Genomic DNA, 70245 nt, shown 5'->3' on the forward strand with positions numbered 1-70245 from the left:
AAGAAACACTTAGATGACATAAATTTGAACTCAGAACCGTCCAAACCATTTCAATAAAGAGAGTAGTTTTGAAATGACAGTGGTTTGTATGTAACACTTCCAAGAATTTCGAGAGAAAATCATACAAAATTCTTAAAAGTGTTACATACAACCCACCGTCATTTCAAAACTACTCTCTTAATTGAGATGGTTCAGACGGTTCTGAGTTCTAATTTATGTCACCTAAGTGTTTCTTACAACCATTTTCAATTTAAAGAATGATTTCAAAAAATTCCCATGTAAAAGTATTTTCAACATTTTTTGATTCTCAACAAAAAAGTTAAAACAATTTTTTGATGGAAATTTTTTGAAATAATTTTTTGAATGTAATAGAGTTTACGGAATCAGTTAGCAGACATAAATTAAAACTCCGAACCGTTTGAACCATCCCAAAGAAGAGAGTAGTTTTGAAATGACGGTGGGTTGTATGTAACACTTTTAAGAATTTTGTATGATTTTCTCTCGAAATTCTTGGAAGTGTTACATACAAACCACTGTCATTTCAAAACTACTCTCTTTATTGAGATGGTTTGGACGGTTCTGAGTTCAAATTTATGTCACCTAAGTGTTTCTTACAACCATTTTTAATTTAAAGAATGATTTCAAAAAATTCCCATGTAAAAGTATTTTCAACATTTTTTTCTGCTGCAGCTTTCTCGATTTTTTTTATGTTTTTTGACATTTAAAGCAGGGTTGCCCATAGCACATTTTGCTCAATGATTTTTTTTTGTTCCTTTTTTTGGGCAAAATATTACCCATAAATTATGTCAAATATACATTTTTTTGGACTTAATTATTTGAATTTCACCAATTAATTAGTTTTGTTTAAATATCCAATTATTTCATGGATTATATACCAAATAAATAAATATAAAGCTTCTCGCTTTTTATTTAAAAAAATATTTTATTTCAGTCAAATTAAAATGTTTATATGGCAATACAGGTTTTATTTAATTTGTTTGCAATGATACCAACATTTACATATGAAATCACAATGATAGAGCGCTCCTTGTTGTGAAAAAAAGAATTAAATCTTGGATCTCAAATTGAGACCCAAACACAAAGCAGGATCTTGTGTTGTTGTTGTAATGCATGTAAATCCAAGATCCGGATCAGATCATGGTGATAATAAAACGCGGCTAGTTTAACGGTTTCTGTTTGCAGTCAAACATATTATGTGTGTAAATTATGTAGCTGTTTATAAATGACATGTTTAAAATGCCATAAAACTCACACATAGTCCATCATTTGGTTTTTCGAGAGCAATTCATAACGCTGCACATCTGGTGGAATGTGTCAACGCCTCCCTTTGTCTGGTTATAACATTCCACCATATGAGGCTTCTTCAAACTGGGGCTTATAGTTCCTTCCTCATTACATGATGACAGCAAGAAAATAGTTGTTTTCATACAATTCAGTCAAAAATTCGATTCCATAAATGAACATTGAACATAAATGGCAAAGTATGATGGAAATAACTAACTTGCATACAAAACTTACCAGGCCAATGTCACTTTTACCGATAGAATTTGTTATACGGCATGGTATGCACTTTGCATTTAATATATTTTCCTGATATTTCTACAGTTCTGGGCTCTTTTTTGAACTTTCCGCTTTTTAGTGCGTGTTTGCGGTGCACAATTAGTGCTTGACCCACTTTCATTCCCTTAATATTAATATTAAGACTGTCCGCATCGCGTTTTTCTATTTCCCGTAAGAATAATATGGACAAATTATTCTCTGCACTTTTTGAATTTTATTGCTAGTCTGTCATTTATTATAAAAAAGAGACTTTTACTTATTTTTGTAGGGAATCCAGCGCTCTATAAAAAAGGTCTCATATAATTTTTTGAGAAATATAATAGTTTACAAGTTACTTAATTTATCGAAAATTTGAAGGTTTTTGATGCATTCCAGCGAATTTTATGGTTCACTGGAATCACTCAAGGAATGTATTTTTAACGATAAATGGGCTATCAATAAATAAATATTCCTTTCTTATAGGTAATTTCTCAATAAACTTTATAATTTCTTACAACACGTCTTAACTCCGCGAATGCTCTCTTACAACTAAACTCTAACTGCCGTACGGCGAATTACATTTCTTGTTTTTCGCCCTCTTCCACCAGTAGCCATTCTTTTTTACGTTACTCTTTTTGCTTTATTTTTTTTTTCGTTTTCGTTCTTTTGTTTTCGGTTACAGTATTTGTATAATTTTTCTGTTTCTATTTATTGTTTTGATTATTTTGGCTACAATTCGGCCATCCTGATTACAATCGTCCCAATTGATTTCATTCATTTTATCAAGATCTTTATAAGCTTTCAAATTGTCGACTTCCTATATTCCCGTATAAGGCATTTGACAGTTAATTAACGGTGTCACAAACGATGTATATTAATCGATTGTTCCTCCATCTCTACGTGATAAAATGCACTCTTTAATTTTAGCAACGTAAATATCTTTTTATTAGCTAATCTATATAAAAGATCGCCAATTAGTGGCAGAGGATAATTATCCTTAAGAGTCGATTTATTGAGAGTTCGATAATCGATACACAATCGTGTATCTCCATTTTTCTTCTTTACCAAAACAATAGGTGATTGTAACAACTCATCTAAAATGCCTTGCACCTGAGCCTTCTCTAAGTACGATAATCTTCGTGGGGGACTATGGAAAGTCTTATCATTTGACAGCATAATTTTCATTCGAACTTTTCTAAGTACAGCGGCATGCTGCATTGTTTCGTTCGCAACTACAAATAATTCTTAATTTATCTTTTCATTTTCATATGTATATGTAATATAAAGCTTTTTACATATCCTTTAATCTCCAATGGACTTATATTTATGCCAAAAATGTTACATTTATTGTTATTAATTTTATTAAAAATAAAATGGTTCGGTACAAATTTTTCCCTCACCATGCTGATGGGGCTACCTGTGTCTAGAAGTGTTCCTAGTAAAATTTTATGCATTAATTTATGTACAAAAAAAGTAAAATCTATGTATCTTACATAATCATCGTCGTCATCGACGTTGTGGTCAACCTTATGTACAACCAACGCCTTTCGTTGAGGACAATTGCGACTAAATGGCCTACTTAAGCGCATACATAACAGAAACCTGGTGGTCTCTTCTCTTTGCGGCATTCCGTAGCCATGTGGCCAAAAGAATTACAGTTGAAACATTTGATCACTTTTTGTTCCACTGCTGCCGCCTGTCGTGACGTTGATGGTAGAGATGCTGCTGTTGGTCTGGTGAGCGCAGCAATTTTTTGTTTGGGCAATCTTATTTTATTGAATGCCAACGCCAGCTGCTGTTTGTTCACAAAACACTGCATCTTCGCCTGCGACCTTAAATGGACATTTGGGATTCCGTCTATTAGGCTCCCCAGCAACTCTTCTTCATCCATAGATAACTTGTTTGCCAGTATAATTTTCTCAGGGAAATAATGTTGAAAAGTTTCTGAGGGTTACCATGTTCTGCCCTCAAACGATCTTTTTAATGACAACCGACTTTCTTCATCCATCTCTTCGAGAAATTCATCTGTAGACATTTGCATTAGATCGCGTCTCGAATGAAATCATCTAAGTGCCTTTACCTTCAACCGACTTGAAATAAGGAAACTAAGGAAACGTACGCTATTGGTATCTAATACATATGTTTCAATTAGATTTTAATTGAGTTTCCCAGTGACGAAAACATTCCCCATCGAACTCTGGCTATAATTCTTTGACTCCGTTATGGAAATATTCATTCGGTTTTGTTTTTATCATTTTACATTCTTTTGTCGTTTCTTTTTCCTTTAGCATTTCATTTTCGTTCATAAGTATTGTGACGAATTTACCATCTGCACCGCCCACCAAGTAATCCGCCCGTGAGGGACTCTCCAAACACCAATGCAGGGCACCGCACCGTGGTGTATAAAGTTTGCACCTGCGCACTATTAATTAATTAATTAACCGAATTAACTAGAACACTAGAAGTAGGGAGTTTTGTTGACTGGTTATGTGCATTATTTGACATTCGGTACCACCTGGCTCGATTGTGTTCCACAATCCACACACCGGAACTAAAGAGTCGACTGAACTGTTAAATGAAACCGTTCAGAAGATCCGGTAACTTATAAAAAATCTCTTATAAAGAAATTAATTTCAGGCGAATTTCCTTAGGAAATTTAGATCTGGACGAACTAAGGAGTATGGCACATCAATCGAAAGGGAATTTAATGCCGAATACGAAGAACAGATTATCTAGTCGATTTATTGCGACCTGCGGAAAATTAATTTGGTGACAGCTGGACAGAAATGGCGGGAAATGGAAAACTTCCAGGAGCTCGACAGTGGAGAGTGGAAACCACGGAAAATCACTGGAAGACAGTGGATGCCCTATAAAAGAACACCGCATCTTTGAGGAAGTTGCAGTTGATTTGGCTTCTTCTAAAATTCTTTCGACTTAACTTAAAAAGAAAACTTAAATAACACAAAAACCTTAAATAAATCCTCTCGGGAACCGCAATTAAACAATTTGTACTTATTCAGCCCTATCACAAATTCCATCGTAATCAAAAATATGCTACGTTTCCCGATTGAAGTATCACAAATTCCATCGTAGCAGATTCGGAGTGAAAAAAATCATTTACGATTTTCGAAGTTCGTATAAATTGGTATCACTGAATTCGAATAGAATGGAATGAAAACAACTTTTTCCCCGTTAAATAATTTTGACGCTGAAAGAAAACGTTTATTTTAAGGAAAAATGTAAGTAATTTTACAAATTCTATTGTTTATAAATAATTATTTGATTTTAAAGGGCAAAAACGACAAACAAGGCGCAATATGAAAGGCTCTATGAGCTAATGAGCGAAAGAGCAGATCTGGCGCAAGGCTACACAAAACTGCCAAAAGAAGAAGTACAAAACTTCTGGGAAAAAGTCAAAGGCGAACTGAATAGTCTTGGGCCACCTCTAAAGGATGCCTCAATATGGAGAAAAGTAAGTGGAACATTCAAATGCATTAACCACGTAAAATAATATTGCATTTTATATATAAGGTATGGTTTGATTGGAAGTCCTATATTAAAAGGAAGCTTGTGGACAACAAAAAAGAAACAAAATCAACTGGTGGTAGGGAGTATAGGCAGCATTTCTTCTCAAAACTTGAAGAAGCTGTTATAGAGCTCACGGGACTAAAAACATCAACAGCAGGAATCAAGAACACTCATTCTTTTGGAACTGAGATCACTCGCCAGTGTCCCGAGGTTGAAACCAAAACGCAAACGGAGAAGCAAAGTCCTGATAATACGGCCGAGCTCATAGATGTTTCTATGACATCCGATGGAGGAGTACATCGGGAAAACGTCCCTCGAAAAGTTGAGGATTCGGCAAATCTTTTGAGGCAGCAGATAGAACTCCAAAAAAGTTTTTATGCAAAAACTGAAAAGTTTTATGAAAACCAATCAAAATTGGCAGAAGATTTGGTGTATAACACTAAACGGATGTATAGAGCTCTGGATAAGCTTTCTGATAAAAAAGAGAGACAAGTTGCCGAAACAATCAGACACAATAAAGTGCAAGAAAAGCTCCTTGAGCAAAAATTCGATGTCAACCTAGATGATTTAGACTAAAAAAACACTGAGAAAATATTTTTAAGAAAAGTTCTATTTATTTATTGTTACTTGCATAAATTACTTAATTGAATTCGATTTGTGTACTGTTTTTTTTTTGTTTTAAATAAATTAAGTTATCGTATGTGTGGTTTTCTTTTTATTTTTCATAATTTATTGAACAAATGTATTTTTAATGTTATCTCTCATAATTTGTGCTGCATTCCGGCGAGTATTTGTCTCTTCTCCGTTTGTATTCTCTGGAACAACTTCCTGCTCTTCCAACTCAGGTAGATTAATGTTTGTATAGTCTTCTACTCGATATGTAATGCAAATGTTATGTAACGCACAAACAACGTTTATAATCTGCGCAGCTTTGCTTGGACTATAATGAAGTTGACGTGCACCCAAGATGCACCTAAATCTATTTTTTAAAGCTCCAATAGTCCTTTCTACAGCGTTGCGAGTTTTGCTGTGTCTTGTGTTGTAATTGCTTTTAGCACTTTCGGCTTCGGCAGACCGATATGGCGTCATAAGCCAAGGTTCCAGCGGGTAGCCAGCATCACCTTAGTATAACACATACAATTTTAGCTTCACAAAACCTTGTAATAATTAAATAAATACCTAGAAGCCAAGAATTCCTATCGCCTTCCTGATATTTTCTTTGGAAATATGTTTTTGCGCTGCTCAAATTCCATATGTGGGAATCGTGGTTTGATCCTGGATATCGAGCGTCAACGCACCTTATTTTCAAATTGTTGTCACAAATCTAAAACAAACCAAAGGAATACCTAAACCTATGTATACAGTTTTCTTTGTTTAAAATAGTTTACCAACATAGCATTAATACTAAATTGACCTTTACGGTTATAGTATAATCCCTTTTCTTCTGATGGAGCAACAATATTAATGTGGGTCCATCAACACACATAATCACACCCGGAAAAGCTGAATCCACAAATGACATAGACGTCTTTCGAGAGCCTTCAAAACGTTTGTCAAATTTGAGGAAAAAGTGGACTGTGCCATACCAACTTCGTAATCATTTCCAACACCAAGTTGATATCCACCTTCTCCCAAGAATCTTAGGACAGCTGCGAGCCGACAAATCAGGGATATTGAAGAAGAGAAAACCCCAGGGTCATACTCCTGTTTCAATAGATCCAAAACATACTTGAATGCTGCTTTATTTAGACGAAAATTTCTTTGAAATCTGTAAGGTATTCAAATTAGACTTTGAAATATATATATGTAGGTATATATAGGTTCACATATTTAACTTACATGTGGTCGTTTAACTCAAATGGATTACAAGCATCTCTGAGAATTTTTCTTTGAACTTTTAGTTTTTTCTTTTTTAATGTAGCTTCTTCAGTGATGGCAATAATTGCAAAGGCCAATGAATCCATTTTGTTAGAAATATGATTAAGTTTATGTTAATTTATATACTAAAGAAGTTTATTTTGAGTTTTAGCGCCATATATTTGTTATCTTTATTGAAAATCCAAATAGCGACGGTTTTGTAATTAGAATTTAATTCAATTTGTTATTTGTTTCATTTCATTTTGACATAAAACAGCTGATTTCGAAAATCAAAATGAACGCGTTCAATGCGAAAATACTTGTTTTGAATCCACTCGGATTTTGTGAAGGCAGTTGGTCGTAGATCGGGGCGGAGCTGTCCGTACGGGGAATTATTACGATGGAATTTGTGATAGGGCTGATTGTCTTCTTTTTTTTTGTTGTCGGTTGCCCTAGGTTCGCTTTTGTTTCAGTATTTTGTTTTTTCTCTTTTGTAAATCCAGTTCTTTTTTCAGTAATTCCAATTCTCTTTTTATCAGTTTAAATTCATTTGCTTTTTCATTCATTTTACATTCATTAATTTTTTCTTTCATTTCTTGTATGGGTGAATTTCGGTCTTTTGTGTCTTCCTCTTCTTCGTTCTCCTTATTTTCGCTCTCGTCTTCATCATCGCACAGATGCTCATGGAAAAAAAACATCGATGTTTTATTAACATCGTAACCTAACATCGATGATTGCCGATGCATCGCAAAAACATCGATGTTTTCGATGTATCGAATGAAAAAATAAAATATTTTTTTTATTTTATAATAAGTTTTATTCAAATAATATTTTATAATTTTATAAAAGAATTTCAAAACAAGTTTTATCTGAAAAACTCAAAGAAGTTTATTGAAACTTGGTACTGTTATCAAGAGATTTGACACGATCTTAAATTAAACTTCGGTTTAATTTAATTATAAGATGGGCTTTATTATTTTGAAATTAAAAATCCCAATACTTTTGTTCTAAGCTTTGCATAAATACAATTTTATTAACACGTTTTCCTTGAATCCTATTACGTTGCTGGTTTAAAACTTGTGAAGCTTTTAAAAAAAAGTCTTTCTGATGGCACTGAGCTTGCTACCAAAGTCAAGTACTTGTACGCAATTTTGTAAAGCTTTGGGAATTGTTGTTTGTAATCGGACCATATTTCCAAAGGGTTTTCACTGAGACGACCAACAGGTGCCCTCAAGTACACGGACAGCTCATCACAAACACTTTCATCATTTTTGTTATTTTTTCAGTTTTTGTGAACTAGTTTGTGATGGTCACTCCAAAGGCTGAAATCTTCGGATATTTTGTCCGAACTGTCAGAGTCAGATTCCATTTGCTCTGCATTTCTTTCTTCATTAATTCTTTATTTTTTTGAATAGCTTGAGCACAAGCTAGCGGGTCTTGAAAATGAAGTTTTTTGAACCGCGGATCCAGCAAGGTAGCGATAGCTAATGATGACAGTTGTTCTATGAAGCCCATCCGTTTGTTGATTTCTGTCAGAATAAGCGTATGCACTTTTAACGGTTCATCGATCACAAGCGGTTTAAGTTTCGAAAGCATACAATGAACTAAAGGAATAACTTTGCTGCTGGTACAATATTTATCCCCAGATATTTCCTTAGTTGCTGCTTCAATTGGACGTAAAATGTTAAGAAGCAATGGCGAAATGTTCAATTCCAGCCCGGTCAGCACTGGCGGTGCAGTTTTAAGGGAAATCAGTATATCGCTCACAGCACTTTTTAGGTCCAAAAATCGCTGAATCATATAATAAGTGCTGTTCCAACGTGTTGGTACGTCTTGTATTAATTTAGTTTCAGCACTTACTGATTTTCGCAATTCGTCGCTTGCCACACAGCTTTGCTTAAAAAAGGTAACGATGGTCTTTATTTTTAAGAGTATACCTTGTTTTTTTTTTTTATTTGTAGCAGTAAGAGTAAACTTCTTCGTCTGGAAAAAATAAAAATGCAAAATCGAATCGGGGCACTAACGTTCTTTACAAAAAACATACATACCTAGGGTTATATTAAATTCACTTGAATCTTGAAATCAAATCCAACACATCCGTATGCGAGTCATTACATATAGTGAGGTGTTTATCCGATTAACCATTTAAGATCGGAGTTTGGAGAATTTAATCATTTATTTTTGAATATACGAAAATTTCCTGATAGATTCTGGCAATATCTACGTATGTCTATCGAATCTTTTGATTTGCTGCTTGAAAAAGTGCGTCCTAGACTAATAAAACAAAGAATTGCTATTGCTCCAGAGCAGAGATTAGTTTTAACTTTAAGGTATGTATATTTATCATTTCAAATTTGTTCATTAGTTTTAAGTTTTTCCAAAATAATCTTTTGGATGTCTCCCCTTACTTCCAGTTTGTCCAATAATGGATTTTTTTTTCATAAATGGCAATAAACTTTTAAAAAATTGTAAATCGTCGCAGTCTTCCTCCTTTTCCATTTCTGTTTTCAATAACTTAAGCCTTTCCCTTTTCAAATTTAAAAATTCGAAATCCACATCCATGGCTAAGCTCTTCCTTTTTTTTGGCTAATGTGGCGGATGGGCGTGGGCTATCGTATTGTGTTTGTAGTACTTCTTCTTCATCGCCCAGCAAATCACCCAATACAGCAGTGAGGTTAAGGTCATCAGCAGCATCCACAGGTCCCGACAAATTTCCCTCAGTTGGATCCGGCACAATGGTATTGTTGGGGAATTAATCTTCCGAATGGGGAGAAAAGGGGAGAGATCAAACACAAATTTTTCTTAGTTCTATATTTTGTTTATTGATTTATTTATAAGTCTAATTTTACTTAAAAAAAGGGTTTGTTGTTTTTAATTTTACGGAACCACCAAGTGGTATTTATACGACTGATCGCGTTGAAGACTCGAAGAGAACTCTCCAGAGACCGACCAAGTCAGTCACCAAGCCACCACCAGTCTGTTGTCCAAGAATGCGCCCACAGGTTAAACGAGTCCAGAATCTGGTACCAGGCCCATGCCTTGGATACCCAACGACACACAACCAAGAATGTGCCAACGCCAGCAACAATAGCAAAGATCCGTTGGAGCGTCATCTGAGGGTAAGCCATCGTCGTGGTGTTGTTTATTTGTTCTTCCTAGAACTGTCTTGCAACTCTTAGCACTCTGCTGAATTTATACAAGATAACTATAGGGCAGCGATGATTGACTGGCGACAAAAAGAGTCGAATGTCACAGTCCAGTCGTTGAGTGAGCGACACTACGAGCCGCTTCAACATATCCATAGCCATAGCACGTTGTAGGTATCCGCCATGCTAATGCATACCCATGGTCTGCGCTATGTGTCCGCTCTACTATTGCATACCCGGCCATGGTATGCGCTGTGTATCTGCTATACGGTGGGTGATGACACCACCTATAGCTCTATGTATACTTAGGTATGTGCCTGTGCTGTGGGTAGGTATCTGCTTTGGCTGGTACAGAAATGAAGCACAAATCAATGGCACATTTAATTCGACACATTTTGATATCACTGATCATATAGCGAGGCAGTATGGAATGTGTGATATGATGCTGCCCGGCTGAGGGTGGTGGCTGCTGCATCAACGCGGACGTTGACCACCAAATCTCGAGGTCAATGGTGATTGACCGAACAGGTATCTTTAATGAATGCCATGGATTCGAAGAATGGCCATTTTATTTTAATGGAAGTTGCTTCAGATCCAGATAATGGTCTTGGTATTTTTTGGAGGTTTTTTCGATACGTGTCTTTAACATTTTGCACACTAAACCACAGGTGTTAACTTGCTTTGCACTAAACTATGTATCACATAAACTTTAAATAAAAACTTACCACCTAAACCACAAATTTCACCAACTTCCTTCCATAATTTGTCAGTAATATTTTTATTTTTAAAATTGGCATTTCTATCTTGCCATAAATCTGTTCGAGATTGCACACATGAAATTAACAACTCAATGTTTACTTTCGCCATCTTAACTTCTTGCCGCTCAGAACATTACTGAATATTAAAACAGGTGAGCGGCGCCGCTTAGTATTAAAACAGGTTTGGTTGCTGATTATCTGGCGTTTTTTTTTTAGAGAAAACTAAAAAGCCATATGCGCTCGCGCACTTATTTTTTTTTTTTTAATTCTTCTTTTTTTCGCGAGGGGGTGAGCTTTATCCCACTTTTGATATTTTAAGCGATAAATGGGCTATCAATAAATAAATATTCTTTTCTTATAGGTTTTTTAAATCAAACAGCATTACAACAATTTCTCAATAAACTTTATAATTTCTTTAATAACAACACGTCTTAACTCCGCGAATGCTCTCTTACAACTAAACTCTAACTGCCGTACGGCGAATTACATTTCTTGTTTTTCGCCCTCTTCCACCAGTAGCCATTCTTTTTAACGTTACTCTTTTAGCTTTATTTCTTTTCGTTTTCGTTCTTTTGTTTTCGGTTACAGTATTTGTATCATTTTTTCTGTTTCTATTTATTGTTTTGATTTTTTTGGCTACAGTATGTTTATCTTAAATTTAGTTTCTTAGACAGTCATTGCTAATAATTTTTTCAATTATGCGACAACGCGGATCTTTCTTATTAAATTCTTCCTTTATTAATAACGAAACTTGTCTTTCTCGATCGGCGTCCTTTATAATAATAATGCCGTTTTTTTTTCTACAAAGCCATCTGCTCTTTTCTTTGTAGCTTTTGTTTTACTTGAAGTTGGTTGTTATTCAGGACAGTGAGTTCGAAATGGCTTTGGCAGTAGCTTATTTGTTAAGCTCATGTTACATTTACGTTATTTGCAAACAAAACCAATCAAATACATTACATTACATTCAATTAAAAAAATGTATTCAATTTGTCAAGAATTGTTTTTAAAATTACTTAGTCTAATGTAATCTAAATAAATATTGCTATTGAAGATTTTTTTTAAACAATCTGGATAGTGTTGACGATGTTCTAGAACTTGTCTTTCTGTAACAAATACTGTAGTTGATTTTCATCTTTGGTAAGGTAATTGTTGTATTCTTCGATTAATGCAACTCCTCTTTCCGCTACGTTATTTGTTATTTTTAATTCTTTAATGAATTCAGCACATTCGATGTAATTTTCGTCACTAGACCAATTTGAAATATGCTTTTCAAAAAAAAATCGCTTGTTAAATTGGATTTTTAAACAACTTCAATGATTGTTTTGATCCAAAATCACTGAAATCTTTTTGTAAAAATTATTCGTGCTCATTTTCGATTACTCTATACCGCTGATCCATTGTTGTAAAAGCTGATCGAAAATTTAATATTAATACCGCTGGGAGGAACTACCGACTAATAAAGAAATACCTTTCGCCTGCTCCTAAAAAAAAATCCTTGAATGGGACAGTCAATAGGTTGATAGCCGAGAGGAACTCTCAACGTATCGAAATCGACACAATCTTCTTTTAAGTTTTAAATGTAATATAAAAAGATGTTACTTGCTACTTGTGTGAATTCTTATAATAAGTGAAAAAATTATACAAAAGCTTCTCATTAAATAAAGTTCAATGATGATCGAGGAAATCTTGGACTCAAGAAAACAGTAGTAAAATTCCTTTTTAATGATAATTGTTTAAATTCAAATGAATTAAAGGGAACGTTATCAGTAACCATTATTTCTGGCACACCATGAGTGGAAAAGATCGATTTTAATTTTGTATTTACATATCTCACTTGCAGCATTGTTTTTTAATTGATTTATATCTATCCACTTTGAATAATAATCTATTATAGTGAGAAACGATCTAGAACCATAATCAAATGAATCACATGGCACAAATAAATCACATGGCACTTTATTGAATGGCAAACGTTATGGATAGTTGTCCATTGAAAGTGTGTGTTTTTCTTTAATAACTCTCGAAAATAAGTTGCGACTTCAGAAAGCTGTGGAATAAAGTAATTGATGACCGCTAGAAAACGCTGAAGTTCTTTAATATTTTTTAGTTCCTTCATGTCACTTATAGCAGTTATGCGATCTGGTCTAAATGCCTGACATTGAAAACACATGATCCAAATACATAACCTGTTCAGTACAATCCTGTTTTCCATCAGTCAGTGTCCTACTCTTATCAAATTTTTGAAAAGCAAACAAAATAGGTTTTAGTAGTAATGCGGAGTTGTGTGACAGAAGGTCCACTTTTTATTTACTTTGGAAATTTGTGACGGGCGGTCACAAAATGCACAGTTGTGTGACGGATGAGTCACGAAGACGGCATTATTGAGTGTGCGACAGGTGGCCCACACAAGGAGAAAAACATGAAGACTTTACCCATGTTCAACGAATAGTGTGCATCCTTTCTCTAATTTGCACACCACGCTAAAATTAGTATGGCTTAATGCCCAACCTTAAGTGTCGGAATACTGAGGAAGGTCACCTTGCGATGTGTTTTCCCTTTCCCTAAAATGATCTGCACGGACGTCTAAGGATTTAGAGTCTAAATTACGAACTATCGGATCCTGCCTCTCAATCTTGGTTGAGAAATGTCAAGGTTCCTAATAACAAGAACGCTTTCCTCAAGTTATTAAACAGGACCAGTTTTCAATAATTTTACGTTTACTTTGTAGACCAATTGGATTCGACAGATAGGAACTGAACTCGTCCATTTAGCCAAGGTTGGTGTTCAAATCACCAAGGTGAAAGAGAACTCAAAGGTTTGGCTGGATTTTGAAATCGGCATGCACCCCAGCGAAAAACCCGGGTGTCGCAGTTAGACAGAAAGAGAAAACCAGATCATAACAAAAGTTCAGAGTAGGATGGCATACTTGTTGTCGGCCTTTTGGATGAGGGAAGTTCGCCATTAATATGCCACTTTTTATAGAAACTAAGGAAAGTGAGGTCGAAAAAAAAATAGTAAATATTTTTTTGAGAAAATAAAAAAATAAGAAAAACCGTGTTAGTTTTGTTGAGTGATAATTGAATTGAAATTGGAAAAAAAAACAAAAAAAGGGAGGATAACGAAGAGGCAAGATCAACTTTTGTAACTAAAAGAGCTAAGTATTTGTTTTTTCTTTCGAGTGAGTTTTGTACGTTCGTATTTTCTGACAGTTTGTGGTTGGCTAAAAAGAGCCAAAATTTAACCCATTGACTTTTGGTCGATTTCTTTGTCTCCCGAGATTGCGGGACCCGCGACCACTATACAAATCACAAAGAGTGCTTTATCGAGTTCATTTATATTTTTTTTTGGAGTTAGAATACATGGATGTATGATATTAACTTTAATTAGTAAAATTGCATCTTTTAATAGGTCAAATTGTTCATCGAGTTCATTACTTAAGTAAGTTTAAGTTTATATGATCACTTTTGTTTGTTCTTTCATTAAATTTTGTAAATTTGAATTATCTTCTTCAAAATGTTTAACAGCTGCCATCTGGATTACCGAAAAGCTGTAGGTCCAATTAGTTCAATAAGGACAAAGAATACTATTTAAATCATATAATTAAAAGTTTTTATTTAAACAACTTCAATAACTTAAATAAGAATACAATAGGGGTATTCACGATTTGATGGAAGTGGTCTTGTATCGTTGCAAAAGTGCAAAAGTGTAACATTTTCTTGCACTAAAACAACAAAATATACAGACTACAATTTTGTTACACTTTTGCACTTTTGCTATACCCGAACCCTATTGCAACACAAAAATACAACGGTGCAAAATTTTTCTGTTGTAGTTGACAGTTTGGCAGCTGTCATTTTATCAAAAATTTTGGTGGGCTTTAAGTTTAAATTGAATTTGAAGTTATTGCCGCATTTATGCCAATGAAAAAAATCAGAAAAAAGAATGAAAAAAAAGATTCAGATCTAAGGAATATAAAGAAGTGCCGTCGACGTGACAAAGCGGTAACAAAATGGACGGAAAAAGAAATTTTAATTATATTAGATTACATTCAAGAAGCTGGAAACTTCGAGGTAAGATATAATCAAAATGTTTCAAAATGGTTTTTGCTCAAAAAACATTTTATTTTTGAAGCCAACAGCACAAATATTTTACAGAAAACTGTTAGAACAGAAGCCATTAGACGCCACTTGGGAGTTGATCAGGTGGAAAATGAGAAGCCTGAAAACTTCATTTTCTAAAGCTACAGAGTGTCAAAAATCAACTGGTGCTGGTTTCATGGAAACAGAAAAGGGACTTGGTACTGTTCAAGGTGAGACAACAATTGAGATTTAGATACAATTTTGTATACGTTCCTAACAATTTTGTGTTTATTTCTTATTAGCAAAAGTTCTTAAAATCTGTCCCTACTACGACAGATTGAAGGAGATTTTTGGTGACAAAACCGAAGGCCGCACTTCTTTCCAAACATATGAGCTTCCAGATTTCGTTTGTTCAGACGAAGAAACCCCGGATCAACTTGGATATGAGATTATTGAGATAATCGAGGAACAAACCTCAAATGATCCAATTGTGTCCATCGAATCTCCTCCTAGTCCATTATTTGAGCTTTCTTGTGTAGAACCACAGCCACCAATACCAATCACACCAACTACACAAGAAAACGGTAAATCTGGTGAAGAGCCATTGAGTAATCCTCGGTTGCAATTTTCCTAACAGATGCGTTTTCACCTGATGATACTAAACGGTAGAGAACAATGGCCAGTTGTAGTCCAATTGAGAATTGTTTGCACGCATGTGGTTTTTGAAACTCTTCATCATCACTAATTAAGGAAAGCAAAAGATCGAATTAATGTCTTTCCATTCTAAACATTTGGTGGAAACGATCGCTGTCCAATGTTGATAAAATGTTCTCACGCCAGTCAATTGATTTAGGCACAGTGATAGTTAATCCACGACGAACAGCCAGGACGAACAACAATTCTTCATAAAGTTCAACAAGGATTTCATCGACACCATCTTCGTTTTCACTTTCTCCATCACCTTTAATAAAAAATGTGTGGCATTATTTTTATCTTTATTTTTTTTGTTTCCCCATACTTTCAATCAACATAATTTTATCAGAAGCATTTTCCAATAAATATACAATTATATTTTCTTTTTCACTTTTTTTTGGCATCTTTTATGAACAGAACAAATTTATTGAACACAAATGTTTCAATTTTTTTGTGTCATGAGAAACGTCATGATTTGACGTTTTTACTATGGTATTGCTATGTTTAGAAAAGGTGTGTTCACGATGTAAAAAAAAAACACAAATTTCGCAATTTAACATTTTTTGTTTCATCGGATCGTGAATACCCCTAATTATTAGACTTAAGATCCCATTCGACTGCCGCACACGAGAGCTTGTTTTCAACTACTCCATTATATAAAATTCAATCAAGCTTTTTCTTCTTTCTGCTTTCATTTCGCGGTCAGTAGCGAAGGGAGTTTTATTTAAAATTCAATGGGATGAAATGACCACTACATTATCCCCCTTCCAGCGATAAAAAATTTAAATTGGAATTTAAAAAAAAAAATGATTTCATATTTGACCATTTATTTTTTTTTTTCTTCTATGTTCTGCATTTATAAAAAGTAATCTATGGTAGTATTTATTATATTAAGAAAAACAAAAACATATACGTCAAGCATATTAATCTGTTTTCATTATTATTAGCAGCATTTTTACTAAACAGACTGTAGAAATTATATTGAGTACAGGATGTTCGCAGTTGACTTAAAGCTTCAAGAAAACAAGTTGACTATATGACTAATAACAAGCAAGTAAGGAAATTTTATTTATGAAGAAAAATATACAATTTCAATGAATATATGACTGAATAAGTTCTTAAACATAAAGCAGAATTATACAAAGTAGTTAAATCAAGATGGTATACTTAAAGGTAAGTGTTGCATTAAATAATTCATTTTAACACATACCCTTCAAACAATCATAAGTAAAATTGAACTTTGCTAACTTAACATTTTTAAGGAATGAATGAAAATTGTATTTTGCGTTGAACTGTCGAATTTCACTAAAAGAACAACAACAATAAACATTCATGTCGATTACATGATCTATTGAATAAGCTATGCATAAATTCAGAACGATTTTTTGATGTTTTCATTTTGTGATAAACGTCAAAATTTGCGTTTTATTTGCTCTGCATTTATTTAACAAGTTCGCTATAATTGTTCTGTTTTTATTTTTTAATATTGGTGTTCCTTTGAAGCATAATTTTTTTGATAGCAAATGCATGTATGCTTCCATCAATCAAGAATGTTATGGATAAGGTATTTTTTGAATACAACTCTTTTCTTCTAAATTTAATATTTATTAATCGAAATGGAATTGAAAAATAGTTGCAAGCTTAAATCATCAAAAACAAACTATAAATATACTTGGATTGATTAAATTAATAGAGATTTTAATTACTTGCAAAAAAATATATAAATTTAATAAATTGCGCTCGTACCCTTAACTTGATGGTTCTTCGCATCTTTGATACAATAATCCGAAGTTTATTATGAAATTTAAAGAATTTCGTAGTAATTGCTGTCAATGAGTGAATAAATTATATTAAACTGATGTTGAACATACATTTTTCAAAACAAAAATGTACATTGGTTCGCTATCAACAAAATGACTGCAAAACTTAAGCTAAAAATTGACTTTTTCATCGAAAAAAAGTAAAAAGAAAAATCTGAAAAAAATTATTAACCTCCCCATTTTGTTTTTGCTTTGCAAAGTGCCGCTAGACCATGGCATCGTTTTTTTTTGTTTATTTTCTTATCTATTCATGGACTAATTGTCAAAATGACAAATACAACAATTTAAACAAACAGGTTTTGGAGAGTGAAACGTACGAAAGATTCCGATCTTGGTAAATGGAGTATTTTTGAAGTAAATATGAAGAAAACCATTGAAGTAGCGGTCCATGGAACATACGCTTGAAGTTTTTTTAAGAGTATGTTTAAATTAACCCTGCTTAAGGCTTTTACAAAGTCTGTATAAATCACATGAACTTGTTTTCGGTTGTCCAGAGTATTAATGACAAAATTTGTGAATTCTACTAGATTAGAATTAGTAGACCTACCTTTCCAAAAACCATGTTGATATTTAATATATTAATAATTTATTGTTTAAGGTATAGGAGAGTTATAAAAACTTTCAAAAGACTGTCCAAACAAATCTACAATAATTTTCGGATCACTAGTTTTATTATTACCAAAAAACATAGTTGTTGGAAATCCAGTAGTACTTCGTTTAGTATTTATAAATTTGCAAAAAGATGTTGAAGATTGGTTCAGATTACTTTTAATAGAATAATTATAATTAAAATAAAAAATTTTTGAAAGGAAAACAAACTCTTTCCTGGGACGAGAAAAAACTGCATAAGAATCATTGGAAGGTTTTTTTTTATATATTTTGAACGCTGCATTTTTAGCATTTTTCAAATTTAATATTAGTTTATTATACCAAACCGGATGAGAGCTAACTTTTCTGTTACACATACATAGGTATAAGAATTTAAAACAGTGGAACTTTTCATGTATATTCTTATCCAGAAACTCATTTAACCAATTAATATCACTAAAACAATTATTTATCAAAGATAAATTGTGAAAATTAAATTTATGAACCATTTTAGAATTATTACATTTGCTAAAATTATAATAATTATAGTTTTTAAGACAAATATCAATAAATTTATGGTGAACAGAATTCGAAAGCAAAGGGCAATTCCCCATGAAAGAATATTGTAAATCTTTAAAAATAAATTACTTACTTTAGGTGGCGCTACACTCCGGGGCAGATCTGGGCCTCAACCAACATGCGTCTCCAGCCAGCTCGGTCCCTAGCTAGCTGTCTTCAGTTTCAGCAGCGATTTGCAAGAGTTATTCTTCACTTGATTTCAACGCTGGAGTTGTTGTCTGTGTTAATACCGGTGCCTAGGTAGACAAAAGCCTTAACTACCTCAAAGTTATAGCTGTCCATGGTGACGTTTTGTCCAAGGCGTCGTTGTTCAATGTCCTTTTTTTGATGACAACGTATTCTTGGTCTTGCCCTCATTGACCACTAAACCCATCTTCTTCGCTTTCGTCGCTCAAAAACACTCCACTGACATCACTGATCTTCCAATTACGTCAATATTATCTGCGTTTCTGAGTAATTGGATGGACCTTTGGAAGATTGTGCCTCTAGTGTTGACGTTTGAGTTTTGCAAAATTCTTTCCAAAACGATGTTTTAGAAGTCGCATGACTGTGCATCGCCTTGTCTAAAATCTTTTAATAGCAGACTAGGAAACTATCAGCTTAAAATTATAAAAACAAATATTTTCAAAGTATCTGTTAAGTAGGTTAAAGTGGCTGTGGATTCAAAATCCACACACTTAGGCCAAAAAAAGGCCCGTTGTGATACCACATGAATCTAGAGAACTACTTCTTACTAGTCGAACCATTCTGAGCTTTTTATAAACCGAAAGAGATAATTGATATATTTTTAGCTAGTTCACTGACATTATCAAAAGTATAGTCTCCCAGATAAAGTTTGCGTGTTAGTGAAAGAGCTGGGCAAGTGCAGAGAAGGAGAGAGATGGTTTTCCTCTTCTTCCTCGTCCATACAGCTCCTGCGAAAGTCATTTGAGGCTACACCAAGTCGTATTGCGTGTCTGCCTATAAGACAGTGTCCCGTAAGGTTACCCATTAGGGAGCTTGTATGAAGTCTGCTTTGAGATAACAAGTCCTTAGAGCGCTTTAGGTCCAGTCAGGGCCATATGAGTTTTTTGGCTGCGCATGTTAGTAAATTGTGCCACCTGGAGTTTGCTATCGCAAAAGCAGTTTCTTTTAGCAGAAGTTTACATGCAGCTTTCGGTATACCTTACCTCTCCCTTTCAGTTGAAATAGGCATGACGGTTCCATTTTTAGCGAGTTCATCGGCTCTACAGTTTCCCGTGATGTCTCTGTGGCTGAAGATGCCAAGGGGTGTCATATGGAGGAGAGGGTCTAACGCTGCTGAGGGTGTGGTTCTCAATGTCCCGCTTATGCAGAGACATGCAGTGCGTTGGACTCTGCTGAGTTTGTCGTAGTATGTGACATTCTCCAGTACAGTCCACCAAACTTCAAGCCCGTACCTAAGTATTGGTCGGATAATCGATGTGTATAGCCATGCTTCCTATGGCTTTCTTGCAAAGGAAAAGAGCTGCTATAGCTTTTTGAACCCTTTCCTGAATTGGTAAAAATTAGTGGTATACCTTTTATTGAAGGAGGTACAGTTACTGGGAATTTGTATTTCTGTGTAAAAAGGGCAAGGTCTGTTTTTTGAGGATTAATACTAAGTCCGCAGTGATCAGCCCATCTAGTGAGCATATTAAGTGGGTTTTGGAGGAGGTCTTTCAGAGTATTAGGATGTTCTCCTGTGACGGCGATAGCAACATCATCGGCATACGCAACCACTCTGTAGCCTTCCCTCTCAAGGGATATTAGTAGTTCATTAACCACTATGTTTCACAGGAGAGGGGACAGAACACCTCCTTGCGGAGTACCTCTACTGACAAACCTTTTTGTTCAAAAATCTTCCAAACTAGAGTTAATGATCCTGCTTTTTAGCATTAGATTAATCAACTCACAGAGTGAGTATTAAAGGTTTAAGGTCGTCATAGCAGAAGTGATAGCGGATGTGTCAACGTTGTTGAAAGCGCCCTCAATATCCAGAAAGGCCACCATAGTATATTCTTTTTGCTTTATGGAGTATTAGATAGTTCTTACCAGAGTGTGCAAGGCTGTTTCTACCGATTTCCCTTTGCAGTAAGCATGCTGAGACATCGATAGTCTCTTATCAATTCTATTACGTACATGGATATCAATCAATCGTTCCAGAGTTTTGAGAATGAATGATGATAGGCTAATAGGTCTTAGATCTTTAGGATTGACATGCGAGCATTTGCCCGCCTTGGGAATGAAAACTACCTTTACATCTCTCCATCGCTGAGGTATATAGACCAGAATTATACAACTTTTAAAGATCATCTCAATGATGGGCGATGTTATATCAATGGTATAATGTAGCTCAGCTGGTACGTTTTGATCTGGACCAGCTGGAATCGCGTAAGGCGATAGTTGATTGTCACTGTTTTGATATTTAATTTTGATCATCAATTTCTCTTTGTTCTGTGTAAAGTGATCGCTAAAACTTTACTATTTGCTGACAAACTGCAACAGGCACAAATGTCATTTCGATCAGCTGTTCTGTTTATTGTGTTAAATTTTCAATTTGCAAAGTTTTGTTTTTTTTGAAAATGTAAGTATACCAATAACTATACTTAATTATAGTTATAAAATAATAAAAATGTTTGTTATATTTTCAAAAAAATTATCTTTTGATAAATCCAAGGGCTCAATTTTACAAAAAGTTGGCATGGAAACGACTTCAACTCCAGCGCTTATTTCAGACACAGTACTTTGGCCCATCGATGCAGCTCAATCAGCCCCAACTTGTCGTTGATAACCACCACCTCCGAGTAGATTTAAAGTGGCAGCCAGTTGAAGCATAGGTGGAATATACAGTTGTGTTCATAAAAATAGCAGTGCTCTCCAAATAAAACCAGAAGACAACGTTATAAATACATATTTCATTAAACTTCCGATAGCAAACTAAAATATTTTATTCATAATAACAGAATACAAGTATTATCGATTTTTACCGTTAGATTTGTCATAGTAAAAACCCTTTTTGTAAACAAATGGCTGTTCATAAAAATAGCTTAAGGTCGGGAGATTGAGCGGGCCACTCCATAACGGATTTTGCCTTTTTTTGTCGTATGGCATTTCTTCTTCAGCATAGGGTAACATAACCTACTCGAGAATTTTCACATACTCGGTTGCATCTCTTATACTCCCGATGGGATTAATAGGCCCGAAGACGTAATATGAAAAGCAAGCCCATATCATAATTTTTCCTCCACCATGCTTCACTGTTTTTATAGTATACCGTGGATCGTATGCTGCATTCTAGGGTCTTTTCACATATTCTTGACGATCCTTTGACCCACAAAGAACGACTTTGCTTTCACCGCTCCACAAAATATTTATCCATTTCTCTTTTGCCCAATCTCTATGCGCTTTAACAAACTCAATTCTCTTTGCCACATGCCTTTTCGTCAAGAATGGTACCTTACGTGAACTTCGGGCTGGTAACTTCGCTTATAAAAGACGTTTTCGTATTGTGACAGCGCTAACAGACAGTTGAAGTAAATTTTGTATTTTCCTAGAGCCTATGGAAGGGTTCTGTTTTGCTAACTGAACAATTTTACTGTCAGTTCTTTTAGTATTCATCCTTTTTGGGCCTCGCGTTTTCGGTTTATTTTGCCATTTTAAGGCGTTACTGACCATTTTTGCTGAGCAGCCCAGTAAATTATAAAGTATTTCAACACCATAACAATCGAATGTTTAAGAACACATCCTTCGTGAATTTTGCTAATGTCAATGCTTAAAATTCAATACATTGATGTAATTAACATTAGGTACATTTGACATAATATATTCATAGATCTAATGTCAAAATTATAAATACAACAATGTAGGGAATTGGTTGTTGGAGGTATGCGGTTTTTATATAGACTTTCTTTGGTTGAAACTAATTTGACAGTTCTCTTTTGTTTTAGTTTCTTTGTCGATTTATTTTTCTACTAACGTAGCCTAATTAGAACCAAACCCTAACGACAACGATTCATACAAGATAATATGGTAATGACGATGTTTTCTGTTCGAAGTCCAACAAATTTCATAGTGTAATAGCAGAATAAATTAGAATAAAGACTATTTTTATCGACAAATCCATATATCTTAGAGACATCTTTTGAAAGTGTATATTCTGTAGATGATACAAGATTAAAATATAAATTTTTTGAAAACATTTTTGATAAAATGTGAACGCTAATTCTTAATTAAACCAAATTTTCTCTAACATATTTTAGTATGTCACTCTTTTTATAGACGCTTTTTGTGTGTGATGTGTAAATTCGCTCATCTAGATCTTCAATTATGTATTCAGCAAAGAAAAATATACTTTTCGAACTTCGAATAACAGCTGTTGCATTCGAAGACGACTTGTTGCAATTTGCAAATGCCGAGTTTAGCGTCCAGTCCACTAAATCGAATTCTGAAGTTTCATTTTTATTTCTATTTTCTTTCTAACTTTATTGAAACACACATAAGATCTTAATTGCACTACGGTTTCAGAAATCTAAAACCGAAGAAACATCTTAAATTATTATATTTCTATTAAAATTACATACATTGTGAAATTTCAATCCAAACATTTAACATTTCATTCAGTTAAAGAGCTTAAATGTTTAGAGAATTGGGAAGTAAATAAAATACATATAACTATGCACATGAAAGTGAAAAGTATAAAAGGTAAGATAAATTTTGTTTCCAATTATGTAAATTCATTTAGTTATAATATATTTTGTTTTCAGGTCATGAGTATTGTTAAGAAACATCAACTTTCGGCATAAGAATTATAATTTATTATACAACCAAAAAAAGATTAAAAACCCATTGACACGTCCATAAACCTTTGGTTGGAACCAAATTGATTTTCAATAAGTGGTAAGTGCAAGACTTTATTTAGTTAAATTACGAAAATTTTAAAGTTCATGGATGTCTTTTACAAGCTAAAGACAAGAAACTTCGATATTTGCTTTATATTCTGCACTTTTAATTGTATCCAAAAATATAATCAGAGTAAAAACTCGAAAAAGTTTTACTTATTTCAATTCATGAAACATGAGTTTATTTACAGTTTTCAACTTAATTTATTTCCCATAACATAGGATATTCTTTACGTTAAACTTAGTGTCAAGTCACATGTGTAGGTCATTTGAATAGAAACAAGCTTTTTCCTTGCTGAATAAAGGATCTTTGCGCTTTAGTAATTTTGCGGATGGATGTTTAGTTTCCTTCTAATTCTCTGAAAGAGGAATAAGTAAAAAGATTTATGGTTTCATTAGAAATTTAGGTGCGTTTCATAGATTCTATTTTATTAAAACCAATTAGCTTCAATGTGCATCATTTTATTTTGGAGATCATTTTTTTTATCACAACAATTAGGAGTATTTCGTGTCATATTATATCGTGTTTTCAATTGGCATGTCAACTATCGCTGCAAAAGGCATCATTACTAATCTCAGAATCCAGACTTGATCCACAGCACATTTTTTTTATTTAATTCAAAAAACTTGAACTTAATTCAAGAATTTAAAAATACATAAATTATGCCTTCTGCGTGTTTATAGGATCTGACAAATTTTTCTATAACAATTAAAACTGCATCAGTGTTTTTCTGAAAATAAAATTAAAATACTTCTTGAATTTATTTTCAAATTTATTGTTTGTTTTTGATTGTTCTTGAAAAAAAGTGCGTTTATTTAAATGTTTAGATCATTAGAATAAGGAAATGGATTTTTCTTTTTAAAGTCGCATAAGCAATTGTAGACCTGGGATGGAAATTTGGGGACAATTTATTTTCTAAACACTTTAGAGGAAGTGTATTTTAAAATAAAGCTAGAAATGTAGATGGTGGATATGGCAGTCACAAGCAGACCTTTCTAAGCGATCTAAAATATCCCTGCAAAGCGCCGGACAGTGGTTAAATGTATTATTTCAAACGACAAATAATACAAACCAAATATAAAATAACATGTTATTTTAATTTTCTAACAGCATTTTTTTTGAAATATCGTTTTTGAAGCCGAAAAAAAGTCCACTTTCCTCACACTCAAATTAAAAATATTTTGTTATTGTCGGCCGAACGCTGAAATATACAGCTGTGTTCAAAATAATAGGAGTGTCATCAGGCAATCAGCCTATTTCTATTCCGGTAAGTATAACGGGACATTAAAGATGATAAAACAATGAACTGGTTTGCAATTCATAACCGTTTACATTTGTAACCAGAGATCAAATGATCATTACTCTCAATCAGGCTATTCAAAATAATAGGAGTGTGAGTTATACGACGATCGTCGTATTGTTCGCTACAGCCGAAAGGATCGTTTTGCGTCCTCTAAGATGATCCAGGAAGTTCTACGACTGGCAGTAAGCAGTGACAAAATAAGAAATCGATTGTTGGAACACAATCTTTCCGCTCGCAGTCCACGAAAAGTGCCGATGTTTACAAAAAAACATGTAGCCGCTCGTTTAAAATTTGCAAGAAGCCAAGCTAATTGGCCTGCAAAGAAATGGCGAAACATTTTGTGGACTGACGAGACCAAAATTGTTTTATTCGGTGCAACTGGCTCTAGGCAATACGTCCGACGTCCAAAAAATTTCGAGTTTAAGCCTCGGTTCACCAATAAAACGGTAAAGCATGGAGGTGCTAAAGTGATGGCATGGGGCAGTTTCTCATATGCTGGTGTTGGCCCCATACATCAAATCATTGGGACGATGGACGAGCATGCTTATGTGGATATAATGTCCAATGAATGCTGCCTTATGCGAGTTGGAATATGCCAGTTAAATGGGTATTTCAACAAGACAACGACCCGAAACACACCAGTAAGTCTGCCAAGGAATGGTTTCGGGTCAATGGGGTTGACGTCATGGACTGGCCAGTTCAGTCACCTGACCTCAATCCCATAGAAAATGTATGGGCAGATGTGATAAAGGGTGTTTCTCGACGCAGACCCTTGAGTTCGAGGCAGTTGTGGGACGTAGTCGAGGAAACATGGAACAAATTCCAGTTGAGCGTTGTCATTCCCTTGTGAACTCTATGCCACGCAGATGTGCAGCAATTATAAAAAACAAAGGTTTTTCCACAAAATACTGACAAAAAAAAATCTTTATACATATTAAATATGTTTTTTTAGTTTTTTATACTTTATTTTGCTTACTCCTATTATTTTAAACAATTCGTTTTGGCTTTATTTTGATAAACTTATTTGTTTTAAACAAAGTAGCCTTTAAGCATAATAACAAAAGACTGGATTACCTATTTTGTACAAAAGAAAAAATAAATTTAAAAAAATTATACAACTTTTGAGTAACGATTTAATCTAAAAAGAACAGGCACTCCTATTTTTTTGAACCTAACTGTATATTTTCTTCCTGCAATCCTTATTTTACTTGTATGTTCCGTTATATTTTTCAAGAAATAATTGAAACTAGATTGCAATCTCTTTGTGAAAATTTGGAGCCCTCAAAATTGGCAATTGGGGAAAATCTGAAGTGAAGCTTATCAGATTAACAAATCTACAACCTCTTTAGATAAGCTTGATTTATTGCTTTTTTCAAGAACAAGAGCGTTCGACATAAGCGGGTCCCAGGAAAGCAACAACTTATTTATTAAACCGGTGTTGGTCGCAATTCATGATATTTTCGGGTATTTCTTTCCCTAAACATTTTAACTTCATTGTTTTTGGCTACAGCAGCTTCTTCAGTTAACTGGCGTATGGGTTATATAGTATGTTGGACGATTTGTGCCCCATAAACAAGTACCTATAAGAGGATTGAAATATATAAATAATCGTTTAATTTTATGTAACGAATCGCATTGTATGTAAACATTAACAACATTTCTTTTTTAAAATTAGTGTATTTTTTGCCTACATACCATTGGATAAAAAGAATATTCATTAACAATTTCTTTGGCAGTTTCCAAGGAGTACTTTTTAAATGCATCGATGTTGATAGCAAAGCAATGAGCCAAAGTTTTCAAAATCACTGCACATTTCTCCTCGCTTTTTCTGCCTTTCGAAGAGCGGCTTTTCATCTGGGCCTGTTCGCTATTTTTTGATTTCAGTGCGATACGCAAGATGAATACAAAAAATTAAAAAAAAATCATATCCACGTACAGCTATAGACAACTAATAAGGAACACGAATTGAATTCACTTTTAAAGCAGTATCTGTATTTTTTTTTGATTTTTTTTTTGAAAAAATATTTTTGTTTTCAAAATACACTTTTTAAATTTAAAACAATGTTTACCAAACATAACATTTATTTCATATTGCAGTTTCTGCGAAAACACAGCGTTTATTGGTAGACAACTAATTAGAAACAAAGAGAAAAATCATATCTTATTTTAAAATTTATAACTTTATAATTTCATTTACCTTTAATTTATCTTTAATACCTTGTTGCGAAACCTTTTTGCTTCAAAACAACATCTTCGTTCCATTGATGAAATAAGCCGCCTGCACTGCTCTACGGGTATAGCCTTCCAAGCAGCTTATTATTATCTTTAATACCTTGGCTTAGTGTTGTATAGGATTTCGAGGTTGTATCTGCAAATTTCTCTGGTCATTTACCAGTTGTTACCTCTATAAAATTTCAAGATGTAACTTTATCACCCATTAAATAGATTAAAATGGATAGAAAATCGTGCTGAAGTGTATAGACGAAGGTTTGACGCTCAGGTTAACTGCCTTTCCTCCCAAAGAACATTATAAATAGTTGTGACCAGGCCGTTGAAAATATTTTAAAAAGTGTAAGACAAGCAGCGGTTGTGGTAAAACCTAAATCCAGAATGTAGAAAACTCCGCAACAAATCTTTCGTAAATCTCAATCTGTTTAGGAAGACCAATTCAATTTTTTTAAAAGTCTTTACATAGAATCCAATAAACTGTATAAAAAGCTCTGTATTCAAAAAGAAAAAAAAATATGTAAATGGCGTAGCAACCAGGCTTTCAAACTGTAACGACGCAATAACATTCTGGTCAAACGTGAGATTGTTAGGTGGTTGCAAGAGTATGTCAGCCTCAGCTATTGATGTTTAAAAACTCGCCGAGCACTTCAAACAACTCCTGAACCCTTTGACAACAAGTTTGAAATTTCAGTATGCCCTTCCTTTAGTTTTAATCCCAGAATTAGATGGGTCAATCACAATAAGAGAGTTGCAAGGAACTCTAGAAAATATGAAAAATGAAAAATCTGCAGGAGTTGATGGTATACCGTGTGAATTTTATAAATATTTAACTCCGAATTTTCTAAATCATAGTAAATGACTTCTTTAATAGACTTCTTGAAGAAGGAGAAACTCCAAAGAGTTTCTTAAAAGCATTTTTAAAAAAGGGGATTTGCAACTTCCGAGCAACTACAGGGGCATTTCGATTCTGCCTTGTCTTAGGAAAATATTCACCCATCTTTTATACCAAAGGTTGACAAAATGGGTTGAAGAGAATAAACTCCTTAGAATTTTCCAAGCTGGCTTTCGAGCAGGATTATCTACAATAGACCATATATTTGCACTTACAAGAATAGTTAAGAATTGTTTTGAAAAGAAAAAGAAAATGTATGCCTTTTATGTTGATTTTCAGGCGGCATTTGACACGGTGAACAGAGACTCTTTAATATATAAATTATCTACTTTGGATTTATCCACTAAATTTCTAAATCTGTACAAACAATGGAAATTCGATGTCTGACTTTTTTAATACAACATGTTTTCACTATTTATTGACGATGTATCTAAAGATTTTCCGGGTGGAGTCATTGTCGGTGATACACTTAAAAAGATGCTTTTATACGCGGATGACATCGTTATTTTAGCTGATAACCCCACATCTTTACATCTTCAAATTAATAAACTCATAAGATTTTGTGATTTGTGGGATCTCAAAATTAACGCCACAAAGTCAAAAATAATGATTTTTGAAAGTACTCAGCGAAGAAGAGTTCCCAATGGAAAATGGTTTTTAGATCGCGAACCGTTAGAAATAGTATCTCAATACAAATACTTAGGTTTTCTAATAACGTATAACCTTGATCTCCGCCCTCATGTTAAAGAAAAATGTATTGCTACCAAAACAGCAATAAATCTCATGTGGAGTAAATTCTTTTGCAATAAATATGTCGATGCTACTGCTAAGTTTAGAGTATTTGATGCAACTATAAGAACGTGCCATGGAGGAATTCGAAGTTGTTCAACGTTTCTTTTTCAAACGCATTTTCAAACTAGCTAGTTCAACTCCAACGTATACTATCCACGTAGAAACCGGTATAGCACAAATATTCCTAGGCAATTTAAAATCAAATGCGGACTATATTGTTAAAGTTATGAATAAACCTGATACAAACCTTCACAAAAAAATAATGCAATACGCACTCCGATCTTAATTATCGCCTTCTAAAGAATGGTACGAATTGGCTAATCAGTATTGCTTTAATCTAAATCTTAATAATACACCTCTAGCCGATTGGCAAAAAGTTTTCTATAAATGCATAGTAAAGATAGATGACTCTCATTATTTACAGTGTTTGCATAGAGCTCAAACTTCTAGCACTAAACTCATATACAAAACACTAAACCACACACTCTACAGAAGTAATTATTTTAACGAACAATTATCTATAAAGCAAATGAGCCTTATTTTTAATGCAAGAACTGAGATGCTGAATTTAAACTATAAGCCACATAGAGTAGACCTTGATCCAAAATGTACTTTGTGCAACCGTAATGAAATTGAGGATGTGTACCACTTCTTAGCTGTTTGTCTAATGTTACAGGAAATTAGAAGGCTTTACTTTTCACAAAACATTCTAACACTTGAATATACCAAGCAACTCCTAAATGGTTATCTAGATTGGAAACCCCTATGCTCCTATATTAGTCATGCTTTAGGTTACCGTAACAGTTTTATATAGGTATTAATTACATATTTGATAATGTGTTCTAATTTCTCTTTTTTTTGTTGTAATTATATTTGAATGTTTTCTTTATTTTTTTTTTAAATATTGTACTATAGAATAAAACAAAATTAATAAACAATGTATATACAACTCATAGTTTATAACTTTAACTCACTTAAATGTAAACTCGAAATAAGTCAATTCAGACAGACGGCAACATTTGCCATGCTTTTATTCTTAGCTATTTAAAGATTGTACATTTATCGAGAATAATAAAGAATTTATAATAATAAATAATAAATAATAATACCTTCGAAAGAACATCATTGTTGGAGTTATTTTTGAGAGCAACAGCTCTTTTAACATCTGCCCCAAGATGCTCTATCGGATGCATGTCTGCACTTGATGATGCCCATTCCAGAACTGTTATCGATTGGTGCCTAAAGAACTGTTTCGTAATTCCAGCAGTGTGCTTGGTGTCGTTGTCTTGCTGAAACTTCCATATCACTGGCATGTTTATAACGGCTCAATCCCCTAATCGTTCCTTAAGAATGTCAATGTATTTAACGGATGTCAGCGTTCCATCGATTCGATGAATTGGACCAACTCCACACCACGAGAAACAACCCCAAACGTTAAGCGAGCCGAATCCATGCATAATTATTGGCAAAACGTAATTAGGGTGGAACGCTGTTCCTTTTAGCTTTGGGACATTACGTGCACCATCTTGGCCGATCCTATTTATTTTAGTTTCGTCACGAACTCTATTCTAAGTCTACGTTACTTTGCGGTTACTAATGGTTTCTTCCGAGAAACACGACCATGCAACCCAACTTCCACCAATCTTCTTCTGATTGTGCGTGGCCCTATCGGGACATCGAATGAAACCGAGAGTTGGCGTTGTATCTCTGGGAAGCTTATTTTTGGGTCTTTTTTGGCCAGCGTCCTAATTGCTCGATCCATTTGGCAGCTTGTCTTACGGGCCCGTTCTTCACGAGGTACATTTTCAGCAGTCCCGAAGTTTTGAAAATGCTTAATTGCATTGAAAACTTTCTTTACAGAACAGTTCATTTGAAATGCAATTGCTTTATAGGAAGTTTTAAGCTTCCAAAGCTCAAGAATCGCTTTCCTTGTGGAGGATCACAACTCTTTCCTTTTTCCCATTGTAATTACACGAGGCACGAGCCTCATTTAAGATTACTATTGCCCTCTCCAAGCGAGTCAAGGATCCGTTTTGCAGTGTGGTCTAAATAAAAGACGTCGAAGAGAAATTTCAGCTGATGAATATGTTCATTATTTTCATTTCCTTCGTATCCGGATAACATTCTTTCTTTGCCTTAAGCACCTTTTCATACGATAAGAATACATCCTCGTCCGTCCTTTTATTGACGACACTTCGAATGTTTAGTACTGAGCCTCAACCAACATTCCTCTCCAGCTAGCTCGGTCCCCAGCTAGCTGTCTCCAGTTTCGCACGCCAAGTTGGTTGAGGTCCTCTCCCACCTGGGTGTGCCACCTGAGTCGTGGTCTTCGTCTTTTGCGCCGTCCCTCGGGATTAGATTCGAAGACCTTCCGGGCTGGAGCGTTGATGTCCATCCGCTCTACATGACCTAGCCATCTAAGCCGTTGGACTTTAATTCTGCTAACTAGGTCAGCGTCGCTGAACAGCCCGTACAGTTCGTCGTTATATCGTCTTCTCCATTCTCCATCTATGGGTACGGGACCCAAAATCATCCGAAGAATTTTTTTCTCAAAGCATCCTAAGACGCTCTCATCTTTCTTTGCCAGGGTCCAGGCCTCAGCGCCATAAATGAGAACCGGGATGATGAGTGTCTTATAGATGGTGATTTTAGATGCTAGAGAGAGGACTTTACTTCTCAATTGCCTTCTAAGTCCAAAGAAGCAGCGATTTGCAAGAGTTATTCTTTGTTTGATTTCAGCGCTCGTGTCGTTGTCTGTATTAATAGCGGTGCCTAGGTAGACAAAGTCCTTAACTACCTCAAAGTTATAGCTGTCCATGGTGACGTTTTGTCCAAGACGTCGTTGTTCAGTGTCGTTTTTTGATGACAGCATATACTTGGTCTTGCCCTCATTGACGACTAAACCCATCTTCTTCGCTTCCGTCGCAATGCTCAAAAACGCTCCACTGACATCACGCTTTGATCTTCCAATTATGTCAATATTATCTGCGTTTCCGAGTAATTGGATGGACCTTTGAAAAAGATTGTGCCTCTAGTGTTGACGGTTGAGTTTTGCACAATTCTTTCCAGAACGATGTTGAAGAAGTCGCATGACAGTGCATCGCCTTGTCTAAAACCTTTTTTGACATAAAATGCATCAGTAAGATCTTTTCCGACCTTGATAGAGCAGCGTGCATTCTCCCTCGTCATTCTGCACAAAGAGATAAGTTTGACAGGGATGCCAAAACTAGACATTGCTCGGTAGAGCTCTTCCCTATAAATGCTGTCATACGCGGCTTTAAAATCGATAAAGAGATGGTGGGTATCGATTTGAAGTTCCTGGGTTTTTTCCTAGATCTGCCGTAGTGTGAATATTTGGTCGATAGTGGACTCTCCTGGTCTGAAGCCACACTGATAAGGACCAATCAGGTTGTTGACGAATGGCTTTAGACGTTTACATAATACGGCAGAGAGGATCTTATTCGTAATGTTGAGGAGGCTGATGCCTCTGTAGTTGGCGCAATTTAGAGGATCTCCTTTGTTATGATTCCAATCATCGGGCATGCTTTCTTCCGACCATCTTTTGCAGATGAGTTGGTGCATGCTCCCTCAAGTCATCGCCTGCTGCTTTAAATAGTTTGGCAGCGATGACGTCTGCTCCAGCAGCTTTGTTTGACTTCAGTTCGTTCACTTCATCGAGGTCCCGTAGGCGGAATTGTTGATCTGCGTCGCCTAGGTTGAGTGGTACTATCTCCCTTACAACGGAATTCGGTTCGTCATCGCCGTTATATAATTTGGAGAAGTGGTCTTCCCATATTCTCAACATAGACTGCGGCTCTACTACGATGTTCCCTTGATCGTCTTTACAGTCTTCGGTACGTTTTGATAAAATTTACGAATCTCATTCCTGTTGTGACATCCCTCTATCTCCTCGATTGCGCGCTTCTCATGCCTTTTTTTTTTCATCTAAGAAGCCGGTGTTCCTCTCTCCTCTTCTGCTCGTAGAGCTCGCGAGCAGCTCTAGTCCTTTTGTGCAGCGCCGTTTTGTATGCCTCTTGTTTCGCTGCGTGCGCTTGCCGGCATTCTTCGTCTAACCAGGGGTTTCGCTGTGGTGGCTGTGTGAAAACTAGCACTTCAGAGGCGGCAACTCTGATGGCTGCAAGGCAATGTTGCCATTGGTTTTCAATGCTTAATGCAGGCAGCATAGGACTCCTTAAGTGGTTATTAGAGACTCGGCCGGAAAAGAACATGGCAGTCTCTTGCGATTGTAGCCGTCTGACGTCGAATCTTCTCACAGTACTTCCTTGTTTTGGCTTGGATCCGTAGATGTACCTTGACTACAACGAGGTAGTGGTCCGAGTCAATGTTGCCCTCTCGGAATGTTCGGATATCCTGGATACTGGAGAAGTGTTGTGCGTCGATCGCAATGGTCAATCTGGTTGACGGTTGATTGATCAGGAGATTTCCATGTCCCCTTGTGGATATTAAGATGCGTGAACTGCTACCAGAACGTCTCGCCCCGCAGCGAAATCGACCAGCCTGAATCCGTTGTGGGAGGTAGTGTCATGCAGGCTGTATCTCCCGATTATGCCACCAAAGATGTCTTCTCTTCCTAGCTTGGCATTTAAATCTCCTAAGACAATTTTAATGTCATAGCCAGGGCACTGCTCATATGTCTTGTCCAAGAGCTCGAAGAATATGTCTTTGGTGTCTTCATCTTTCTCCTCTGTTGGAGCTTGCTCGCATATTAGGCTTATGTTGGCAAATTTAGCCTTGATGCGGATTGTCGTGATGCGCTCGCTCACACTGTTGAAACTCAAGACTTTTTGCCTGAGGCTAGTTCCAACAAAAAATCCGCAGCCAAATAGACGCTGTCTTTGTTCTCGGTAGAAGTCGCCGTAGTATATATCGCAGTCTTTAAGTTTGCGTTTGCCCGGTACATCCCATCGCACTTCTTGGATGGCGGTAATATCTGCCTTGCAGCAGTTTAGGGCTTCCGCTAATTGTTCGGCTGTACGTGGTCTGAAATTGACCAAGCTTGTATAAGACTAATCTTAACATGTGTGTAAAATTTCATTAAAATTCGTTTAATAGTTCAGATTTTATAAAACTTTCGCTCTCCCATACAAACATCAAAACCCTCAAATTTTAGAAAAATGTTAATGACTTTCTTTATAATTATTTTTTTTTTCAACCAAATATGTTTATTTATAATTTTTTTTTAAAAATCCGTTGAACCGTTCAGATTAACCAGACTTTTTTCCGCTCTCCCATACAACCTGAACCACTGTGTGTCGTAGGTAGAAAGGTGCATTTTCTTTTTATGGTAACCCAGAGATATAGGTTTTTGTCTAGGTTTATAATCGAGTGGGATTTTGTTTTGTCGAAATTGGGCAATAGTGACTTGGTCGTAACACAGGTGTCTAAGCTTTTGCATCTTTCATTGGTTTCTTGGAGTATTGTCTTTAGCAACTGATTAAAGATGTTTTGACAGAAAGTAAAACAAACAATATGGCCACCATGAGCTGTCAAAATCAAACCGGCTCTATTGGAAAACCCTTTATTTGCAACCCTCTAATTTTTTCAAATGGATGGTATCTTTGTCGAAAAGAGTGGTTTAAAAAATAAAAACTAGACTACTATAAGGGAATTTAGACTTATGCCCATTTATACCTTTCATAAGATATTATGTTAGCCTTAATAGGTTAGGTTAAAGTGGCAATCCATGATGGAAACGGACACACTTGGGCCAGTTTAATGGCCCATTGTGATACCACATGAATCTTGAGGCTTCCTCCTAAGCTCAATGGAACCAGTTTGAGTCCCTTACGAGATGTGAGAGGCTAATTATGATGATATGATTTAGATCGTTAAAGAAGAATTCTCCTAGGTAATTATTGGGTTTTTTCGCTAGAGCAGAACAAGTACAGAGAAGGTAAAGAACTGTTTTCCCTTTTCGTCGTCCATACAGCTTCTGCAAAAGTCATTTGAGAATACCCCTATTCGCGTTGCATGCTTTCCTATTAGACCATATCCGGTTTTGACACCTTTTATCGAACTTATATGCGATCTGCTTAGAATAGCAAGCACCTTGGAAGCTTTTAATCTAGTGTTGGCCAGATGTGTTTTGTGACCCTACACGTGGTGATGCCGTTCCACCTGGTGTTTGTCTTCTTCATAGCGTCTTGCATTAGCAACAGTTTACAAGTAGCGATTGGTATGCCAGTATGTGCCAAACGTGGTAGGATGGGCTGCACTGTACCGTTCCTGGCAAATTTATCTGCCTTAGTGTTACCTCTAAGGTCTCTATGGCCCGGCACTAGCAAAGGTGAATATTAAACTGTTGTGCCATCTCATTAGAGATGATCGACAGTTATGGACTGTTATAGTGTTTGTAGAGACAGAATCCAGAGATTTTATAGCGGCCTGACTATCTGAGAAAATACAGATATCAGATGTTGACGTTTTCTTTAAGCCAGGGCAAGACTTATTTTATCGCCAAAAGATCCGCCTGGAACACGCTTCAATGATTGGGAACTCGGAATGAGAGACTTAATTTCAGTCGTTCAGAATACACTCCTAAACAAACACCCTCTTTTGTTTTTGAACCATCTGTACAAAAATAGTTAATTTTATTACTTAAAAAACGCTCCTTATAAATAAATTTTGTTATTTTATTTTCAGAATGCAAAAAAGACGCTTTACCAAAAATACAACACACAACAAATTAAGAGACCAAAATAGCTGAAAACGAAAAGAAAACCCACTATCGACAATATTTGTCCCTATCATAGTGTTGTATGTTACGTAAGTGATAGTTCTAAGCTTAGCTTATCAGAATTTAAAATAGTACCTAACCGATTAATGGATCATCATCATCGTGAGCTTTAAGCTGATTTCCTTAAGAAAAGAACCAGAATTTATAACAAAAATTTATTAATATTTTAGTATATAAGTTTAAACAGACAATTTAAGGCACCTAATATGAATCTATTAACAGAAAATCATTCATATTCGATAAGTTAAAAAAAATGTCAACAAAATAACTATAAATTATAAGCAAGGCAATATTAAACTAAGTTATGAGTTAGAGTTAAGAATATTTATGTCAATAGTCCATTCAAAATTATTTATATTTATTTATTTAAAACTATATTATTTAAATTGCTGTTATATCGTGTCATGATAGAAAAAACGCAACTCTAAAAGAAAATAAGGGTCTCTCTATGAAAGTGCATTCAACATAACCCATACAAAATTCACTTTTATATCTAATTTCATTTTGACGTTTAATTTTGTGTCATTTAAAAAAAATCCAATGGATCCATTAAATTCTCACACGTATCTCCGCAGAGATAAGTCGTTTAATTTATTTCATTTATTGACCGATCGTGAACTTGGCATCGACCGTCGTCACTATATCCATCGTCGACCTTCGAAGAACTTTTGTGTAGACTTTTTCAAATGCATCCCACCTAATCTGACAATAGCCAATGTTGAGAAACACACAAATTTCATACGTAAATTCAGTCCCGATGGCAAGTTTTTAATATGCTTCTCACGGGATCAGCAATCATTTGAAAGTTATAAATTCCTCGGTACAACAAATGCCTGCAAGATGCTCTACAAATGGAAAAGTGAATATGTCCCGCCTGATTGTAACACCGGACTGGGCCATGAAATTCGCCAAAATATATTCAGTCAATTGTTTCAATTGCATTGGTCGATTCAGTTGACTTCGACATTTATGCGTGCGCTGTACCGAGAGTTTAGTATATTCACCGAAGATGGAAAGTACATTATTATAGCTAGTCACATGCCCATCCAAGAGGAACATCTCCCCTCGTATTACACTCTGAATTCAATAGGTCGAATGCACTTCGAATATGACTTGTTCTGGTATCGATTTTATATGGTTAGGTTGAGCGATGGTGCGGTAAGTGATACCATAGAGTTTCCCTATGATTTTATCAAATTATCCCACAACCATGGAGTTACGTTGAGACGTAATTTAATGGTTGTGGTTTCGTTATTCCACCAAACGATAAATATTCTCAAATTGTGTAATGGAAAATTTATAAGGTCCAATACAATTGGCCGCTATCCTCACGGAACCGATGAATGTATATGTAAACATGTTCCTGAATATGAGAATTGTTGCCAAATGCTTGATACAGGAAACAATGGACTAAAGCAGAAGATTCTAATTTTCTTGTACAGAAAGGTGTTGAATTTTCAAGATGAAAAACGCACTGAAATGATTCAATTATTCTATCGCCGATTGTTTATCTACGAAGCAATGCAAATTTATAAATTGCAATTTCTCGATCCGGATCACTTGTTAATTCGCTACGATCTCCACAAACATCCCAATGTCCAAACCACCGAATTGCATAAATTATTTGTTGTCTATAATCTCGTGGACAATGAGATTGTTAGGGTTTCTGCTGAAAATGCTTCTGATTTACTATTGTACTTTGTGTATTATTGTGATTATTTTCGAGATGTGCGTTCGATATTCACGGGGCGAGCACCATCGTCGTCGAGTAATAACGTTCAAATACGATATGCTCAGATGCGAATAATAAATGCATTCCCTCGGGGTTATTTTGATGCGGCTTATCGTTTGTTACCTCAAATACCATTGTCCGTGCAAAGTTATTCGGTTTCGCCGTTTTTAGATTTGAATGTCTTTCAATATGATACTCAAATGGTTTCGGCTTTGGAACGTCCAAGGTATTCAAATTGTCAACCGATTCGGTTTAATGATCGTGAGACAAATTTGCTATTGTATCGCATGTATTTGGGGATATTCGATCAAGAGAATAAAGATAAGCATAATTTACTTATGCCAGGAGGTCCTAAGGAACTGATTGCTTATGTATTTCATCCATATGAACCGTTTTTTATTAGTGTACAAAAGATAGGCAATCGATATGTTACTAATTTTCATATTCGCAATGAGGGAACTATTGTAAAAAGGTGATTGTTTTTATTTTGTTTATTGTATGATAAAAGTTGTTTTCTTTTTAATGTTTTTTTTTTTGTTTTTCATAGAATTGTCACCATTTTACTTAGACCATACTCTACGAACAAACCTCATTCCTTTAGTTCTTATTTTATTTGGATTAAATTTGCAAAATGAAACCCTTTTAAACAAAATAATTATAAATTATCGCTGACTTTAAAAATTTCAATTTGTTAGAATTTCTTTGTACCTATGGCTAAAATATTTAAAACTATTCAATAGAAGAAATGATTTTAAAATGATATAAGAAATGTAATTCAATATAACAAAAAGATAAATTCATTCTAAAAAAAAAACAATATTATTTTGTAATTAAGTTGCTTTAAAATCTCGTTTTGTCTTAAATTTAGGCTTCGCCCTCCAAGATTTCATTTTAGGCTTTATTGCGCCTTGTCGAGTCCTTTTTGTGTATGAAGTAGTAGGTGCTTCCGTCGTCATCTTCCCAGCCCGTTCAATACCTTGGGTATGGCAAGGAAGCCTGAACAAAATACTTCACTTTCAGCACTGAAGTCCACGTTGAATGAATTTTTTGATCCGATAGGTTTCTCATGATCGGTGGTTCAGTAATTGTGTCCCTTACCAATAGTTGGGGGAAATTTAAAAACCAAGAGTTTTAACAACAAAAAAACCGAGCTGTAAATTCGCTTACGTCTTTATTGTAACTTAATGTTAAATTCAATTCAATTTATTTTTCTTCTTTTACAGTTATATAATATAAAAAAAAACATATGAATTAAAAACAACTAACAATTTAACAATACATAATAATATTTACAATGCAAACATTTTAAAGTGTTTTTCACTTGAAAATAAGTAAGAAAAAGTAAAGGCACGATCTGTGCTTTAATTTTGTTCTTGAATAAATGAGTTGATCGAATTCCGGGGGTTATGTATGTGGGGTTCAAGCTCCTTCTGTCTAGGGGTTCTTTATTTTACTTAAAAAAACAATAATTTATATGTAATGAAATAGATTGTACTTTAATTAATAACTTTAAACAGAGCAAAAACTTCGAAGCGTCTTATCCTCTTGACGGATGGATTGCGAATGCGTGACGACTCTTTGTGTTCTCTCCTGCTGACACTATATACAGAATACGAAAGGATAGAAATAGAAGGGACGCTAGTTCTCTTTTTTTATGTCTGTCCGTTTATTAAGTGGTCGGTTCTGTCTCGTTCGTCTGTTGGAGTAGGGTGAGGTGTCGAGGTTTGGCCAATTCCACATGTATTGAATAGTCTAGGTGCTACTGAGGAATAAAAGTTGAGAAATTTATGAGTATTGTTCACAGGAATGATAGCAAGATTCCTATCTCTACTCCGTAATGTGTAAGCTGGAGTATTGTTGCTTAGAAGATAACCAGTTTTACAGAAAAAAAATTGTAATACTTTATAAAAATAGAGGTGTTTAAGTGGGAGAATATCAGAGCTGGCAAACAACGAAAAACTGTGTTCAAATCTCTTCTTCTTCCAGATGTTAAAATATGCTTTTGAGTAACTAACAAAGGTTGTATATAGTTTTTATAAGTACCACCTCAACAAATTATTCCATATTGTATTTTTGATTGAATTAGTCCATAATAAATGGTCTCCATAATTTCCTTGCAACAAAAGTTTCTCAAGTGAATGCTTCACATAAGTAGTTGACAACAAAAATTTTTTTAAAGCTAAGGTGTACACTTTCCAGTTAATTTTATTACCAATTATGAGACCAAGATATTTATATTCAGCTACAGGTTCGATGCGAAAACATTTAGGAGAACAAACAACATCCACTTCATTTGTTGGGACACTATTAGAGACGCAACAGGATAAGCTATTAGAGACGCTACAAGAAAAGCTACTTAGTGAGAATCTTCTACAGTCTATGCTGTGCTGATTAAGAAGTGTAAGATTTATATCTAAAGCAGTCAAATTGAGAAACATAACTCTTGTTTTTTCAATAATAACAAGCTTATGAATGCCAAACCAATGTCTGAATTACTCCAAGTCGAAATTTATATCCGAAATTAAATCTAACATTGTGGGACTAAAATAAACATAAGCTATGTCATCAGCAGAGCCACTTAAGCCTTACACTGAACCTTGAGGAACTCCTATAATAATACTTCTGGATTCGTTGAAATAACCTTTTGCTTCCTGTTTTTAAGGTAGGAAGAAAACCAATCTAGCATAAAACCTCTGAATCCAGCTTCTTCTAATTTTCTCAATAATATGGCATGATCTTGACTGTATCAAATGCGTTCTTAATATCAATATATAGAGTAGCAGTGTACTTTTTCTAATCAATACTTTCGGGGATTGACAACAGTGGTCTAAAAGTGCATCTTCAGTTGATTTACCAGCTCCAAATCCATACTGATTTGAGCTGAAAAAATTTATTTTTTCAAGATAACTGACTAATCTACACTTGATGACTTTTTCACAAAAAAAAATTGAGAATACTGGTAATAGGGATATAGGCCTATAGTTATGTATACATTTTTTATCACCTTTCTTAAATATAGGAATTACTTCAGCTTCTTTCAAACTTTGTGGGAATTCACCTTGAACAATACTTTTGTTAAATAAATAAGTTAAAATGTCAACCACATTATGGCTAACTTTTTTGACAAAGTTGTTGGAATAACTATTTGACGTAGTAGAAAATGTTGGACAATATCTTCAATTTTAGTGAAGTGAACAGTTTGAGATAAAAGTAAAATGTAAAGGCGTTCTTTTTAGACAGCTTCTAACGTCTCAAAAAGAACGAAGTTGGTTGCAGTTGTGTTCATTGTAGTTGTGTTCATTGAACAAAACTACCTTTAGTAGTAAAGGTTTGTTTACTCAACAGAAAACGAATTATCGTGATATCGTGTTAAAGAAAAAACCATTTGAATGAAAACTTTCATTAAAACAATTTTCTGGACAAGTAACAGAAAAGTTATTTATGACTGCATCAGCAATAGTATTTACGGCCATTTGAATAAAATACTCATATAAATCTTAACCTACTGAAAATAACTCCGGAATGAAAAGAAGGACACGTCTGTTTTCTTCTGTGTTTATTCCTAGTTAAAACTAAGGGACATGAGATAAGATACTGATAGAAATAGGATGCGCATTTCTCCCGCATGCTGCCTTTGGGTATTTTGTGTGTACACATGTGTTCCTTTGCGATTAGTATCATATTCTATGACGCTACCCACTATCACAAGATTACTTCACCTTTGCTTATACATATTCACTTATTTTATCACCTCTTATGCGACAGTTCAGTGTAGAAACATCGCCTTATCTGCAGTGTTGAGATGGCAACGGCACGTGGACAGAACTTCTTGTTCCCATATAGCACTCCCTGCAGGTTTTTGGTTATCTCGGACTTGAGAAGCTAGGTCTTATGTTGCATTCCTCCGCGAATTTTTGAAAATTCTCTTAAAAAATATTCTCGATAAAATGAGAGACAACACCGAAATATAGTATTTTCAATGGGGTGATTTTAATTACTTCGAAAAAAAATGTATGAGGTACGATATAATTCAAAAGAATGACTGGCTTATGGCCTTATTCAAAAGTCTTATTTATACAAGGTTTTTAACTGTAATTCAACATATGTATTTTAAGAGAAACTAAGAGAGTAACATTATTAATATACATTATACATGTAGACTTGTTTTTTTTTTTTTTACAAATTCATTGAACCAAATGGACTGTTGTCCCATCTTATAACTGTTGAATATCCTAGGCGGACAAACACTTGCCTTAAACGCTCAACTATGTGTTCTATCGTTTTAGATTTAACAATCAAATAAACGGAATAAGAATTCATGACAGATAGGAAGTATTTCCCAGCATATTCAAATATGTAATTTGGTCGAAAACCTGGCCAAAAATATTTGGACACATTTTTCATATCAAATAGGTACTAAATAACCATCGTTGAAGTGAAAACCAAGTATAATGTTCTTCTTACACTTGGTCTCTTCAATATATTAAATGACTCAAATTTAAAATTTAGAAAAAATTAATTTGTTGGTTTTTATTTTTTTTTTTAAATTTGTTTATCCAAATAAATAAGTTAAGTTGTTTCACAAGTTTATTTTCTGTTTTTATTTATTATTTAGTTTTTCTTACAAGGAAATAACTTAAAATGGCGTCAATGGCCGTTGGCTTCTCGAATTCGAATGCCTTCGTCTTCGTTATTTACATGAAGTTGGCTGCGGTTATTTTATATTAACAAGGAAGTTGGCAACAATTCTATATAATAAGGTGTAGCTGCCATCGCTAAAGTGCAAACCAAGTATAATGGTCTTCTTACACTATAAGTCTCTTCAATTTATTATACTACATCTCAGCCCATCGTCATCATTTTAACCTGAAATGATATTCGGACATACTTCCTGCTCATACAAAGCTCGAAGTTGAGCCGCTGTGGATGAAGTTGGCGGTTCAATGTTCACCCATAGAAGTGCTTCCAAAAGTTGCGATTTTGTTAATTTCTTTGAACACTTTTTTTTTAGGATTCCCTTCTTTAACCATTCCCACACCTGCCTCTCAACTTCTCTTTTATCTGCTGGTGACATCCTTCTGACTCTTTCATACAAAGGTGTCCCGTCTTTCATTATAATCTTCATACTGATGGGTGACTTCACTTCTTTCTCTGGCTCATGCTCATCAATTATAATTTTGATTTGCTCTTAAACTTCTTTAGGTAGATGGTGTAGGTTGACTACGGGCATGACATCTTCTTTCACTGCCCCAAAACACGTTGCTTGAAACTTTGTTTGATATGTGGCCTTCCTGCTGATCTTCGGGTTGATCCTCGCGTCTGGATATCTTACTTCAGCCTCCCAACAATCCATAATTTAGCCTTCCCCTCCTCAACCGACCAACCTCTTGCTACCCTTCTATCATCAAAGTTTACCTGAGCCCTATTTTCCCCAATTGATACTTGTACGTTATTTGACGTACCTACTGCTTCTTTAATTTGCTGTCTAAATTTTATATTCTAACCTTGTATAATGACAGAAGCTTGACTGATCACATCAGCACCTACTAACATTGAGAACAACATAATATCGCATTCGTGCATAACATGAATCCGGTCAATTGTCACTATCGTGTCAAAACATCCGAGAGTTCTGATTTTTTTATTTCCTAAATTTAGTAAGGATGGTTGGTCTGTCTTCCAGTACCACATTTGGAAAACTCGTGTCTTAACAGCGATAAGTCACATCCCGTGTCAATAAGTGCTGTCTGTCACCTCTACACCCATAATGTATACATCTTTCATAAGATGTCCTGTCCTACTTCTAAAAAGGGCTTTGGCTTTCGTCTCTACTTTTGCGTCGCCACAGCCGTCGATTTCTTACACTCAAAAGATCTATGCCTATAGCACCACATTTAAAATATTTGTACCCCTGTTGACAAGACCTTGCCAAGTGGTTCAATTCTCCAGACTTTAAACAATTTTTTTGCGTCCTCCGGCTTGGCTGAAGTTACTGCTTCACGCTTCACCGAAGTCACAGGTAGAAATCGTTGGGTAATATCAGACACCACTTGTTGTTTTATGCGCTCATAAATTTTGAGTTTTGCTTTAACCCTACAATGCATGATTTTTTTAAATGTTGTCAATAAAATATATGAGACAATAAATGATAACAATAACAATTAAACTTTATTAGTATAAACTTTAATTTAATGGAAACACGACTTGTTCTTTTTCTCTACTAATCGGAAGTGAGTGTTCACCATATTTTATTTGTCTTCTTGGCATACAAGTTTCTAGTTCTGACCAGCAGAAGGCGGTCGCTCTACTTATTAGTTCTTAAAGTCTATTTACATTGTGACCAGCAGATGGCGGTCGCTCTATTAAATAGTTCTTAAGGTCCATTTACATTATTTACATGATTTACACCTTACATTAGTTTTGAAGATTTTCATTTTTTTTAAGATTAATATTTACCTCTTAACTAGGAACAACGAAAATAATCATATATTTAGTTCCAAAATAACAATACCTCTACTTATTGATGAAATTTATAAAAGCAATTGTTGTCTTTGTTCAAACACAACTCAACACGACACTTTTCGCATTATTTATAAGTTTTTCCCTTGCATTGTGGTTATTTACAGCGTTGTCTCTTCTCGCTCCATATAGGAAGATGATCAAATTTGTCCAATCTGACATCTCGAGGGGGAAGGATTGCTGCATTTCTTTTATTTTTCTTCTCAATCATGTCTTCTATGGCAGAAGACGGTCTTCCTCTTTTTCTTTGTAATGATGGACCACACATACAAAGACTTTTAGCGATTTCCAGTTAAAAATCTTTTAATTTAATCAGAGTTTGTTCATTCTTTTGTTCTCCCACCCTCTTGTGCAGTAGCCAGCTATTTATGGTGGCCATGTCTAGAAAATGGTAAAACAAACGCAGATACAATTTTTTAGTGCGCATTTTTATTTTGTACTTCCCAAGAAAAGAGTCCAATAAATCCACTCCCCCCATATGCTTATTATAGATTTTTACTATTTTGGGACAATCTACTTCAATATTTTTGTTTTGTTTTTTACAATATCGGCTAACCTTTTCAATGGGCAGTTGACCTACAAAGGACGAGGACAAAACAACAGGCTTATTATCATACCACATCACTGTGCCAACTTCCGTGCCATCTACATCAGCTACCCATTCTTCTGAATGCCCTCGTTCTGTTTTCGTACTCTTCAGGTCTTTTCGGTTTGGGATTTTTATATCTTTGCCTAGTCGACCTTTTTTGACCGTTCCCAGTGATTGGATACCTTGTTTCGAGAGGAAAGAAATAAGTTCTGCAGAAGTTTAGTAATTATCGAAAAATAATTTGTATTGTTGGTATCTCGGGATAGTTCTTGCTAGGCGGACTACAATATTACTACTTGCACCCAAGTCAGGCTCATTAGCATATCTCAATTCAGAATTATTTTCCATTCCAGAGTATATCTCGAAGTCGTATGCTATGCCTCTATCGTCACATAGCACGAGAAGCTTATATCCCCATTTGTGCGGTTTGTTGGGAAGGTATTGACGTAAGAAATTTGCAGCTTTCGTTGCGCACATCTGTTTGTCCACTGATAAAGTCTCCCTCTTAGGTATACTCTGGAATTTCTTTTTTAGACTTTCTACAGGGTGGGCCGTAAATAAGTGCACTTAAAAAAAATTATATTAATACAACTGTAGCGCTTTTAAATGAAATATTTATTTTAAATTATACAAAACGAAATGAATTTTTATTTTTTAAAAATTAAATCATCCAAATATTGTCCATTCAGCCGTCGTTGAAGGATTATTAGAGTACACCTTACTCTTGAGGTAGCCCCATAAAAAGAAATCCGGTGGCGTTAAGTCAGGGCTCCTGGGTGGCCAAGCAATATCACCCCTCCTCGATATCAACCTTCGAGGAAACATTTCTCTAACGACCTCCAGAGAGTCTTTACTTGTATGGCAGGTAGCGCCATCTTGCTGGAACCAGGTGTGAATAGTGTAACCACTCGATTCTTGCAGTTTTGGAGCTAAAAAATCTCTAAGCATCGAAACATAACGCTCTGAATTAACAGTAACATTACGCCCGTATCGATCTTCATAAAAATACGGCCCTATGATCCCCCACTTGGCTAATCCGGCCCAAACGGTCGCTTTGAGAGAGTGTAACGGTCGTCCATGTTTTAAGCGTGGATTTTCGACAATTTTGTCAAATAACAAATCCGTTGACAGGAAAATGAGCTTCGTCTGAGAAGATAATGTTATTGAAGTGAGGGCATCTCCGTAACATTTCTGTTGCGAAATTGAACCGTGAAACAAAATCGGATTCGCGCGTTTCCGTGTAGAGCTTCTTGGATCCTCGCGCACAGAAGCTTGTACGCGTTCAATTGTTTCTGCAGTCCGCCTGTAACGTGGGCGTCCTGTAGGTGGAAGTTTTTGCGTTGATCCCGTTTCCTCGAATGTTACGATCCATTTTTTTGATTACATTCGTACTTGGACACTCGGTGATGTTGCGTAATCCAAACTTTACCCGAAAAAGCCGACGAACAGTCACGTATGAGCGATTGTTTTCATAAAAGGAGCGAACGCAGAAAGCGCGCTGCTCTCCCGTGAACGGACTAATTGTGACTAAAAATTTAGATCTCGAGCTGCAAGGAGATACCATCCCCGCGCGTCTCGGTTATTTCGTTCGGGAGTTAGAGCGAGACAAAAAGTGCACTTATTAACGGCCCACCCTGTATTATTGGCCTTATTTTATGTAAGCGATCATGTCCTGGATGGCATGATGGTACTTGTAAGGAATTGTCGTTGAAGTGCAGGAACTGTCTTATCTTCTCAAAATAATTCACGGTCATAGTCTCTATTACTAAAGGTATACCTAACTCAGATTCCCAATACATCCGTATATTAGGCAATGGAGCAATGCTCATAAGCAAACATATACCTAAAAACTTTTTTAATTCGTACGTGGTGATACAGAACTGTTTAGATGGGTCTTTTTGGATGCTGAATTTATGCATTTCTTCAACTATGTGGGTTAGTAGTTCATTATCAAAAAAATATAAAAAATATTGCAATGGAGTATCGATAGTTGTGATTGGCGGCTCTAAAACTGTATGCCCAGAAAATTGGGGATGGTTAGCCTGTAAAGACTTCTTTTTCCAAATTAGATTTCTTTTCTTTCTTTTATCAGCGGTATTATTATTTGAAATCGGATTTCTGGTAACTGGCATAGTGAATGAACTTCTACTTTGGCGTGATGACGTACTTGGCTTTGAAATGCTGGATTGAGGATTTGTTTTGGTGAAGGAATTGTTTTCGGCACAGAGAGTGCTATAGTAAGTAGAAGATAATGGTGCTCAATATCATTTTCAGAGTCACTCTCTGCAGACATTTGGTCCAAGTTTTCTTTGATTTTCGCCATGTCATCATCACTTTCCGCACTTGAAAAGTCTAGACCGTCTTCGCTCCCTGAAGGTATATCTAAATACTGCTCAACCAACTCATCAGATATAACCTTCTTCGCCATTATCTGTAATAAAATCCAACCATGCATTAGTTCACTTCTAATATGTTGTATATTAGAAGCGAGCTAATGCATGGTATACCATATCTGGAACGTTTAAATAAGTAGGTATATTAGTACATAAAACAGTAATAATTAAAAAAATAACTTACTTTCGTTAATTATACTTTATTTTCAATGTTAACTTATTTTTTCCACTTAGAAATTTTGGTACAACTATTTTATTTGGATTTTTCAATTTACGCAAACCACGAAATCAAATCGATCGATCAACTTTCTGTACTAAACAATATCAATCGATCTAGTGCATAAATTTGTCCTCAGTAAACCGGTGCTAAGAGCTTAAAAATTATTCCGTCGGTCAAAAGATGTCGCTATGTATCTCTAAACAATCAGGAGACTTGTTTGTTTTGTCTGTACCAAATATGGAACAGTATATGCCAATTATTGAACGCTATTTTCAGCTTTGACTTAAAAGGCCCAAAAACTGCAACATCTAACGGCTGCAAGCGATGGCTTGTGTGTGGGGGAAAAGACACAAGACTTATTCCATTATCTCGAGCATACGTTATAGCTTGTAAGCTGATGTGACTTTCATGATTATCACATAATAATAAAATCGGATGATCTTTAGAGCTCAGTGTGTACTTTTGGATATGTTGTAATACTGACACAAATATATCACAATTTATCCACCCACTCCTATTTGCAGCCCCGATGCTTCCTTCAGGTGCACCTTCAAGAAAATGGTCTTTGTAGTGCACACGGGGAAATACAAATAACGGTGGAATAGTATTTCCGCTTGCAGAAATAATAGCACCAAACGTAACAAGTTCGCTTCTCTCCGATGAAACGATTTGTCCTACTTGTTTCTGTGATTTAGGAGCCAAAACCTTAGGAGTGACTAAAACAGTAGATACACCTGACTCATCAAAGTTAAATATTCTGTCGGCAATAAAATTATGTCGCTGCAAGACTTCAGCCAAATTATTATAGAAATCTGTAACTGCAGTTCTATTAAAAGCGAACGACCGTGCAGCGCTGGTGTTTTCTGGCTTTCGCAAACTTAGATTTGAATTTCGTTCCCTGTATTTACGCATCCACTCTAAGCCAGCCATTTGATTTTTATCCCATTGCCCTGGATACTTTAAATTCAATGCTTTTGCGTATTCATAAGCCAGCTTACGAATTTGGACCGTCGTCGTAAGCCCATAATGCATCTTGCAGCAGTTAATCACGTATTCATTTAAGCGCTCCTCTTCTTCCAAGGAGAAGACTTGCAAGCTTGTGTATTTGGACTGAAAACTACGAGGCTTAATGCCATCTTTTAATTTCTTTACTCTGCTTTGTAAAGTTGATGTTTTGATATTGTACTTCAATGCGGCTTTTCTATAAGACAATCGTCCTTGCATTACTTCGTCAACTGCTGAATTAGCGGATTCTTCATCAACTTCATGGGTTCGTGTACCCTTTTTTTTTATATTTCCGAACCATGATTCTGAAATGAAATATTTATTTTAATAAAACATACCTACCTTAATTATAGATAGTGTAATTAAAGGGCTATATTTTATTAACTAAAATCTATATTTAATGTTTTGATTGAAATTTGTAAACGAAAGATTTAAAGGGGAGCATTCGTACGCGTACGAATGTGCCCCATGTATTACTGTCCGAATGTACCCCAGTAGGATGCACAAAACAAAAATCACAACTTTTTATAAATTCTTATCAAGAATTGAAATATTACTTTTTAAAACACAAAATAAACATTGTTTACATAAATTCTTCAACACTATTTTGCAAAAACATATAAAATTACATACTCACAATTAGATCGTAAACTTCAGTAAAAAATTACTCACAGCACTCGGAAACACGTTACGTCTTGTTACTTTTCACAACTTGGCGCCACTGGCTCCTAGTTGGTTGTGGTTGAGCAAAATGGCGGCTAGTATGTAAACACACAAGCAAACACGTGTCTGTACTTCGTTTAGTTTTTCTTTTATACTCACTGTACGAATGTGCCTCATGTACGAAGGGTGACCACTTTCCCCTATGCATTGTAGGGTTAAGTTCGTCAATTGTGGTCCCTTCGTACAAAACTATCTTATTTACTCGATCGTCTTTTAACCCCGCAATAAAATAGTCATTTATGGACGCATCATCAATACGCACTGGCTTCGCAATTTCTAATAACTTGTAAAGATATTCTTTGTACGTTTTGTTAAGTTCTTTATGCCGACTCCTCAAACGCTTATGGATTCCAGCTGAACTAAACTCAAAACCGAATTCTTCAAATTGTGCTACCCAATCATCTACATTCTGCACATTCTCACCCGAAAAAGATGGTATGGCGCCGCGCCGTTCTCTATGTCCCTGAAATTAAAAGTGCTTGATGGCAACATTTCTCTTTCAGTGACTAGATTCTGCTCCGAGACTCCTTCCTGCCGAGTCGTCGTCAGATATGTTAGGTACCCCCAATTTCTATATTGAAATGTGTCAATAGTCGTTCCGTCAACTGTTTTTTGTTTCCCGTCAAAGGTAATCAAAATTCCCTCAGTTTTTCCTTTAACAACTATATTGTCATTGAAATAATCTCTGGTTCATTTATTTTCCACCTCCTTACCCCCTTTACAAAACCAAATTAAAATTATTCAAATTAAAAATAAAAATATTTAAAATTAAATGATTCTGAAATTTTTTAATTTAAATATATGTAGGGTAAGTTCGGGCATTATGGCGCACCTAACGTTAATCTAAAATAACTTTAACCCTTTGTTGACCAAGCTATTAAAAATGGTACACAAAATATTTGTTTGTCGATATGTTTTTAAATTTAGGGTTTCTTAAAAAGTATAGCTCATTTTTTTTTCTTCCAAGGCCCTCAAAGGACCATAGATGATAGTGGTACCGTTGGGCTGTAGGGTACAGAAAAAAAAGTATTTAGAAATTAAAATTTATTTTCGTTTCTATTTCAATATAAAATGGAATGTATGCACACACATTATTTTCTGAAATTAATTCTATGGTACAGAGTAAAACAATTTTTTTTATCATTGCAGCAAAGGTAAATATTGCAATGACTGCATTTTGAATAAGGCTTTGATTGTATTTTGTTTATGCTACAGACTTCGCATCTTCCCCGTGTTTCAACAAATTTTGGCCAGTGAACACCTAGGTTTCCCAGTCGCACGTCCTTTGAAACGGATTCTCCTTTGCCCCTTCGTTTTTTGGTGCATTGCGCAGGCTCGTCATTATTAGATTTTCTGCTCAGACTCTGTTTGTCAACAGGTAAATCTTTTTGCGTTAAAAGTCCAAGGGTGACACATCTTTTGTACTCCAGAAGAGATATTTTTTCATTCATTTGGCCGTAAACGATAAAGGAGTAAACAAAACATATTTCGATCATTCCCCAAAAGAGCCGATGCCACCACTTTTTTGTCCTATGGTCTAGGCCATATGCAGCCCGAAGTTGATCAGCATGGTCCACTCCACCCATATATGTGTTATAGTCTTTTACGACTGTAGGACAACTGACTTCGTGTTTCACTCCTGATTTATCTCTTCTAGCAACAGTTGTAAGCTCATTGCAGTTATATGTGAAGAAAGGTTGTCACAAATAATCACTTTTTTTCCTTCAAGCCTTCTAAGTCTAGGAATCATTTGACACTCGAGCCAGTCTGTAAATATGTTTGCATCGAACCATCCAGACACACTTACGTTATATCGACAGCCTGTGAGACCATTTTCCGTCCACGTTGTCCACATCTTCGTAGCACAACATAAGGCGGCATAAGCTCCCCAGCAGCGTTACCGCAAAACATCACAGACACTGATGTCTTGGAAGCATTTCCAATTATTTCTGGATACTTGCTTCCTTTTTAACGAGAACTTTTTTTTTCCAGGGTCATCAGTTAAGTTCGTTTCATCAAAGTTCCAAATATTTGTAGGGGGGACGCACAGTGGTAAAAGTGGGATTTATAGGTGGACATTGCTTCTAAGCTCTAGAAATACTATTGGTTTTGGTTTCTAATATTGACGATATGTTTGCAAGTTACTCGAAATATGTTTTGCAGATTATAATACTAGGATGTTTTGGGGCAACCGTGTCGTAGCCCTTTATTTACTGTCCGATATGCTTATACTATGGGTAAACAAAAAATAAATAATAAAACAAATGTGATAATTATTTTGTATTTAAATTAAAAACAAATCTTATCAGTTTTACACAACTCAATCAAAAATGTATGTAGGTACAAAAAAAGGAAAACAATATAGGTACTCTAAGCAAAATATAAACTTGAACTTTAACACTTAAAATTTTTGTGTGCAGTATTTTGGATTGAATGTAAAAATAACACTTTTTGCAGGTTTTTAAAACTTACAAAATCATAGCTTCAAAAATCTCTGGCCGATTTTGATAAGTGATAGCTCATTACACTCCACATTAAAAAAAAAATAAAAAAAACGAAAATTAAAACTATACCAACAAAGAAGTTCAAGAAAATAGAAATTAAAATGTTGCTTAAAATTTCTTCAAAGTCTAAAAACCGTGAAAAAAAGTGTAATTTTTTGATTCAATCCAAAAAATCTGCACACAACTTTTAAATTATAACGTTCAAGTTTATATTTTGTTTAAAATACGGAAGTTTTTGTTTTCAAAAATGAAATCAAAAATCTTAAATCGATCTAAAAGTTACTGAGTTAACAAATTTGAAGCATGAAAAGTTAAAAAAAAACGGTTTTTGGACAATAAATTTAAATTTGCATTAAATGATGTACTCAGTCATACCTACAACATTCACTAGGTCACATCATAAGAAGGTGCAATTTGTTTTATTCTGCAGAACAGTCTAATAGTAGCATTAAATCTTCAGAGAAACTATCACCGTTTTTTTTCGCATGTATCATAGCGCTACTATCATTTCTTGATAATGTTGAAATGTAAGGATCAGATGAATAGAGAAGTGTGTGAAATAAATCTTCCATTGTACATTTTCTGTTGAATTTTCTCGTGTGGTGTTCTCTATATTTTCTCAAATCCTTATTTCTTGCTTCGAGCGCCTCTTCGGACATCATCCCGATTGCCATGGAACAGGACTGGATAACTTCATGAGAATGAATCAACAGTTTATGCACGCTTGCTGGCATTGGATACCAGGGATATAAATTAACGTATAACTCAGCGGTCTCTCGGGTATAAGTCGAAAAACGTTCGATATTAATTGAAAATCCACTGGAAATAGCCTGAAGAATGTTCATCAATTTTATAAATAAATATAGAAGACTTTGCGACTTTTTTATTGAATAAATAAAATAAAGTTTGAAGAACTAAAAAACAATTTTTTGCTGATCTAAAATACATCTATGTTCAAGTACATTTGGGAAGATGAATGCTGTAGATTTGAGATCAATAAAAAAGTGTTTTTAGTTGTTAAAACTTTATTTTGTTTATTACCTGAAGAATGTTGTTAAGCCGTTTAAGTAATTCTTCATTAACTCCAGTGATTGATGCAATAAGAGTATAATTTTGAAGAAAACGAGCTGCAGTGTTTCCATCATTTGTCGAGCCGAATCCTTGTTTTACAACATCAACGAGTAATCCAGTTTTTTCTCTTATCTGCGTTTGAACTTTTTCTTTGGTATTCTTGAAAACTGCTTGTTGGTCTTGATCTTTCTTTAAAATACGCCATTTACATATATACAACCGATATGAAATGTTGAGGCATAATTCAAGGCATCTTATATAGGCGTGAAGGGATGAAACCCCAAAATCGTATTGAGCTGTATCCTTAGGTCGACTATAAATTGACGGAAGATCGTTCATTATTTTTGGAGTAGCTCCACATATGCTGCACGTCTGCACAGACTTGCCTGTGTACGCACTTAATGTCTTTCCGTCAACCATTGTCATTTTAAGGTCATAGTAAATTCTTACATTTGAGGTTCCAACATTAATTATAGTGGGTTTTAAGTTCGCTATTTGTATATCCATTGCCGATGTCTCTTTTTTAATGAATTCAATAGTCTCCTTTTGAAAGATAATTTTTACTGGCCTACAAAACCGTGGGGAAGATGATTTGTTGTTGTTCCAAACGAGCTGGTCTCCATCATGTGTTTTTAGTTGGAGTGGTACAACACAAATTGAATAGATTGTGGTGTCTACTGGGCTACTTACACCTTGCTCTAGGTTAGTAATTTCTTCTTCGTCCTCAAAGTATTCCACTGTTACTTCTTCTCCGTTACTTACCTGATGTACCTTTTCCTCAAATCTCTGTTTGTACATTGAGTGTCCAGAACTACCATCGCAGCCCCATTTGCAATACAATGTTAAATCCGATTTTAAATCACTTCTTTTTAAAACTTCTTCTAAGGCCAATGCAAGACGTTGACTTGTATGGTCCAGAAGGCCTTGTAATGTGACTTCCGCGGATGTGTCCGTTATTTTAATCAAATTTTCGGCCGGATAACATTTTTTTTTTGCATCCAAAATTTTTGGGTAAGACGGATAAATGGGGGACAAACGATCTTTGGCTCCTTTTTGCATAAGTATGTAAGAAAATTTTGAAAATCGTCCTTGAACATACAAAGAAAGAGCCTCTTCTGGAGTATATCGTTCTGGAGAAGATTGTTTAGTCAAACAGGATTTTATTATTTTTGTTGCCCTGTCTGGTGAATTCTCCGTTACTTCTTTCACCAGAGAAGAAGCATTGCGCTTTCCCATAGAGTAGAGGCTGAGAGAAGTAGCATATGAAAGCTCTTCATATGAATAATTATCCACTAAATGTTGTATCCGTCTCTTTTTTTGTTTATCCCCTAGCTCGTGGAATTGTTTAAGCGTCTTATCGCCGCTGGAACTTGGGACACTCAAATTTAAATCTGGCTCTGTGTCGAGGCTCACATTTCTACCAAGCCACTGGGAAAATTTCGTTATGAAATTCTTTTTACTCCAGTGGCATGTAACCCATTTCTCACGCATTTTCCGTAAGAACACATTTACTTTGACCATTAAAAGTTCTTTTATATGCTCATCATCAATACCTTTTAAAATTAATTGTGCCCTTACATACTCCCGAACAGCAGCATCCTTTTCTTGGGAAGTTTGCTCCACCCAGACGTCAAAAATCTCTTTTCGCTGAAAGGACATTTTTCTTGAAATTCGTGGTTTCTGAAAGCGGATGGTTCTATATGGTTTTTAATTTTTACTGCTCCTACAACAACAAGATAGTGAAAACCAGAAAGTGGGACTAGGTGGAAAAAAAAGTTGCCGCTCATCAAACATTTTTTTATAGGTTAAGTTTAAAAGATTCGAGTTGTTGGTACTAGGTATACATTTTAATTGTATCAGCTCGAATGCTTTTTAATATAACTGTACTTACCTCTGCTAAGATTTTCTGAGAAAAAAAGAAATAGTGGACTTCCAATATAAGGCATACACACTATATTAAAATTACTTATTTATTCGTGGGGTCGTGTAATCAACTTTTTGTTTAAAAGAAAGTACCGTTTGTACACGTGCTATTGTCTCAAACCAGATAATTTTTTTTGTTTCTTACTTGTCAGCCATTTCTAATAATAGAATAAAGTACAGTTAGTCAAATTGTTGTCTAAGATTTTTTTTCCAAATGTCCACCTAGATTGTGCATTTTGACCACTGTGGGACGTCTTTAAGCTCTTGTGCTATGTTTTCGAAAAAACTCCTCAGCATAGGCTCATCTACTGCCGCTCGTGTGCGTTTAACATTTTCTGCAAAACGTACCGAAATGTCTGGGTGTCTTGCTTCGAAAGCATTTATCCAATCAATGCCCGGGAGGTTATTTTGAAATACTTTTACATGTCTTCCACATCGACTTAAGTAGTTTTTGATTATGTGTCGCAGCTCTCCGATATTAATCGGAAATCCGAAATCAAGCATTCGACAAAACTTTGCTCTTCTTCTGCAGTAAAAACATTGGGCCGTCCTGGTATTTTTAAATGTATTCCCTTCAATTTGTAAATGATGGTTCTTCTTGGAATTTTATACTTTTCTTCAGCCTGTCTTTGTGAAATTTCGCCCCTCCTTATCTCATCCAAGCAATTTTGTAGGGTCTCAGCTGTATAATCGGCATAACGTCTTGCCCCCAAGATCCTAGTATATTTTCTAGGCATTTCTGTGAAGAGTAGATTCGTATACGATCATTGCATTAGTTACAACTAAAAACAATATATTGGTACCTAGATGCAGAAACATATTTCGGGGTAACTTTGCTCCGGAGCAAAGTAACCCCAAACCAACTTTCGGGGTTACTTTGCTCCAGTGCAAAGTTACCCCAAAATTAAGAAAATAGATATGTTTTCACAAAAAAAAATATCATTATGTTTTGAGACCAAGAAGGTTAACTTTGTATAAAATTAAAAGAATAAAAGACACTTAAACGGTAACATAAATACTTACTTTTTGTATTTGGATACACACACTTTAACACTTCAAATTTTCTACCTGCAAAAAAACACACAACTATGTCGTTCCTCTTCGGACTACTATGGTTGACTGAAAATTAAACGTAGATATGCAGCTGCACATGATTTTGCACACACATAAACATTATATTATATTACAGTTAGATCGGTGAGCAAAACTCATCGTGTCTGAACATGAAACGAATATTAAACTCTTTATGACAATGGCGCAAAGTTACACCCGCTGGGGCAAAGTAACCTTGGTTTACGGTACAAAAATATAAGAATTTAGTTCATAAAAAAAAAGTTATTATTAAATATTACCTATGAAAGTCCGCATTAAGTCTTCCGTTTCATCAAAGGAGCATTTCATGTAGTATGATTTATGAAAATGCACAGGGAACGTGTTCTTGGAGGTTGGATGTTGACGACGTTGACGGGTCCGGTAAACATGTATCAATCGGTTTTAAGATGCATTCAAAATCAGCGTATGTTACAAATGGAACCATCATTTGTTTATCATAGCTTGGAAATTTGATAATCTTGTTATCATTTGCTGACGTTTTTGTTACAATTTTTTTGCACTCGCTCTTGTGTTTATCAAATGAGCGGTCATTGTAAAAATGCTGCAAGCAAGTATTACAGAAGAATAATCTTCTTCTTGAACTTTCCAATACTTCACTTGTGATCAACCGACTGATATGCTTTATCCACATAAAGTGCCTAACTTCACCGCTCATGTGGAGTAAGAGATTAACATGATTGTGTTTCTCTTGAATTGTCATGTAATATGGGCACTCAATTTGTGATTTTCCCCCTCAGAAATTCCAAAAACATATGATGCTTTCAAACGTTTTTATTTCTGGTAATTCAAGGAGAAATGAAAGCCCTGTGAAATCCAGAATGATATTGTCCAGGGCAATTATATCTCTGGATATATCAGATACTTGATAGTAGGAAGATGTTCTCTCTACATGTGACTCAAGCTCTGGATGAAAAGCAGATATAATCGCCCATTTAAAACAATATTCATCATTGTTCTGTACATTTACAATGGCTTTCTTGGCCGCAATTTTTTTTTTGGTAAAGATAAATATCTTGAACCACTCAATGGCTGGTATTTGTTGATGTTGATTTCCACTGATTTTATTCTTATCAGTGCCCAGCCCATCCACTATCCCTTTCTTGGAATTCATCCATCATCAAGAATGGGATTTATTTCTACTTCCAGGAAAACTGCTTTCATTTCCGCAGCCATTGATTTCAGTTCTATTACCATTTCCTCACCACTTATTTTTGCGTACTCCGCAAATAGTTCCAAATTGAATTTTATAGACTGGTGTTCACTAATTTTTTGTTGTAGGATTTCATGCATCATTGCTTTATTCTTATTAAGGAAAACAATCGCATCCAGTTCATGTTCAGTTTTATTTTGAACAGAAATGGATATTACTCGATTCTTAAATGAATTCCTTATTTCATTCACGTTTCCCTTATAAAGTATTTGCACTTTGGTTTTGTGAACATTTTTGCGTATATGTTCTACCCATTTGCTTTTGGGTATTTGTTCTTCGCAAAATGTACAAGTAACCGTGCTTGTATTCTTTATCTTTGTTGCAATTCCCGCTGCAGAAGTTGATGGTTGGTCGTCAATTATTTTCGAAGCTGCTGATGAGATTGATAGTCGTTCTTGTTGTTGTTGAAGTTCGCGTATTTGTAATTGAAGCTTTTCAATTAATTTCTGATGTTGTTGAATTTGCTGTTGATGTTGTTCTGGTAGTTGTTGTTGTGGTTGTTGTAGTTGGTTCAATGGATGTCCTTGTCCATTTTGATTCTTTGCGCATTGAATTAAATGCGACTTTTGATCTGTTTGAGATTGAAACGTCTCCCCACAAAGAAGACAAGATCCCGACAAGTTTAAATGCTTCGTTTTAATGTGACGATTTAACACACCGACACTTGAAAACATTTTCTTGCAAAACGCACAAGATTTTGTATTATTTATCTTTATTTAGATTTAGATTAAAATGGTTTTATTATTTTTTTCAATGAATAAATTCATAATTTACAAAAACAAAAAAGCATGGCATTTTGCCGTCTGCCTAGTTGACAAAACATGAAAATTTCACATGATATGAAAATTTGATTGAGCAATAATTCGTATGTATTTTTGCAATATACAGTGTAGGACAAAACTAAAGCACGAAATCATTTTATTTTGAAATAAGTCAAATAAAACTACAAATTAAGATATAAAATTAAAAAACGCATCGCAATTCGTTTTCTGCATTATTGTTGATTAGATAGTTGCAGGTGGCTTCTACCAACTCTCGAAGGGTTAGTCGTGGTATTCGCTGATTGGTTCGTGGCGGGCGGCTTCTATCGACTCTCGAACAAGTTATTATGTATTACGCGGAGGCTGCAGAGTTGCCACATATCTAATAATAAATAACTTAATAATAATTTAATCAAAAAAAATGTATATGATGGCTCCATATCTATAAATAAAAGAAAATAGAAATGCAATGGTTAATGTCAATGAAAATCAAAATAAAATTTACATTATATAATTAAGGGTGTTTAGTTAAAAAATCTTAATAAGAATAACTAAGATGGGACTTACCCTTTAGTTGTGGTTTAGCTTTCGGATAAGGGTGTTGATTTTTGTCAAAATCGTCGCATTCTTTTTCGGTCCACGATGCTTAGTGGTTTAAGATACACCGAACTAAAAAATCTATTGTTTGCGACACTTCCTTTGGGTATTCTATATTAAAAGCATAGAAATACCCAATGGTTTGGGCCAGGACATCAAAAATGTTTGGCGTGTCGGAAGACCAAACTATTTTATGCTCTATGAAAATATAGGCAGTTTTTGTCACATACGAAATGCCTGGGAAGGAGAGTATAAAATAATAAAATTGTTAGCAACAATAATGAATAATAACAAAAAGAAAAAATGAAGATAAAATGCTGATAACTTCAAATATATTGATATATTTCAAATAAGAATTAACTTAAATATGCATACCAACTACAGCAACCCATGGCGCAGATACTGGAGATTTTAAATCGTCTAACACTGTTCCAATCTGTAAAAGAAAATTTGAGAATTAGTAAAAAAAAATAGGGTTTTGTATACTGGTTGCCTACCGGAAACGATTGTATGAGAAAATCTAGATTTTCTTTAAAATGGTGGCTAATGCAATTTAGAATCTCCATTTCTTGATGGCCTTCTAAAGCTGCTTCATTTTTCTTCGAAAAAAATTTGGCCAGAGATGATTTTTCAGTGGTGAAGTCAGCTGGTAGGAGTTTTTGAAAATTTGTCTCAGTCAACTGAGAAAAATGCTTGTAAATGCATTCTCTCGTAAAAATATAGGGCCGGGTTAGCCTTGATCATTTCAATCGAAGGATACGACTCCTGGTTTTTGAAATATGACCTTTGCACTGGAAAGCAATCTTCCATGTAGAGAAGGATTTTCTCACGATCCTCGGTCATATCAGGATTTTGAGAATATTGTCCTTTTAGGAAAGATTGCTTCGCCTCCAGAGTCGTATCGCTGGGCTCCAATTTTGTACAGTGTTTCTTAACGGGTTTACTGCCTTTCTCTTCCTTATGGGAACTCTCAACTCATTAGTTCTGCTGCATCCAGAATTGAGGTAGTTGTTGTGGTTCCTCATCATAATGACCAGAAGTTCCAAGGAATCCGAAACAACTCTGTTCTCCTTATCCTTTTGGACGAATAAATCCGGATACTTCGCAATGGTAGTTGTTGCCACCCCTCGAAACACTTTAACTGGAATTATGGTTGATATTCTCCTCAATTCTTTTACCAGCTCTTTAGCGAAAGCATGGAGGCGATGCCCCAGACTTTGTTTCTTCTCCAGCATTTTTTGTATGCATAATTGAGAAAAATAAATAATATTTAAGAAATTTTACTTACCAGAGAGATTTTATTTGTTTAAATTTTTTGTATACCAATAGTTTTGTATTTGTTTATTATTTCTCACAAAATAATTCAAGACGCGCGCGCACTGCACAAAATACACTTTACGACGGAGGCATACAGGGCTTAAACTCCAAACTTTTGAAGTTTTGATTAAGCGGAGCCGTAATAGTATTGGAATAGGAATAATTATGCAGGGAATTATTCCTATAGTTGATATTTTGAATCTCTAAACAAGCGGAATACGCTTCCGGTAGGGTTCTAGACCTCTGAATCATGAGCATTCGTGATATATCGCCGTTAAGGCCACGCACAAACACATCCAGAGCCCTATTCCTGTACGTTTCCACAAGAACTCTTATGGTCTCTTCACTATATGTCTCAGTTTTAATTTTATTAACCATCAATGACAATTGATGGTTAACAGCCGCATAGAATTCATCCAGCTTGCTGCCCTTTTGAGCAAGCTGGTTGAGCTGGTGCTCCAGAGTTCGAAGGTCTCTCTTATCTGCATAATGTAGAGATAAGCAAGTCTTCATCTCACTCCAGTCACCATCAAAGATATTATAACTAAATAGAGCGGCGTCAGCCGGACCCCTTATCTTACCCCTTATGTGCTGGAGTATAGCCCTATAGAGGGGCTTCGTCTTGACTATGTCATAGTCCTTCAGGATCCCCTCTACAGCATGTATCCACGATACATACTGCGTGGGATTCCTATTAAAGACTTGAAGTTCTTTCACGCAATCAGGCAGCTTGCTTATTTCTCTGAGATCAGCCTCTGTTTGTGGAGGACTGAGCTCAGAATGGCTAGCAACTGAAGATACAGCTGAGGAGGCTGTCGAACTTTTTTTTTCTTCGACAGCTTCGATTCTCCTCTCAAAGCCCTTCAGTTAGGAAATCAAGCTACCGACTGCCCCAGTTAATTCAACAATTTGTTGAGCCACTTGATCCATATTTAGTTTATTAAGAAATATCTAGTTTATATAAAAAAAAATAATCCAAGCTTACCACAACAGACAACAGGCACAGATTTCAACAAAAAGAAAATATGCTTTTTTTTATATGTTAATTTTAACAGCGTACTCTTACACACCAGCACAATGGATATTATATTTTAATATTGCTTAAAGCTTCCTTTTTTTTCACACGCCAGCACAATAGATATTGAACAATATATTTTGGATATTGCTAAAAGCTTATTTATTTTTTCTTATTTTTGTGATAGCAATTTTAGTATCACTTTTTCTTTAATATATACACAAATTTTGAGCCTTATTTGCACTCACAGAATAAACATTATATAATTTTGTTCTTCTTTTTGTCTTTGTTGTAATTTAGTTTTTTCTACTTGTTTCCTTGTCAGCAGTATCTTCTGTAAGTAAAAGGTTTTAGTTTTAGTACTCCCCCTAGCCGACGGAATAGGGTTTCCAAGGAATTGTTGCGTGGGAGGTGTCGTTTTAGTCCCGTTTAGCCGCAAGCAGCCTACTAATGGAACGATCACCATCACCGTCGTATCCTTTAGCCTTTAAAGATATCCGCATGTTCCCATGTGTATGCGGAAAATTGTGTGTCATTATCCAAAATGGTCTACTTTGTTCCCATGATAACTCACTCAGATAGAGCGTATTGGTAATGCACTACGATCTACAGGCAAAAAGGATACAGTCTTGCAACAGGGTCCCTGCTCGGGCGCCAATTAACGAATCGCGGATTCGTATGTTAAAAAAAGCGAACGCCAACCCCTGAGGGGTTGGCCCAACGGTTCGACTTACTGTTTAAAATAAAAGACTTTTTTCTTTAAACGTTTAAACTTGCCACTAATTTCTTGAATTTAGAGCCTGGTGTTGCTATATTTTCTGGGCAAAAAGGCAAATCATTATGAATATCATGAAGATGTTCGGGATATTCTAAATCAACTTCTAAAAAATATCCAACATTTATATCATTTAGACTTTTTATATGTGTCAGAGAAAAATCTTGTGGATTCTGCCATTCAAAACCTCCACAAGGAAGATTCTGAGACATTGCCCATCCATATAAATTATTGGCATCTAAATAAACCAAGTATGAAGATGGTTTTTCAGAGTCATAGGACTCAACAAATTTATTATTGGCTCTTGAATATCTATGACTGCATTGTGTAAGACCACCTCTTATCCCTTTTTGAAAGAAATTGTACATTTCAATGTTAGTCAAGAGTTCCAGTTCCACTTTTGTCACTTTTAACATAGCATCCCAAGATAAACCAGGAGCTGTATAGTAGTGACAAGGATCTAGAGAGTATCTATGTTTACAGACTTTTCAAAATTTTCAAAAATGTCAGCTAACAACACAACATCACTTTTTAAGTAGATTTGCATATAATTTTTTAGATTATTACAGTTAAAATAATTCCATATATTTATGGCCAACTGATAATCCTTCAATGAGCATTCCTCATTCGTGAGTTTGTTGAAAAACTTCACTCTTTCAGGAAGACATGGCTCAGACATTTTTTGCCAAGAATCCATAAAGTTATATAGAAATACTCCTTTTCTCTTAACTAATTCCAGACTGGTATCACTTTAATTTCACCATCGATTTCTCGAAGCGATTTGAAAAATAAATGTGCATCATAACCAGATAAATTATGAAACAAAATCGGAAAAAATTTTGGCATCTTATACTTAAGGTAACAAAGATTATGGGCTGCCCCCCTATATTCACCTGTTAAGTGACAATGATCCCTTACCTTAATTTCTCCTAGTAGTATGTTGATCTTGTTGCTGCATATTATGCATATTGTTGCCTTCTCAAAGCAAGATGCCTTTTTTTTTTTTACTTCATTAATAAGATATGAAGTAATGCATTTATGCTATAAAAATTATTAAAATAATAGTAAAAATATTTATTTTTTTTAAATGAAAAGTGGAGCAAAGTTGTCCAAGGGAGGAGGTTACTTTGCTCCGATCTACATTTTCTATCATTGTGCCTTTATGGCGCAATGATATTCAGACTGCTTTTTAACAATGCTCCAAAGATAATTTCTGTGAAAAAAATAACTGATACCAAAACATACTTTTCGTTTTACAAGAAAAAAAACAAAACTGCAAAAATTTCTCTTAAAAAAAAAGAGTATTTTAGAGTTATTAATAAAGAAAATAAGAGTTTTTATTATGTAATTCAGTAGGTAAATGTGTAGCGATATATTAAAGAGAACATAAAAAGTATTTCAATTCATAAAAACAAAACAAAAAACTTAATAACAACAATAAATAACAGAACATAAAATGTATTCAATTCATAAAAAACAAAAAACTCAGGTAATAACAAGAAGGCAACGAATTACATTTAGTCAAATATTGATTTAAGTTCTGGAACTTGGAATGTACCTCTCTTAGAAATTTGTTTTGGTGGCATAATAGAACCTAAAACATCTGACCATGAATAGTTTAGCTCATCTCTTACTGTTGGCCATTTCCATAACTTCAATGATTTCTGCATTGAGTTAATTTTCACGCTATTGTCATCAAATGAGACAATTTCTCCTGGATACAATTGTCCTTCATAGGAAAACACGACAAACTGCCCCACTTCTCGAACGACTACATTGAAACACATCGTGTTGCGATGTTTTACCTTCCAAAAAATTTACGAATTGGTTTTCCCTGATTTCTTCGTTTTCCAGTTCATTGAAATTGAAATCATCCGAAGAGTTGTCATCAAAAACCATATCCGTCTCCTGTCTAAGGTGAGAAGAATCGGGCACATCATCATCAAATTCTGTTGTTTGGCGAGAAGTACTTGGCTGATCCTGTCTGTATCCAATGGAAGTCGTATCGTTTGTTGAATTTTTTTCATCAGCCATTATCTCCTGGTCACAGACACTTTTCCCAGCTGGAATATTAATTTTTTTGCGTCTTTTTACAACAACATTAGTAACTTCTTGCCTTTTTCCATTTAATGCTTTGAGGAACTCAGACTGCACCGAATTTTCATCACAGGACTTTCTTGGAATGCGGCTAAGTACTTCTTCCGCGTTTACCGGATATATTCCGCACTTCCGGAATCCAGATATTAAGTTGGCTGAAGCGTTTGGAATAATTAGTTCCATCATCATTTTTAGTAGTGGTGGGAAATCTTCTTTTTGTATATTGGTATGTTGAATACCTTTTGGACTCTCCTTCCAGACCGACAACACCTTTCGCCAGGCTATTTTTAGGGGCCGGAAAAATGCCACGTCAAGCGGCTGCGTTAGATGGGTGCTGTTGGGTGGCAGGCAAATAAGGGTCACTTCGTTTGCGCGACACAGTTGAAGAGCGTTTACAGTTATATGTGAAGAAAGGTTGTCACAAATAATCACTTTTTTTCCTTCAAGCCTTCTAAGTCTAGGAATCATTTGACACTCGAGCCAGTCTGTAAATATGTTTGCATCGAACCATCCAGACACACTTACGTTATATCGACAGCCTGTGGGACCATTTTCCGTCCACGTTGTCCACATCTTCGTAGCCCGATACACAACATAAGGCGGCATAAGCTCCCCAGCAGCGTTACCGCAAAACATCACAGACACTGATGTCTTGGAAGCATTTCCAATTATTTCTGGATACTTGCTTCCTTTTTTAACGAAAACTTTTTTTTTCCAGGGTCATCAGTTAAGTTCGTTTCATCAAAGTTCCAAATATTTGTAGGGGGGACGTCTTTAAGCTCTTGTGCTGTTTTCGAAAAAACTCCTCAGCATAGGCTCATCTACTGCCGCTCGTGTGCGTTTAACATTTTCTGCAAAACGTACCGAAATGCCTTTGTGTCTTGCTATGAAATCATTTATCCAATCAATGCCCGGGAGGTTATTTTGAAATACTTTTACATGTCTTCCACATCGACTTAAGTAGTTTTTGATTATGTGTCGCAGTTCTCCGATATTAATCGGAAATCCGAAATCAAGCGTTCGACAAAACTTTGCTCTTCTTCTGCAGTAAAAACATTGGGCCGTCCTGGTATTTTTAAATGCATTCCCTTCAATTTGTAAATGATGGTTCTTCTTGGAATTTTATACTTTTCTTCAGCCTGTCTTTGTCCTCCTTATCTCATCCAAGCAATTTTGTAGGGTCTCAGCTGTATAATCGGCATAACGTCTTGCCCCCAAGATCCTAGTATATTTTCTAGGCATTTCTGTGAAGAGTAGATTCGTATACGATCATTGCATTAGTTACAACTAAAAACAATATATTGGTACCTAGATACAGAAACATATTTCGGGGTAACTTTGCTCCGGAGCAAAGTAACCCCAAACCAACTTTCGGGGTTACTTTGCTCCAGTGCAAAGTTACCCCAAAATTAAGAAAATAGATATGTTTTCACAAAAAAAAAAATATCATTATGTTTTTAGACCAAGAAGGTTAACTTTGTATAAAATTAAAAGAATAAAAGACACTTAAACGGTAAATAATAATAAATACTTACTTTTTGTATTTGGATACACACACTTTAACACTTCAAATTTTCTACCTGCAAAAAAACACACAATTAGGTCGTTCCTCTTCGGACTACTATGGTTGACTGAAAATTAAACGTAGATATGCAGCTGCACATGATTTTGCACACACATAAACATTATATTATATTACAGTTAGATCGGTGAGCAAAACTCAACGTGTCTGAACATGAAAAGAATATTAAACTCTTTATGACAATGGCGCAAAGTTACACGCGCTGGGGCAAAGTAACCCCGGTTTACGGTACAAAAAATTTAAGAATTTAGTTCATAAAAAAAAAGTTTTTATTAAATATTACCTATGAAAGTCCGCATTAAGTCTTTGGTTTCATCAAAGGAGCATTTCATGTAGTATGATTTATGAAAATGCACCGGGAATGTGTTCTCGGAGGTTGGATGTTGACGACGTTGACGGGTCCGGTATACATTAGGGTGGCTCTATTTTTTTTTTTTTTTTTTGAATTCAGGTTTTGGGCACTAACCAAAAGTTGCCTTTATATATCATGATGTCAGGTAAAAAAAAAAAATTGAAAAAAATTGCGATCTTGTACTGCCCCAAAGTCATACAAAACTTCTCCTGAAACCAAAAAAAAACTAGTAAAAAAAATAAATGTTCCTCAGAAATAAAACCATTTTTTATTACTTTGGTGACATTAAATTTTATTATGGATGGTAATCCAGAGCATTTTAAGTAACAAACAATCAAATATGAAGAAAAAAGTGTTAAAACTATGTTTAAAAAAAAGCAAAAATTTAAGAAAAAACTACAAAATTTTAAAATCTTTTTTAGAATTGAAAAATGGCATTTTTTTGCGGGATTCAATTCTTGTTCTTATAAAGCCATCACGCCTCTTTGGACTACAGACAGAAGCTGAAGCTTCAGTCACAATTTTAACGCACCGTTCCGTCGCTTGAGTGTGGCAAGGGTAATCCTTTATGTACGGCATAATTAATGTTTCAATCAATTTGGGATCTTGGATACATTCATTAATATATTCCAGTCGATTATGTCAATGTAATCCTGAGCATTAAAGTTAAATTTCGGCAAAACAAAAGACCGCACCGATGTTGATGATGTTCCAAGGTGCTCTCGCGCTTTTTTAATTCTTCTCAAAGCTAGAATTTGAATTACTTCCCTTTCGTCCGCAATCATTGATAGTAAAATATTTTCTGGGTGTCCGAAATAGCCATTTCTTTGAATAACGGGGTCAACAATCAATTTTAAATTTTCAGGCAGGTACCTTGTCAATATCATAGTTTTTTGTAGATGTCGAGCTCCATAAATGAACAGAGGTCTCGTTTTTATCTCAAACCATAATGGTATTATAAAATTGGCCAATAGTTGCAAATTTTCCGATGGTACCACAGTAGAAATATATAACCTTAATATTCGATTACCAGTTGTAAGCCACCTTGAGTGAACGACTTTACCGGGATTTCTCTTTCTTAAACCGTCGCTACAAATCCCTGAACTGATAGCTTGGCAAATTTCAAACAGGTATCGTTGGTCAGTGCTGAGATCATGAGTATTTGATAATGCTGGAAGGTTACATTGGATAGCTTGAAATGACACTACCGGCAAATTCTCACAATCCTTCAGTTTATTTCCCAAAGTGCCTGTAAAGCTTCGTGGTCCAGTTGTTGTTCCATCAAGATGCTCAAATATGTGTCGAAGTATAAGTTCATTTGCATGCAACTGACATATGAACCATTGCAATGGTTTTCCGAGCTCTAGTTCCAAACGGCGAATAGCACCCCCTTTGGATCCCGTGTTTATAACTGTGCCATCACTTCCAATAACCACAAGTTTGGATTTATCAATCCCTTTTTCATCAAAGAACTCTTTCAATTTTGAACTAATGGTTTCAGCTTTTCCGTTTTTAAGAGAGATATGTCCTAAGTATTCCGATACAGGTTCTTTAACTAAACTTAAATGCTCTTCAATAATAAGCTTCCTTCTTTTATCTATCATACTTAGAGTTTTATCTCTTCGTCCATCAAAATATATCCCAAACTGGAGATCTTGGAAAGACATCGACAAAGTTGATAAGGTTGCCCTTTCCTTCTCACGGGCACGTCTGATTTTGTGCCTATCTACAACGTTGGCAAAATTTTAAGATGCATTCAAAATCAGCGTATGTTACAAATGGAACCATCATTTGTTTATCATAGCTTGAAAATTTGATCATCTTGTTATCATTTGCTGGCGTTTTTGTTACAATTTTTTTGCACTCGCCCTTGTGTTTATCAAATGAGCGGTCATTGTAAAAATGCTGCAAGCAAGTATTACAGAACAATAACCTTCTTCTTGAACTTTCCAATACTTCACTTGTGATCAACCGACTGATATGCTATATCCACATAAAGTGCGTAACTTCACCGCTCATGTGGAGTAAGAGATTAACATGATTGTGTTTCTCTTGCATTGTCATGTAATATGGGCACTCAATTTGTGATTTTTCCCCCTCTGAAATTCCAAAAACCTTGATGCTTATGTTGTTCTTAGTTTCAAACATTTTATTTCTGGTAGTTCAAGGGGAAATGAAAGCCCTGTGAAATGCAGAATGATATTGTCCAGGGCAATTATATCTCTGGATATATCAGATACTTGATAGTAGGAAGATGTTCTCTCTACACGTGACTCAAGCTCTGGATGAAAAGCAGATATAATCGCCCATTTAAAAAAATATTCATCATTGTTCTGTACATTTACAATGGCTTTCTTGGCCGCAATTTTTTTTTGGTAAAGATAAATATCTTGAACCACTCAATGGCTGGTATTTGTTGATGTTGATTTCCACTGATTTTATTCTTATCAGTGCCCAGCCCATCCACTATCCCTTTCTTGGAATTCATCCATCATCAAGAATGGGATTTATTTCTACTTCCAGGAAAACTGCTTTCATTTCCGCAGCCATTGATTTCAGTTCTATTACCATTTCCTCACCACTTATTTTTGCGTACTCCGCAAATAGTTCCAAATTGAATTTTATAGACTGGTGTTCACTAATTTTTTGTTGTAGGATTTCATGCATCATTGCTTTATTCTTATTAAGGAAAACAATCGCATCCAGTTCATGTTCAGTTTTATTTTGAACAGAAATGGATATTACTCGATTCTTAAATGAATTCCTTATTTCATTCACGTTTCCCTTATAAAGTATTTGCACTTTGGTTTTGTGAACATTTTTGCGTATATGTTCTACCCATTTGCTTTTGGGTATTTGTTCTTCGCAAAATGTACAAGTAACCGTGCTTGTATTCTTTATCTTTGTTGCAATTCCCGCTGCAGAAGTTGATGGTTGGTCGTCAATTATTTTCGAAGCTGCTGATGAGATTGATAGTCGTTCTTGTTGTTGTTGAAGTTCGCGTATTTGTAATTGAAGCTTTTCAATTAATTTCTGATGTTGTTGAATTTGCTGTTGATGTTGTTCTGGTGGTTGTTGTGGTTGTTGTAGTTGTTGTAGTTGGTTCAATGGATGTACTTGTCCATTTTGATTCTTTGCGCATTGAATTAAATGCGACTTTTGATCTGTTTGAGATTGAAACGTCTCCCCACAAGTAGGGTGACCAGATAAAGAGTCAAGGAAAAGAGGACACTTACCAAAATCTCAACAAAAAAAAACAGAAGTTAAATTTTTCTTATAATTTATTTCAATAAAACAAAACAAAATATTTAATTCTAACAATAAAGTAACAGTTAAAAAAAAAAATCATAATATTATGACTTATTTTGCAAGAAAATAATAAAAGTATCGATATAAACATATAGGAATATTATTCAGGTTTTATTAGCACAGTATTTTCATGAAAATAAAAATAGTTAAGAAAAAACATTTCATAATGTTTTTTTTCTTACGATTTTTAACTTCAATTTTGGTTGTATTTGTCATTAGATCTTATTTTATTTAATGTTTCGGGATTTTGCAAAATATAATTATAAAACTCAGTACATGACATATTTTTAAAATTATGTTTACAAAATAGAATTGCTTTGACGTTTTCTATTTTTAATCTATTGCGTTCCTCAGTCCATTGACTGTTTATTAATGAAAATATGCGCTCAACATTAGCATTATGAGCAGGAATCGCGAATACAAACTGGGCTATCATCAAAAGTTCACTATATAATTCAAGATTGCACATTTTTTCAAAATAATTTACCCATTTCTCGTGAATAGGTGCGTTTATAAAATTTATATTTTTTATTTCTTGTTCCAAAAACGTTTTTAAATTGCAAAATTGGTCAAACAATTTATTTTCATTTATGTTAACGCCTTTCTCTCCCAAATAGAGCAAAGAATTTTGGATATCGTTCCATTCCGGAACTTTGTTAAAATTCATCCAAATAAAGCAATTAAATTCATCCAGAGAATCACACCAGCTCTGAAGATATTTTAAGCACCTAGCATAAACCTCAACTAAATTTTGTTCAATGTTCAAAACTTCATTTCTATTTCCACCATTAGCGACAATTTTTTTAAAAATTTCTTTAACTTTTAATGGAATAAATTTCTCAGATATTCTTTCCTTTAAAACTTTTTTGACTGTGTGAATTTTCTCTAATGTTTCTAGTATTGAATTCTTCTCTCTTTCTAATGCTCCTATTTGTTCGCTATAAAAATACATAAGCGAGTGAAAAAACCACAGATATGCTTCATTGATATCGTTTTCAAAAAAATTTTTAAGAACTAATGGTGGACTATCCATAGAAAGAAAATAAGTTTTCAATCCCTCGAACATTTGCAAAATTCTTTCAACGGCAGGGAAAAGCGATAACCAACGTGTTTTAGAATGGCTCAGAAGCTTTTTATATTCAATTTGCACAGACTCACAAAAGCTTTTAAGTTTTTCCGATCGAACTGTATAAATGGAAAAATGATTATATATTTTCATGACTACGCTATCTACATCTAAAGATAACCCATCGAATCCGAATTGAATGTTGTTATGCAAAATATGAGCCGGACAACCGATGCCAATCAAATTCGATAAACCATTCATTTTTAACTTATAAAACACATTATTCTTGCCAGCGCGTTTGCAGCCACCAAAATTTGTGTTACAATTATCTCCAGACATTGCAATGCACTTTGATGATATATTTAATTTCTTTAAAGTTGATAACAAATAGTTGGATATGGTGTCTGATGTTTCATCCTTCATTGCTTGGATGTCAACAACTTTAATATTAACGCCTGATAAGTAGGTTTGATTAAGTTCAACTTATACTAATATTTATCTAAAATATTACCTGAATCAATCTTAAAATATTGCAATAATATAGGAAATATTTTTTGAACTCCATGGTTGCTGGCATCGGTAGAAATTGACAAATATTTTGTGTCTTTAATGTCATCAAGGACACAATTCAATGATAAGGGTGCTAAGACATTGATGACAATTGCTTCTGTCTTTGTGCGCGCGCTGGAAATATGTTGAGCGATTTTCGAATCCGGCAAAATACTCTTTAGGAATTTGTGGCTGCAGTCAACAGACCGGAATCCAAAGTGGTGAACTACAGTATGATAAGCTAAGGCACCCTCAGCTGCAGATACTTGGTCGTCAAATTTGGAATTTCTTGAAATAAGAAAGTCCTTAACTTTTTTGCAAGAACTCGCAGATTTAATGTTTT

The 70245-nt window shown here is 35.0% G+C and overlaps 3 protein-coding genes and 1 long non-coding RNA gene across 4 annotated transcripts; 3 read left to right on the forward strand and 1 right to left on the reverse strand.

Annotated features, from left to right (window-relative positions):
• Positions 1–4346: 4346 nt before the first annotated feature.
• LOC129951899 (uncharacterized) lies at positions 4347–6821 on the forward strand. Its single transcript, XM_056064294.1, has 4 exons — positions 4347–4381; positions 4852–5032; positions 5092–5258; positions 6548–6821. Exons 1-4 carry the CDS (start codon positions 4347–4349, stop codon positions 6819–6821), a joined length of 657 nt encoding a protein of 218 aa, XP_055920269.1.
• Positions 6822–23086: 16265 nt separating this feature from the next.
• On the forward strand, positions 23087–35801 carry LOC129942353 (uncharacterized). The gene is made up of 3 exons (XR_008781023.1): positions 23087–23309; positions 23372–23504; positions 35387–35801. It is a non-coding gene; the product is annotated as an uncharacterized LOC129942353 (long non-coding RNA).
• A 168-nt stretch (positions 35802–35969) lies between these two features.
• On the forward strand, positions 35970–37995 carry LOC129941513 (DET1 homolog). Its single transcript, XM_056050184.1, has one exon. The coding sequence runs from the start codon at positions 36021–36023 to the stop codon at positions 37686–37688; it is 1668 nt and encodes a 555-aa protein (XP_055906159.1). The 5' UTR covers positions 35970–36020; the 3' UTR covers positions 37689–37995.
• An 18901-nt stretch (positions 37996–56896) lies between these two features.
• Positions 56897–59115, reverse strand: LOC129951975 (uncharacterized). Its single transcript, XM_056064417.1, is given in 4 exon segments — positions 56897–58101; positions 58202–58568; positions 58570–58682; positions 58724–59115. Coding segments are annotated over 4 exon segments (1044 nt in total). The 5' UTR covers positions 59076–59115; the 3' UTR covers positions 56897–57889.
• Between the last annotated feature and the right edge of the window lie 11130 nt (positions 59116–70245).

This window comes from Eupeodes corollae, chromosome 1 (genome assembly GCF_945859685.1).
Source record: "Eupeodes corollae chromosome 1, idEupCoro1.1, whole genome shotgun sequence".
NCBI lineage: Eukaryota > Metazoa > Arthropoda > Insecta > Diptera > Syrphidae > Eupeodes > Eupeodes corollae.

Coding starts and splice junctions, on each gene's coding strand:
- LOC129951899 (XM_056064294.1), top strand. CDS start 4,347: ATGGCGGGAAATGGAAAACTTCCAGGAGCTCGACA. Junction 5,033..5,091: donor ATGCCTCAATATGGAGAAAA/GTAAGTGGAACA, acceptor TTTATATATAAG/GTATGGTTTGATTGGAAGTC. Junction 5,259..6,547: donor ACAGCAGGAATCAAGAACAC/TCATTCTTTTGG, acceptor ATGGAGCAACAA/TATTAATGTGGGTCCATCAA.
- LOC129941513 (XM_056050184.1), top strand. CDS start 36,021: ATGGATCCATTAAATTCTCACACGTATCTCCGCAGAGATAAGTCGTTT.